At 36.9% G+C, this 72089-nt stretch overlaps 1 protein-coding gene and 1 long non-coding RNA gene across 2 annotated transcripts; both read left to right on the forward strand.

The window, feature by feature from the left end:
- Nucleotides 1-18110: 18110 nt before the first annotated feature.
- LOC143686325 (uncharacterized) lies at nt 18111-34344 on the forward strand. Its single transcript, XR_013177039.1, has 3 exons — nt 18111-18406; nt 27074-27178; nt 34152-34344. It is a non-coding gene; the product is annotated as an uncharacterized LOC143686325 (long non-coding RNA).
- A 2556-nt stretch (nt 34345-36900) lies between these two features.
- BET1 (Bet1 golgi vesicular membrane trafficking protein) lies at nt 36901-46005 on the forward strand. The gene is made up of 4 exons (XM_077123686.1): nt 36901-37076; nt 41693-41817; nt 44569-44625; nt 45845-46005. Exons 1-4 carry the CDS (start codon nt 37058-37060, stop codon nt 45998-46000), a joined length of 357 nt encoding a protein of 118 aa, XP_076979801.1. The 5' UTR covers nt 36901-37057; the 3' UTR covers nt 46001-46005.
- Nucleotides 46006-72089: the final 26084 nt, after the last annotated feature.

Raw genomic sequence — 72089 nt, forward strand, 5'->3', positions numbered from 1 at the left:
TAGCCCTTGAGTTTTTTTTCCTGCTACTGCCTTAAGAACCCTCATAGTACCAGCTTTTGGTTGAGGTCCTTATTTCTCTGAGAACCCAGGGTTGTCCGGCTTCACAAGCTCATGCGATTCTATGAGGCAATAGAGCTGGAATTCAAATCCCAAATTTTAAAGATTTTCAGCATGTTTTTATTGTTGGTTGTTTTTTATTTAAGACAAGATGCTTCTTCAAAATGGAAATGAAATAAATGTGTAAGTAACTTTTGAAATAAAGTAACCAGACTCTTTTTTGGGGGGAAGGAATGGGATCGTCCCTGTTTCATTTTATCAGTAGTACATGAACATATTAAAAAGAATTATGAAAAGTCCCTGAACCCTGCCCCACCTGCATCACATTTCTACTTTGACGAGGCAATCACTTTTTTTTTTGAGACAACCACTTGTAACTCTTTTATCTGTTGGTCTTGGTCGTGCTGTTTTATTTATTTTCATATATCTAAATAATACACTTATACTGCTATTTCCTTTTTTTTTTAGTTCAATATGATTTTATTTAAAAATCTGCAAAGCTGAAGGAAGGATCTGATCTTTTGTTAAAAGAGAGCAATTTTTACAGTATATATTTAGCAATTTTAGCTTCGTGTCAAATAACAGAAAAGAAGTTTCTGTTCAAGATCTTCACTCCAGGGCACTCATCCAGGTGCTTGGCATCTTGTGGCAAAATAACACATTCCCTGGGCTGAAGTTCACAGTAAACCCTCTCACCCAGGTAGAATTTATACTGCTGTTTCTGAATGAAGAACTTTTACCTATCAACTATATACTTTTTATATATAACTATACACTTGAGTTATACATTGTAGATATAATTCAATTCACCGCATACCCACTTTCCCTTAGTGGCGAAGTCATAGACTCTGATCAGCAGTCTTCCAGTGCCTGCCCCCCCCTCCTCTTTTATTGTTTGCTGATGTTTCAGTATATTTCCATTCGGCAGCCTAGGAGAGATGTCTGGTCTAAGCAAAAGGCCTGGCCGCACCTTAAAGCCAGAAATAGGGAACAAGCAGACTCAGCTGCCTATCAGAGCGGACACTCCCCCTACACCTCCCCCACCGACCCCGCCCTTGAGCAGCGCAGGTCTGTCTCTCCTTTCCCACGGGAAGGAGAGCGTGCGTGCAGAGCTGCCATCCACCAACCCTGCCCTGAGCAGTTCGCCTCCCCGGGAGACCAGCCACAGTGGAATCTCTTCCCCTGCTCTTTTGGACTGTTTGTGCTGTGTAACAAATAACGCAGTTGTTTCCTGAAACTTCTGCTCTGCCTGATCCTGTGTTCCCATGACACCATACAGCAGCAACTCTCTCCACACCTTTCTCTTCCTCCCAAATATATTTAAACCAAGTTTTCATTATAGAAAATCATTTTATACTTTAATGTAACCTTGTAAATATTGTTAATAGGAGACAAATGTTGTGTTTTATTTTCTTCTCAGTTAACAATTGGCTTATTTTAACTTGCATGCTTTTTTATAAATATATTCTTAAGTTTTTTTCGTACTCACCTCCTCAGCACGATGATGTTCCAATCACTAGTTCTTTCAAAATGCTCAAATCTGTGCTCCCATTGTCCAGCATTTTCATGCCTAGTTATGCTTTTATTTTCCCTGCATCCACTTTCCGTCTTCTGACTTCCCTGGAGGTGGGCTCTCCACCCCACTTTTTTCCAAATAGAGTCCACCTATCAGAGAATGGAAAGCAATTCCCTATCAGTCCCAGATGATTAAATATTTTTTGTATGCTGTATGGCAGGGTCACATTTCATTATTTTTCCATGTGAGTATCCCATTGTTGCAGCACCATTTGTTGAATTTTGTGTTTTGTTTGTTTTTAGGGGGAAAGTGCATGGACCGAGAATCAAACCTGGGTCTTCCACATGGCAGGTGAGAATTCTACCACTGAACTACCCTTCCATCACCCCAGCTCATTACAATTTTAAATATTAGCTCTCTCAACTGTGAAATGTAATGGCTTGTTTCCTACAGAAGGCAGGTGGATAAAGGACAGGGAGATCTTATTTACTCCCTTGAAATCAGCTTAAGAGGCCACTGTGCATCACTGTAGGTGTTGAAGTGTTGCCTCATCAGTCTCACCAGCACCAGAATGTTGATTCAAGACAATAACTTAAGCTTCAAGGAGTCTGTCCTCAAGACTGGTGCTATAGTCATTCTTAATTACAGAAACATTCAACTGAAAGCTGATTTCAAAATGGTCTATAAATCCTATACATTATTAATCTTGCATTAACCCAAATCATTCCTTAAAATGTAATTTCTGTTCAGTAAGTTATTTTTTCCTAGTTGTTAAAGCACATGATTAAATATTTTATAAGCAATCTCTGTCACCTTGTCAGAACTGTAATAACATCAGGAAAGTTTGCATTCTTCTTAGGAAAATAATTATGCAGTAGGTTGTAGAGTAAGCAAACTGACTTACAGTCACTATTAATCTATTTGGCAAGGACTATTGCTGTTTTAGATAACTGAGCAATCTTAAATATGTACAGTGGACAACTAAACACACTTCAATTGATTAATTGGATTGCTCAGCATAATTTCCATTCACTGTGCTAGAGATAAAAGCTGGGTTTCATAAAAGCAGTAGTTCTCAAACCTTAGCATGCATCAGGTTCACCTGGAGAAGCTTGTGAAAACACAGACTGCTGGGACCAACCCCTAATTCACTAGTTCCCGGGTGATGCGGGTGGCCAGGGCATTACATTTTGAGAACTATTGGCCTAAGAAAGTTAAACATCAATGAATTGTTATAGGGAATTTGACTATCTTTGTCCCAACATGATCTTGTTTTGGGGATTTTATCTCTATTCCTTCAAAGTGTAGGGAAGAGAAGGGGAGAATCAATCCTGAACAAATGTTCATTGACATCTACTCTGTGAAAAGTACAAGACAGACAAGGGCCATGGAGTTTATATACCAGTGGGGGAGAGCAACAGTAAACAGCTAACTTAATGCTGTTGTGTTTTGTTTTATTTTTTTGGCAGCTAACAATTTTTAATCATAGTTATCTTACATGCTTTTGTATCGAGAATTAAGAATTAACAAGTAATTGTGATTACTGAATCATTATATAGAAGCTTTCCTTTCTTTTGCATATATTGTAAAATGACCAAAGGAAAATGCCAGAGGTTGCTGGACTGTGGCACAGCTGCCTTGATCTTTGATAACCATTGTATAGCTATCTAGCCTTTATCTTGTGATTGTAGAAACCTTGTGACTGGCCCCCATTTGTACACCCTATCCTGCTTTTTCAACTTTAGAGCCTTATGATCACAAAAGGCAAAGCCTAATGTTTATTAATGAAGGAACTTGAATCTGTCCAGAACTAACCACCCAATTCCTAAACCATCTTGCTAGGTGAAGGTGGATCTAACCAAAATTGGCCAGCCTGATGTGTGCAGTAGCTTACATAGGTTCATCTGTGACTAAGCATGCACTCAATCTTTGCATGCTCAATAGTTACATCATCTCTAATTACATCATCTGGAGCCATTGGACTCTTTATACAAAAACTTGCCCATATTTTGATATTATAAAACAATCAGAGTTACTGCAGTTTGCAGAGCCAGATTTTTAGGTCACTAGGCCATCTGATCTGCGTTGTGCTTAGCAATAAACTCTCTCCCTCTTTGAAAGTTTACTGTCTCAGGGATTGGTCATTTGAGTATATCAGGCAGAGAATCCCCACATTTGAATGATATCACTTTAAAGTGCTAAAATATCTGTGTATTGTTCTGGGAACATGTCGAACAGGGGAACCTGACCATCTCATAGAATTAAGATTTCCTGAGAAACTGGGTTTTAAGTTGCAATCTGAAGGATGACATATTATCTGTCAATGAAATTAGTAAAATTTAGCAGTTTATACAATGCAAATTTTTTCTTTTAAAATTCTGTAGGCTAGAATTCCAACATGAATCTCAATCGGCTAAAATCAGGGTGTTGGTAGGTCTGTGTTCCTTTCTGAAAGCTCTACAGGAGAATCTGTTTCCTCACCCTTTCCAGCTTCTAGAAGCAGCCCATGTTCCTTGGCTCATGGCTCCTGTTCCCGTTTGAATCTGTTGTGAACCCCAGAAAAGCTATGTCCTTTAATCTTGATTCAGTATTGTTAGGTGGGATCTTTTTCATTATTCCCATGGAGATGTAACCCACCCAATTGTGGGTGGTAACTTTTGATTAGATGTTTTCCATAGAGATATGTCTCCACCCATTCAAGGTGGGGTTGCTTACTGGAGCCCTTTCAGAGGGAACCATTTTGGAAAAAGCTTTAGGGCCAAGAGAACAACAAGAGCCCACACAGACAGAGACCTTTGCAGATGAGAGGGGAAAATGCTCCTGGGGGAGCTTCATGAAACAAGAAGCCAGGAAAGAAAACTAGCAGACATCACCATGTTTGCCATTTGCCTTTCCAGTTAAGAGAAACCCTGAATGTCATCGGCCACCTTGAACCAAGGAATCTTTCCCTGCATTCCTTAGATTGGACGTTTCCATAGTCTTGCTTTAATTTGGACATTTTCATGGCCTTAGAACATGTAAACTTGATGTCCTCAGAACATGTAAACTTGCAACGTAATAAATTCCCATTTTTAAAAGCTGTTTCATTTCTGGTATATCTCATTCCAGCAGCTTGCAAACTAGAATAGCCCCTTTCTCCATCTTCAAAGCCAGCAATGTTGTATCTCTATGTTATTCTTCCATACATCTTCCTCTAACTGATTCTTCTCTTCTGCCTCCATTTTCCACTTTTAAGAATTCTTCTGATTTCATTGGGCCCACCTGGATAATAAAAGATAATCTCCCTATTTTAATGTCAACTGATTAACAGCCTTGATTATATCTGCAACCCAATTAACCAGTAACCTAAAATACCCACAGGTTCTGGGGATTAGCACGTAGACATTTTTAGGGGGAGGGAACATTATTCTGCCTATGACAGATGAGAATCTAGCATGGTTAAAGAAAAAAAAAGGAAAGAACATTCTGAGTGTGTGTTGTTCCACAAGCAACATATCAGGAGACCCAGGAAATGACAGGAGCACAGCAATGAAAAAGTTGAACCGTGTGACATGAACAAGAATGTATGAGAGAGTGTGGAGTAAAAGGTAAGGGTGGTGATCACTAAGTGGGATCTCCAGATTTTTTAATGTTTTTTTTAGTGTTTTTTATTTTTTATATTTTGCAAACACATTAAAATTATGATTTTGACAGTAGAAGGAAATGAAAATAGAAATAGAAATAAGTCACCAAAGTATGCTAGTATTATGCTAAAGCAAATATATTCCCAAAACTTTTATGCAAGTAATATGCAGATATACCCAAATCTCAATTTTAAAGGGAATATTTTCTTTGGAATAATGACTCATGTATTTCCAAGAATACTTAAATGTATATTCAGACTTCCTAGATTTCTGCCAGAAATATCAATAGGATAAAGGTCACTGTCCTTAAAAGGTATATGATATATCATATAAAGTTTGCCTTTCTTACTGAGGCAAACTACTTTTATCTATTGATATGATAATTCTAAGGAATTAAAGGATAATTTATCATTATCAGAAAGTGTTACATGGAAAATTACAGTGAAGAAATATTGTTTTCTTTCTGGCTCTAAAATGTTCTGACAGATGCCCAGGAAGCTCATTAGTTCTTGAGATGATTAGTTTATTTTGCCCTTGGGAATTCCCTAGAAAGGACTGTTGTTCTGGATCTAAATACAAGTCTCTCTCTGCTAGAGCTGGGGCTCTTAGACAGCAAAGATTTCTCTACTAACCTAGAGATAATTTCTTTTTCCTCTCACAACTCTCCCTACAGTGACTGATTGAGCAAATGAATGCCCGATAGAGCCCTGAAAATGAATGCAAAATCTTTAAAAGTAGTAAAACAGAAGAGTAAATATACCTAACTTCTTACTTCACATTAGAGGAAATACCTATGGAGGTAAAATCATAGACAAAACTGGCAATAGTAACGGATGCTAAGGAGATGAGAAAATCATAGGTAAAAATTCTGGCACTACATCTAGTCATTGCATTGCTGATGGAAGTGGGTTGGGGAGCACATTTTTAGATTCCCTGCCGCACATAGTCCGTTCTTTGAAGTATCCTCCAAATGCTCAAGAAATAGCCTCTGGGCAAACCAAAGCCGGAGTCATCACTGAATCTCAAGAGCAGGTTCATAGCTGATTCCTCAGAACACAGTGTCTGCCACATGGTGAGCCCCCTTCCGTAGAGCCTGGACTGTTCAAGTTAGGTCCCCACCACAGACCACCACAGCCGACCCTTAGCCTGCTGCCTGGGTTCTGGTCCTGGACAGGGGTGTGCACTAGTTGGGAGTCCCAAGGAAGGGAGTTGGTGAAGGGAGTCCCAAGGAAGGGATGGGCACTGTAAGGTCAGCGGATCCTACAGAGCTTTGGGGAGACCTCTTTGCCGTAAAAATGAGGTATGGAAAAAGTGGGCACTAGTGGTGGGGGCTCCAGTCAGGGGGGAAAAGTTCTGGTATAAGCAGGGTGAAGGGGGTGGGGGCTGGAGTGTGTCTGCGGAATGGCCTCTGGTGGCAGTGGGTTAGGGCTGGGTTTGGGACGATGGGTGGTGGGAGACCCCGTGACTAGTGCAGCGAGGGCCCTGTGGTTTTCTTTTCTTTTTTTATTTCCTCAATTTTTATTCTAGTAATATATATACAACCTAAAATTATCCCTTTTAACCACATTCAAATATATAATTCAGTACGGTTAATTACATTCACAATGCTGAGCTACCAGCACCACAGTCCATTATCAAATTTTTTCCATCACCCCAAACAGAAATTCTATACCAAATAAGCATTTTGCACAAATGGAATAATACGCAAAAGATGTCAAACATACAATTTTATGATACTAGCATAATTTAGTTAATGGTTAACCTCATTCAATGTTCTTTTCCTTTATGATGCAATGAACGTTACAGTGCTTACATCCTTTCACACTCATTTTCTCCTTTGGAAAAATGTCAGAGTGCTATTTCTGCCTCAAAGTATATAATTATTTAGAATTCTGATTCATATTGCCAAACTGTCAAACAGGTTTTATTGATTTACACTTCTACCAACAGTTCATTTGTCTTACCAGTCAGCCTGCATACTTGCTTTTAAAAACATTTTTTTTTGCTAATTTGATAAGCCATATATTGTATATTGTTGTTGATTCATGTTATTAACATCAGCAGTTAGTTTGACTATCAGTAATTTGTTTGAACATCATAGCTAAATTAATAGTACCTCTGTTGAGAATTGCCTTTTTCTAATATTTATTGAAATTTTTTATTAAATTTAATAAATTTAAAAACCTAGATCATTAATAATTGTCATGTTTGAAGAAAATGTCTGTGTATAATTTTTAAGCCTTGTGTAATAGTTAGTGTAGATTAGATTATTGTAACAACTAGACCCATAAATTTATAATCATTTACTTCAATGAAGTGGGCCCAGATCGTTTTGATCCCATGAATTTACCATCAAATCAGGCCTTATCATCTGCATCCAGCTGGAGACAGGAAAAGAGAGCATGGAGAAGGCACACCTGCCTGGTAGAAGGCCTGCCTGGTCCCTGATGTTAGCACGCATAGCTTTCTCTCATATTCCATCGTCAACAACAAGTCATATGCAGGACCCCCAGGACCCATCATTGCAATGAAAAAGCCTTCTTGACCAAAAATGGTAAGAGAGAAATGAGACAAAATAAAGTCTCAGTCACTGAAAGATTTCGATCAGAGTCAGGAGGTTATCCTGGAGGTTATTCTTACACATTATATAGCTAATCCCTTTTTAGTTTGTGATGTATTGGAGTGGCTAGGCATAGGTACCTGAAATTGTTGAATTGTGTTCCAGTAGCCTTGATTTTTTAAGAAGAATGTGCAACTATATAGTTTTTACAGTGTCACTGTATAATTGTGAAAACCTTATGTCTGGGAAGCTCCTTTTATCCATGGTATGCACAGATTAGTTAAAAAAATAATAATAAGGATAAAAAATAAATAATAGGGGGAGATAGAGGGTAAAAATTGGGTAGATTGAAATATTGTGGGTCAATGAGAAGGAAGGATAAGGGGTATGGAATGTATGAGTTCTTTTTTTTTTTTCTTTTTCTTTCTTTTTCTGGAGTGATGCAAAGGTTCTAAAAATGATCATGGTGTTGAATACACAACTATGTGATGATATAGTGAGTCATTGATTGTATAATATGGTTGGGCTGTATATGTATAGCTATTTCTCAATAAAAAAATATCTAAACAAAAAAAAAGAACAAGTCATGCGGCCATATCTAGTGGCAAATGGGACCGGGACATTTAGTCCCTGTTTAGTTTGTCACTTCCTATCTATAATTGTTTTCTGTGGAAAAAATGAACACAATTTGGGAACAGATAGCCCTTTCTGATGCAATATGTGCATAATCTTTTTTGGCAAGCAGAGGTTTTAATTTTTATGAAGTTAAGACAGTCATATTTTTTCGCTTTTAGATTTTTACTGGTTCAAGGCACAGAGGCATAGAGACTAAGCAGAAAGTAACAACCTAGAAAATTGGGGCAGTATTTTTGTTGGGCTGGTGAGAGAAACATTGGAGTTCAGAGTTTCTAAGAGCGCCACAACTTAAAGGACCAAGAGCCCAGGAAAGAGGGAACTGCAGATAACTGAGCCCAAATTTCTGTTTATAATCTGCCCTCAAAGCTTCTGCTCACTCCTAACCAGGACAAGTTTGGTGAGAGGCTCTGAGAAACTATGCAAAAAGCAGTTCTTAAAAGGCTAAACCTTTAAGCAGAGAACGCAGGAGTTAGATGGTGTGAGGAAGACAAAATTTTAAGTTCTGGCCAACCAAACAGAGTGGCTCTGACTAAACACATCAGCCTTTTCCTTAAAGGTCTGAGGCAACTCTGCTCCAGGAGAAATGTCAGATCAAAAGTAGCACTGTTCGACTGAATGTTACTGCTTCTCAGAATAAAATTAATTCTCAGAATGAATAAATGGCAATTCCACATAAAAGATATCTGTATCTTATACTATGACTAGAGTGATAAACTGGTTACATGGAACCCAGGATGACTCAATATTACCCTATACTTCCTTCGTCTTTTGGGTTTACTTTGGACACTGAAAGAATGCTGGCTAATTGCCTTGGAGATGGAAGGCTGTAGTTTTTGTTTCGTTCAGAGAATATGATTTGCTTGCCCTGCCTCTGTGGGATGTTATGAAAATGTTTTTCTTTCTTTCTCTCCTTTTATCTTTTGGAGAAGAGGGAAGGGAGGAAATCCTGGAAATTCCACAAATCAGGATTAGTTGGTGATCCATGTTTGACTTGGCTTAAGTTACAGATTGGATTTTTTTACAAATGAAGCATTTGTGAATGCCATTTAAAAATACACTGTAGGGCAAGCAATTGGTTTAGGTATTTAGTATGAAAATATTATCCGAATCCCATATTTTAATCTAACTGCATAACTAGGGGAAAAATACATTCTGCTTCTCAACTATTCATGCGTCATACTTGTTTTCTGTCATTAATACTAAATGGGCTATTTTCCTTGTTTTTTAATAGCAGACATATTTTTGTTGTTTTCTGCAAATACCTTCCATTTTAATATTTTTAGAAAAAACTAGAAACCATAAAAATGAAAGCCTTTCATATTTTTAACACACTAGGGAATAAGCCTGTCTATAGAGTTTCCCTGTTGAAAAAATTTCAATTTCTAATTATATTAATACATTATTACTAGAGCAAAATTAGGTTTTAAGAAATACAATGTGAAATTCTGGAAATGGGGCATGTGGCAAAAAGAGCATAAGACCATTATATGACCAATGTATTTCAACTTGTGTGTAGCATATTATATACAATGTGTGTACAGAACGTAAGGATCCAATTTAAAATTTAGTCCCATTAGTTTCATCAAAATAAATTTTCTAGTCAGAGATGGTATCCTCCCCAAACTCTCTGCTACGGAAATTAGAGTATCTATCCATTTTAAATACAGGTTAAAATAGCTGTGAATTTATATAAAAATAAATAAGTTAGAAAGAAGTAGACTGAATTCCATCGGGGCATTTAGAGAGAAAGTAACTATTTTTGGTCTAAACTTTGCTTTAAGGAAATGCATGAATGGCTTCCTTATATTGTGGCTATTTGAAACTACTTTTATAAGTAGTTCCTAATTGTTGGACTCATCATATAATAAAGAGAATTAATATACCTTTAGCTCTAGATTTCTGTCATGTTTAGATTTTTTAAGCTTAAGAATAGTTTGGTAGTTCCAGACCATTCTTTTTGTAATAGTACCAGTTCAAAAATGTATGGCTAAACTTCAGAATAGTTTCATTTTATCCGTGTAAAGGCTTTAATTTTTTTTCAGTCTTTACTGAGGTTTGCCTAAGTTTTTAATGCCTCAAACCCAGGTATATTTCAAAGCACTGAACTTTTAAACTTTTAAGCTTTTAAAGCACTGAACAAAATGGAAGATGCAAAATACAATATACCAAGATGAAAAAAAAAGATGCCTGTGCATTTTTTTAAAAAAATGAAAGCTTTTCAAACTTTTAAAGTATCATTACAAATTCTCTACAATTGAATTAAGAGTTAGCAGACATATTAGGAAACAGCACCCAGAACTGAAAGCAAAGAAAGCTATAGAAGCAGACCTACAGACGATTCAGCCATTGGACCCATATGTTAACATTTCCATGATGAAAATTTTCAAGAAAACAAGTGAAAAATCATCAGATCCAGATGGCATTGCCAGTGAACTCTTCTGAATGTTTAAGGCATTAACAGACCAGCATAACCGTCATTACAAAACCTGATAAGAACTTTACCAGAAAGGAAATTTACAAATAGTTTTCCCTCATGAATAAAGATATATAAATCTTTAGCCAAATATTAGCGAATTCAAGTCAAGTGTATAAAAAGAATACGATGCCATGATCAGGTTGAGTTTATTCTGGGAATGCAGAATTGGTTTAACATTTGAAAATCAATCAAACTAATTTACAACAATAAAACATGATGGGGCTCAGCAGTGGCTCAGCAGGCAGAATTCTCGCCCTGCCATGCAAGAGACCTGGGTTCAATTCCCGGTGCCTGCCCAGGCAAAAAAAAAAAAAAAAGATCATGAACCAGGGTTCGATTCCCAGCCCATGCACTTCCTAAACAAACAAACAAGCAAACGAACAGGTGGAAAAACCAATAAAAATTCAGCAAATGGTTCTGCAATAAGGGGATACTCTCATGGAAAAAGAATGAAATGTGACCCCCACTATATAGTGAACAAACAACAACAACAAAGATTTTGTAAACTATGATCACCTCAGAAAAGGAATATGATCAAATGCAAGATCTCTACACAGAAAACTGTAAAACATTATTGCAAGAAATTGAGGAAAGCACAGCCTAATAAGAGGGATACATCATTTTTTCGAGTTGGAAGACTCCTCATTGTAAAGACATCATTGCTTCTTGTAATGGTTTGAAGCTGCATGTACCCCAGAAAAGATCATGTTCTTTTAACCCATTCCTGTGGATGTACACCTATTGTGGGCAGGATCTTTGATTAGGTTATTTCATTTGAGGCATGGGTCTTAATCTTTTTCCTGGAATCCTCTATAAGAGGATAAAAGACAGAAGGCAAGTGGTGAGAAGAAGCCAGAATCTGGAAGCAGTGAAACCTGGAAGAGAAGGGAGAGGACAGCAGACTTAACAATGTGTCTGGCCATGTGAAAGAGGAGCTGAAAATGGCTTTTGTAGGCTGTGTTCAGGGAGAAAGCATTCCCCATTGATACGTTCCTTGACTTGGATGTTTTCATGGGCTAAGGACTGCATGCCTCTAAATTAACAAATTCCTATTGTAAAAGCCAACCCGTTCTTGTATATTGCATTTCATTACTTTAGCAAATTAAAACACTTCCCCAAGGCACTGCAATCCCAGTCAAAATGCCAATGGGATTTCTTTTTTTCTTTTTTAGTGAAACTTGACAAGCTGCTTCGAGAAGTTGCATCAACATGGTAAAGAAGAAAATGGTAGAAGAACTTATTCTACTGGATATTTAAGTCTAATTATAAAGCTGTTATACTTAAGATGGTGTGATATTGATGCAAGGATGCCAGCATAGACCAAGGGAATAAATAGAGAACTCATATAAAGCCTACACATATGTAGGCACTTTTGATTTATGATAAAATTATCACTAAAAGGATTGGGAAAAAGAAGAATGTTTTCAATAATGATGGGAAAATTAGGTATCCAAAAAGAAGAAAAATGCTAACATGACTCCTACTTCATGAGATATACAAAACTGATTACAGTTGAATTAGGGATATAAATGTGAAGGGGAAAGCAAGAATAGTTTAGAGTTATAGTAGAATATCTTCATGGCCTCAAAGAGAAAATTACTATGAAGGAAAAAAAATAGAATTTCTGTTCATCAAATGACATTGCAAAGAAGTAGAGAAGATAATACATAGAATGGAAAGAGGTATTTTCAACGCATATAATTAACAAAAAGGCTTTGTATGTTTTTTTCCTTGTAAGGAATACATAAAGACCTTATACATGCAAAAGATAATAAACAAAGATAATCTAATTAAAAATTTGGTCAGAAAACTTACCTTCATAAAAGAGGACTGCCAAATGACTCATAAACATGACCAAACTAAAGTCAAACTTCTCATAAAAAGTTTGGCAATATCTCAGAGTTTAAAAACAACTATACAATCCCCCGTGATTCCTGGGTTCATAGGCTATGAAACTGTGCACCAAGGTAGAGTCATTTATAATAGTCCCAAAATGAAAACAACTCAGACTTCCTGAAACTAAAGAATAAATGAATAATTGTGATACAGGAATAAAAAAATAAAATATTGCTACATACATTGACTCTTAAGAACATACTATAGCAAAAGAAGCCAGTCACAAAATAGTACAAACTAAATTACATGTTTAAGAATACAGAATTCCATGACAAAACTGTTTAAAAGGGTCAAGTAAAAGTTGTAATATGGAAGGATGATGACAATATTGTATGTTCTGACTATCCAGGTGTTTGCTTTATAGTAATTTACTATGCTGTACTATGTACTGCATACCTTATCTATGTACGTTGTGGTCTGCAGTGATAATGGCTTTTTATAAACAGATTTATCACCAAATGGACAAAAGGACGAGAGACTCCTTTTTTCACTCCTAGGTGCCTAGAACTTTCAATTTTGCTTAAGAATGTATTCATCTCATCTGTGTGTTTCGTGAAAGAAAGTCAGAATTAGATTTAGCTGTCCACTGTGGTCTCCCTAGGAGAATAATTTTTATGCAGTAAATGATACATTTTTTTTCCTAATGAGAACTTGTATCAGCTAGTTTCTGCTGTGTATCAAACTGTCCCAAAATTTAGTGGCTTAAATTGACATCAAACATTTGTCTTGATTCTGTTGTTTGGCAGCAGTGTAGGCTCTGCTCAGCTGAATGTTATTTTGGTATTGAGTGGCTCACTCATGTATCTGTGATTAGCTGCCAGCTATCCAGGCAGCTGTCTTCCTGGTAATTGACTGGTTGTTTGTTAGGGTGACAGAGGCGACAGGGCCACACACCTTTCATCTACAGCTTATTCCCATGATGACTGGAAAAACCTCCAACAGAGAAAGTAAAGCTCTTATTGGATCAAAAGGGATTCATTAGCTAGAGCAAGGCTAAGTCTAAGGACTAGAACTAAGGAGTAATCTCAGTACTGACAATTTTATTTCTATTACATAGAATTTACAAGGCCAAAAGCAACTTACAAGGACAGCCCAGATTTAGGCAGTGGAGAAGTAAAACCCACCTGTTGATTGGAGCTACAAGGTCACGTTGCAGAGCGCATGGATACAAGGGAGGAAGATTTGAAATCCGCATAATTTAAGATAACTTTTAAATTGTTATTTCTTCCTTTTCATATTTCTCATCATAGTCCCTCTCTCAGTCTTTTATCCTTCAGAAAGCCAGTACTGTACGCCTATATTACTCAGTACCAGAACTCTCATAATTTCATAGTGCTGGGACAAGGAAGTTATTTTTTGTTTTACAAACTATGATGCTATTAATTTTTCCATCATTCTTTTCTTACTCAAAAACACATTGTGGGAGTCCCTACAAATAAGCTCATAAAGCTCTAGTTCATTCTATTTGATGGGTTTATAGTCATTTGCTTTATTTCTATTTTTCCACCAAATATACTACTTCAACAAACTGTTGATTTTTCAGGGTTTTTTTTTTTTAATGTTTTAAGTGTATTTCAATAGTGTTTCAGTTTGCTAAGGCTGCCAGAGCGCAATAAAATAGAAATGGATTGGATTTTATTAAGCAGATCTATTAGGCTACAAATTTACAGTTTTAAGTCCATGGACATGCCCCAATTAAGGCATCACAAACAAGGAGATATCTTCACTCAAGAAAGGCTGATCACCTCTGGGGTTTCTCTGTGACATGGTAGGTACATGGCAACATCTGCTGGCCTTTCTCTCCTGGATTGGCTTCCAAAATGGTTCTCTTAGCTCCTGTGGGTCCTTTTGCCTCTCCCGCGGTGTTTTCCCTCTCTAAGCATCTGTGGGTCCTCGCTTAGCTTCTCCAGGGCAAATTCTGGATTTCTTCTCTCAGTTTAGCATCTCCTGGGCATTTTCTGTCTCTATATGTCTGTCTTCTCTCTGCTCTCTATATCAGCTCTGGACTCTCTCTGTGTTCTCTGGCTTTTAATCTCTTCATAGAGGACTCCAGTAAGGGGTGAAGACCCAATTTGAACTGGGTGGGCCACATCTCTAGTCAAAACGTCCCACCCAACCATAGTTCTGCACTAGAAGATTGGATTAAAAGGACACGGCTTTCTGGGGTATATGACCATTTCTAACCAGCATAAATAGGCAGAATTTATATGCTCTCATATTCTGTTTTATTTTTAATTTTCATTTGAATTAATGAACACAGAACTCAACATTTTAGATATATACTTTAGACTCCATCCCCATCCAAGGTGTTCCTTTGGAACTTGGAGATTATATATTGCCTTGTGATATCTCTGCCTTACTCTCTTAGGTCATATTTAATTTCACTGTGTGGTTGAGAATAGGAACCGTGGCATACCTGTTTCTTTATATCCCTCAGAGTGCTATATTTGTAGGAGAATTTAATAAATGCTTATTGAGAATGTAATGAGAAGCTAGAAGAAGGAATTGAATACTATGATTTGAAGCTATTAAGAAAAATTTCATGGGAGAAATAGAATTTAACCTGAGCCTTACAGGGCAATTATCACTAAATTTAAGACTTCAGGAAGAAGTTCTATTTTTAAGGTACATATACTTATTAGTCATTCCTAGTTGCAGAATTTTATAGTTACCAATGAGTGTACTGACTATTACATTTTAGGAAACATATTCTATGTAGCTAATCCAAGAATAAATACAGTTCTTTCTCAAAAAATGTAGATTTTTTTTATATTACTCATTTGATTTGGTTTGAGGCATGGATTTTTTTCTTGTTTATGATTTCTTTTGAAATGTATTATGATAAGGAACCACAGTAAATATTTTTTCTGTCAGAGAGACAATGGTGGATGGTATGCAGAAAAAAAAATCATTTTTCTAGCAGCCTTCTATCCTTTTTTCTTTAAGATGGAGTTCAAATGATGACTGAAAATATATCCTTAGAAGAAGAATATATTACATTGCTTAATTTTGTCCAGAAATTGAAACTGATGAATTAGGTATGAGGACATACTGGCTTTTTCCTTCTAGAGAACCATAGTTTTCAGCCTATGACATCATTCCCATGTATTACAAAACTATCCATGACTACTTATCCATCCATGCCCATGTTTATTTTACTCATGAATTAGACAAAAGTGATTTTTTTTTCCAAAATCAAGGAATTACACTTGACTGAGGTAGGCTAGATTAAATCGCAACAGTCAAGAACTCCTGGCAAATTTCCCTTGGCCTGATTATATATTGAACACTCTGGATTTTAAACACTGAAGATCCAATTTAGTCCTATATAAACAAAACAACAATTGCAAAAACAACAAACAAAAACTTCGAGACTTTACTGACCTAGTACAAATTTGACAAACTCAGTACAAATTTGGTGTTAGGCAAAGAGTTCAAACAATGCCATTACAGCCCTGTATCTCATTTCTCTATCTCCATTTTCATCCTTCTCTGTTTTTATCTCTCAGTTCTGGTCCTCTTGGTTGGACTCATCCTATCCTACTATAGACTGGCGTTCTCTTTGATATAGGAAGCCTGTCTACCAGCAGCCCTGAACCTTTGTCTTTACAGGCTGTGGACAAAAGGAATAGGTTGGCTGACCCTTAGTGTTCAAATGGCAACCCTTAAGGAAGGACTCTGATTGGACTTGCTTGGATTATGTGCCCATGCTTTAGAGCAATCTCTGTGTTTTGGGGAAAAGCATACCTATAGGTAGGAGATGGGTAGGATTGCCTGAGTGACAATACAATCAGAGTCACATGGGAGGAGAAGGGCAACTTTGAAATTAGAGAGTGCTAGAGGGGCTTAGGTGTCCACTGTACTGTTCTTTGAAAGGGTAACAAGTGAAGACCGTAATCATATTTCCAAAAGCAAAAATAAAATTCCCAGTTATTCTCTGGCATATTTAAATAAAATTGGCAGTAGATCTTGATTATCAATAGGCTGTCAAGTGAGAGGGTGATACTATCAAATTCTTGATACCAACATTTTAAAAAATGACGTTTTTATTTTTGTCATTGTTACCTTAATCATATGTTGGATAACATTCTCTCTTTTTAAATCCAAATTGCAATTGGGTTTGCAATAATAATAAGGTTTATTAAAATAAGTTAGCCTTCTTTTGTTTCCAGTAATATAACAGAAACACTGATAGCTAATCAATCTGCTGGATATTTGAAGAGAGATGCTCCATTAAAGCAAGTCAAAGATTTATATTTCTCAGGGTAGAAATAATCAATACAGATCATTTGAATTATTTGGAGTTTTATAAACTGTATACAGATTTTGCAGTGTGCAACCTAATTCTCCTTTGTTCCTTAGATTTTGGCATCAGGAGAGACATTCCAGGGGTCTCAGGGCGTAAGACTGACTTCTAAGAGTTATTTCACTTTCCATCCAAGACTAGTTATTACTGTGAAAAAGATGAAAAAGATGAAAATCATCATAAGACGTCATAAATGGTTTCCTTCTCACTTTTGCAATGGGGAGAGGATAATTGTTTTGTTTAAATATACTACAGTGTAAACTACTTGATTATATACTATCCAAAACTATTGATGATGTTAAAAATTGTGACTTGATGTGGTTATAACAAATTTTTTCCATCCATAAAAACCGTTAATTGTTGTTTTATGAAAAAGAAAGAGAAACCACCATTTACTCCTTTTTTGATGTTTTCCCTTATTTTATGTAGATTTGAATTTCTGTCCTATAGCATTTTTCCTCTGCCTGAAGAACTTCTCTTAACTTTTTTTGCAAGGAAGTTCTGCTGTTATGAAATCCCTCAGCTTTCATTTGTCAGACAATTTCTTTATTTTTCCTTTACTTTTGAAGGATAATTTTAAGTGAATGTAGATTTCTAGGATGATTTTTTTTTCCATACATTATATATTTCTCTCCTCTCTTTTCTTGCTTTCCTGGTTTCTGATGAGAACTATGCTGTAATTTTTTTTTTTTTTATTAACGGAAAGAAAGAAAAAAAAAAAGAAATTAACACAACATTTAGAAATCATACCGTTCTACATATGCACTCAGTAATTCTTAACATCATCACATAGATGCATGATCATCGTTTCTTAGTACATTTGCATCGGTTTAGAGGAACTAGCAACACAACAGAAAAAGATATAAAATGTTAATATAGAGAAAAGAAATAAGAGTAGTAATAATAGTAAAAAACAAAAACAAAAACAAACAAACAAAAAAAACCCCTATAGCTCAGATGCAGCTTCATTCAGTATTTTAACATGATTACTTCACAATTAGGTATTATTGTGCTGTCCATTTTTGAGTTTTTGTATCTAGTCCTGTTGCACAGTCTGTATCCCTTCAGCTCCAATTACCCATTATCTTACCCTGTTTCTAACTCCTGCTGGACTCTGTTACCAATGACATATTTCAAGTTTATTCTCGAATGTCCGTTCACATCAGAAACTGTGGTATATACATACGATGGAATATTATGCAGCTTTAAGACAAGATAAACTTATGAAGCATGTAATAACATGGATGGACCTAGAGAATATTATGCTGAGTGAGTCCAGCCAAAAACTAAAGGACAAATACTGTATGCTGTAATTTTTAATCTTATTCCTCTATAGGTAAGATGCTCCTTCCATTCTACCTTGCCTCCCTCCTCCCAAGTTCTCGAAAGATTTTCTCTTTGTCTTTTATGCAGTTTTTCTATGATATGAAATATGATTAAACTTTGGCATTTATTTTGTGTGGTGTTCTCTGAGCTTACAATATTGATGGTTTGATATCTGTCATTAAGTTAGGAAAATGCTGCTACTTTTCCTTCAGATATTTCTTCTGTTATGTTCTCTCTTTTCATTTTGATGTTTTAATTATTCAATAAGTTAGTCCTTTTGAAATTGTCCCACAGATCTTAGATATTCTGTTATTTTTTGTTATTCTTTTTTTATTGTTTTTGCATTTCAGTTAGGAAAGTTTCTACTGACTTATCTTCAAGCCTGCTGACTCTTTGTCTGCCTTGCCAAGTCTACTAATGAGTCCACCAAAAGTGTTCTTCATTTCTGTTTTGGGTTTTTGATTTTTGGTTTTTCTATAAAAGGCTTTTTTAGAATTTCCATCTCTCTACTTGCATTATGTATTTATTTTTGTATGCTGTCTACTTGTTCCATTAGAGACTTCAACACATTAATCATAGTTATTTTTAATTCCCTATCTGATAATTCCAAAATTTCTGCCATATCTGTACCTGGTGTTGATGCTTGCCTTAGATCTTCAGACTTTAATTTTTTCTCACTTTTTCTATGCCTTGTAATATCTTTTGGTGAAAGCTGGACATATCATATTGGATGATAGGAACTGAATAGCCTTTAGTGTGAGAATTTATGTTAATCTGGCTAGGAGTTGAACTGTGTTTAACTTGCTATAACTGTGTGTCTGAGGGTTCAAATTCCTCTACTGTCCTCTTGACCTTGGGCTTCCTTATTATATTAGTTTCCTAGAACTACCATAACAAGTTACAACAAATTGGTAGCTTCCACCAACATATTTATTCTCTTACAATTCTAAGGGCTCAAAGTCCAAAATCAACGTGTTGGCAGGGTCATGCTCCTTCTCCTAGCTTCTTGTGATGGAAGAATCCTTCCTTGCCTCTTCCTAGTTTCTGGTGATGGCCAGCGATCTTTGATATTCCTTAGCCTGTGGCAGCATAACCCCAATCTCTGCCTCCATCGTCACATGGCCATCTTCCCTTTGTGTCTGTTTCTGTGTCTCTCCTCAAAAGGACTCCAGTTATATTGGATTTAAGGGCCCAGTTGAACTCATCTTCACTAATTACATGTATAACAATCCTATATCCAAATAAATTACATTCTGAGATACTGGAGGTTAAGACTTCAACATATCATTCTGGCAGATACAATTCAACTCATAACACTCAACTACTTCTCCTTAGAGAGAGTTTACGTCTTGTAGCTCTTTCATCTATAATCCACTGTTAATACATTGGAACCATATTGGTGCAGTGGCAAGGTCGGGAGGAAGGGAAGTCTTCTACGACCTTGTGATTGAATCTCAGTCTGTTTGTGGATCTGTGCCTTTAGGGTGAGACCTTTACAAGAATTTCTCCAGTGGCGTAGACTTCTACCCCCTTCGGTTAGTCAAGAAGGCTGCGGTGGTGGGGCTGGAGTGGGAGAAATGCCTTCTCCCCAGTTAGGATAAGGCTCTTATAAAGGTTTTTTTCCCCTAAAGGTAAGGCCTCTTTTTATGGAGAATGCTGTGTATTTCACAATGACTACTGGGGCTCTTTCTCATATCTTAACCATGAGAGCCTAGTTGATTTTGTGGGGATGAAACACATGAAAATGCAAGGCCCCCCTTAGCACTCTAGCCCTCAGGAGTTTCTCACTTTTAAGATAGTCTGTTGTCAACATCAAGCAATTCATGAAAATAGCCATTTACATTTTCCCACCAGTTTATGGTTGTAGCAGTTTCTTTTCCAGATAAGCAGATCTCCATTGTGATTCTCTGGAATATGTGGCATTTTATGCCTGGATTCTTTCACTTAGCATAATATTTTCAAGGTTCATCTATGTTGTAAAGTATCCCCTTCTTGCTAAATAATGTTCCTTGTATGGATATACCACATTTTACCTATCTTGTTATCAGTTGATGGATGTCTGGGCTGTTAAGATAATGTTTTGAAGTCACCAAGAAAAGTAGAAGGATAACTTGGGAACTTGTAGATGAGTTCAGGTTTTTGGATAATAGTTGTAGAACATTAGCAGCTTAGAGCATGCTCCTTCTAAGACATTTCATAATGGAACAGTTTGCATCAATATGAGTAGGTAGGAATGACAGGACTGGTACAATCAGATCAGATTGATGAGATAAGGTCTGGGGACAGATATAATCAGCACAGGAGATGCTGGGATAGGCAAGACCAGACACAAGGATCCAATTCAAGTTCTTCAGTAACTCTGCTTCCTCAGTCCTGCTCTCCCACAACACTGGTCTCAAGGACATTTCTCAAGTGCTGTCAGAAAAAAGGAACACTAAGCTCCTATCTCTGCACCACCAGTAGAATAGCCAAACATAGAGTTCTCCAAATAAAGCCTTTTGGCCTATTTTATACTACTAAATACTATTTTCTTCTGTGCTTCCTTTTGCCTGTTCCTTTTGAAACTATTCAGTCTTCTGTTCTCCCTCCTTATATTTCTTTTAACCTTACCCCATGTTAAATCTCTTTTCTTAATCCTCAAGCTACCTCATCCTCCTTTTATTCCCTAGTTATCTTTTTCTTACAAATCCCTCCCTTTAACTTTTATCTCTCTGGTCCTGAGCTGGCCTCTGTGAGTAAATTATGGGTATTTAACTAACTAAAAGTGTATTAAATGACACCCCTGTATATAGAGTGTCCTTTATTCAAGGAAGAGTAACAATGGCAGGAGTTCATAGTGAGAAGATATGGTTTGTGAATAGTTGATCAATATATAGGTACATATATTGCACATAATATACATATGTAGTGGAAGGTGAAAAAGAGAGAAGTCTAAGATTCTTCCTTCAAAGAATATAATTGGAATAACAAAACAAATGTTTTATTTTAACAGAAAGTTAATAAAGAATGATTAAGTAATATTTAGGAGAAAGAAAGGAGAAATAATTCACAGGCTTTTAATAGAACTCAGGTTATTGCTATGGACAACATCTATGGTGAAGTCTAAAGAAGTTAAGGTCCTTGTAGGCTGGTTTGGTCCATTTGAAATGGAATGAGTTCAGGGTAGAGAGTTAGTCCCTGAGTGGCTGATGACAGATGGAGAGAAGGGAAGAGAGGGAGACAAAAGAGGGAGAGATGAAGTGGGTAGTTATAATAGGAGGAGTGGTGAGATTTTAGAATAATGGACTGAAGGAAAGACGCTTTTGTTCTCTTTGAACTGCTGACCTACAATTCTCTCTGAAATGTTCGAGAAACAATACATAGGTTAATTTAGATAGAGTATACAATTTAGGGTACAAAGAAGGAAGAAGCTGGGAAAAGCTTATAAAAGGAGTGCTTTGGCTGCACCCAGTGGAAGAGTGGACTGGCCCAGAAGATCCTGAGCTAATGAAAAGTATAGATTTGTGCTTCCAAGCCAACATCTGGTGCCTCAAGTGCTTTCTTTGGCCTCTTGTGGATTCCACCAGGGAAAAGAGAGCACAGCTGCTTCATGCAGTCCTGGCCAGCTCTGGTCAATGATCCATAACCCCAACACAGCCACCACCTTTGGGGTATCTCCAGATGATTTCAGGGCAACTAAAAACTATTTATTTACATACCCCTCCCCTGCCCACTAACAGGTCACAGAATATTCATGAAATGCTTTTAAACAATGATGAGACATGATTAGAGTTCAGGAAATTTTAGTGCAATGTGTTTAGGGGAGTGTATCTGAAAAACAACAAAATTAAGAAGCCCCAGTAAAGACCTGACATATTTGGAACTTGCATTAGTATTGCCAGTTTAGGAGGAGAAAGAAAGGGGCAAATGGATAAGACATTTCAGAGAGAAACTCAATAAGGCCCAGCAGTTGGATTGATACGGTAGGTGAAGTGGGAAAAAACCGAAATGGTCCGTACACCCTGAGCCTTAAGGAAATCATTAATAAGGATAGAAAATAAGGATAGGACAGCTAATTTGGAGAGAAAATTACTGAGTTTGAGATGAGGCCTACTCAAACAAAATGCTCAAAAGAATAGTAGAAATAAGTTCTTAGAACTAGAGAAAGAGGCCAGGCCTAGAGTAATGGAATAAAACGTCAATAATGTCTGCAGATAAATGACACATGGCTACTTACTATCTCTCCCATTTCTCTCACATCCCATTCTTCTGTGATTATTATGGTATTATTTACTTCAGCAGATTACTAGACTGATTTTGGAATGGAAGGGAAAGGGCAAGTGCTAATACTAGTAGTATCAGGCAAATTCTGCCAAGAGCTGCAGGTGAATAACCCTAAAGTCATGCAAAACATTGAGCAAAATTGAAATAACCTTGTCTTAAGACCTTCTAGATAATGATGTTTCAATATACCCTGGCAAGCAACTCAATTATTTCGCCAGCATTGCCATCTGTCAGGCACTTTCTTTCATAAAGTTAATCCTCATGCAGTAGATTTTTAGTGAAGTATGATCCAGTCCTGAGGATCAGCCTATTTGATTTCTTCAGTTGGGCTAAGGGAAGACAGCCATCATCTGATTTGGAAGAAAACCTCTTCACAACTTTTTATTCTGTTCTCTCTAGTTCAGGGATAAGGCAGTGGATAAATATTCATGGCTATGCATGGTGAGTATCATTGGCCACCATCCCCACTCTAATGAATGGCACCTGGAAGTAAAAAACAAAAAACCAAGTTATTCTTTAATGGAATAAAGCTCTAAATGACCCAAATTTTAGAAGAGTATATGCATGAATATTTATGTAACACATTATCATTTAAAAACCTTTTTTTCTCTTTGCAAAGCTTTCTAATTAAGCTATAAAACTTCATGCTAGCCCGGAGTTAGGCATCCAAGCTAACAGAAATGCACATGAACACTTTAATAAAGTCTGGGAGAGGAGGAGTGGAGGGGCAAAGGGGGGGCACATTCTCTTCCTCATTCCTATCACTTTTCTGATTCTCTTTCTAAGAATTCTTATTTCACGTAACTCCCTGCTAATAGTTAATCTTGTAAATTACCGTTTTTTTTTTTTTTTAACTTGGGGAGTGTTCTAGTTTGCTAGCTGCAGAATGCAATATACTAGAAACAGAATGGCTTTTAAAGAGGCAAATTTAATAAGTTGCTGGTTTACAGTTCTAAGGCCAAGAAAATGTCCCAATTACAAGTCTATAGAAATGTCCAGTCAAAGGCATCCAGGGAAAGATACCTTGGTTCAAGAAGGCTGATGAAGTTCAGGGTTTCACTCTCAAGTGAGAAGGCACATGGCGAATGCAGTCAGAGTTTCCCTCTCATCTGGAAGGGCACATGGTGAACATGGCATCATCTCCTAGCTTCTTCTCCTGGCTTCCTGTTTCATGAAGCTCCCCAGGAGATATTTTTCTTTTTCATCTCCAAGGGTTGCGGGCTGGTGGACTCTGCTTCTCGTGGCTACGTCATTCTGTTGTGCTGTCTCTGAATTTCTTCATTCTCCAAAATATTCCCTCTTTTATAGGACTCCAGAAACTTATCAAAGACCCACCCAAATGGGTGGAGACATGTCATCACCTAATCCAGTTTAACAACCACTCTTGATTAAATCATATCTCCAGTGAGATGATCTGATTACAGTTTCAAACATACAGTATTGAACAGGGATTATTCTACCTTTATGAAATGGGATTTAGATTAAAACATGGCTTTTTTAGGGGACATGCATCTTTTCAAACCAGCACAGGGAGCCTATTAAGAATTTTAGGAAAAAAAAAAACACTTTTTAAGAGGAGAAATCATATTCATAGTCTCTTCAATCCAGCAATAGGCAGCTATACAGATGGTTAGAAAATAAAACAAAGATGACATTTATTGTATAACTGCTAAGGTTATAAATTATGATTCCATTTTTATGCCAGGAATAGCCTTCCTGTGGAAAAGAAAGAAAGAAAAAAAAAGCATGCAACAGGAGAATTTAAAATAAATGAAATGTTCTTTTTCATTAAAATATGGATATTTGATGTGATTTTAGAGTCCCTGTTAAAGAGATATGGGGGAACGTAAACTCTCTGTTCATAGCTTCTATAAATTTGTGTGGTAGACACAAACTGAAACTATACTTCCCCTCAGGCTGAGTCAGAGCTCAGTATGCAGCGTACAAGATCAAGTTCTAATCCTTGCCTCCAGAGAGAACATGGTCTTCTAAACTTGGTAAAGCAAATTCAGTGAATAAAATAGAGGACTGAAGGTACATGTGCCAAAATCATCTGGTTAAGAATACAAATCTTTGTTCTAACTACAAGCCATAATTTTTTTTGACCATTTATCACTGTAGAAAGGCCTCAATGCTGGGAGTGAGCGTATAGTCTTTGCTTTTCTAAGCTATTGCAGGAAATCTGGTTACTGCTCAGAACAGAGACCAGGAACTTCCTCAGGCAAAAGGTCTAAACCATTCACACACCTTAATCTACTAGTGATAACAATCCTTTTCCGCATCCCTCTCACCCACTTCTCAGAGGGTATCTCCCATGCCCATAGCTCTGGAAACCCTCATTCATCCACGGTGATGGAAATTACTCATCCATCACTGGCACCAGCTGACTGGTCGTACCTAACATTTAACCAATCAGGTTTTTTATTCCAGCAAACTAGGATTTGGGCACTAAGCCTGAGGTAGATTGCTTTGGGGATCAATGTGAAGGAGCAGACAGATCTGGGACTGAGGATTTCATCTGGGGTAGCTATGGGAAGCCAGTCTTCAGGGAGAAGGGTAAAGAGGATAGAGAGATGCAGAGAGGCGATACCACATAGCCTTAGAGGGACAAAAACTTAGGAAAAGTAGCTGTGACAGAGCTTTCCACAAAGCCTGGCTCTACTTTGTACAATTGGGTTTTGTTACATCCACCTTGAAATTTTGTCTCTCTCTCTCTCCCTCTCCTCTTCCCTCCTTCCTTCTCTCTCTTTCTCCATCCCATTATCATCTTTCTATTTATCTAAGCAAAGGAGTCTGCTTTTCACAAAATAACACAATCTAATTCATCAATAATAATAACAGCAGACTCTAGTCTGCTTTTAGATAGTTATGTTAAAGAAAACCTTTGTGGATAAATAGTAGTAGTATGTATTAGAAAACTTTAGCTCTACACGTTCAGTTGCTAAATGAGATAACAAATGGGTACTGATAGTCCTATAAATTAGCTGGCACATTTATCGACCCCTGAAAGAAAAAAAAAAAATAGATAAGACTGTTGAAGTGTTTTGTAAGGGATGGCGGCCTTGGAAGGAAGCCGCTCTCATGTGCAGAATAGATTTATTACAAATTTGTTTATAAATACATTGAACTTTAATCCTACCAACCCAGCATGGTTATCCCACAGGATCATCTTACATAATACTCTGAAACCTTCACTTGGACCTGGCAGGAATGCCTTGTCATTAGTGATCATAGCTACAGTACCCAGGGTGTGCTGGTTTGAAATTGTTATATACTCCAGAAAAACCATGTTCTCTTAATCCTGATTCAGTATTGTTTAGGGTAGAACCTTTGATTAGACCGTTTCCATGGAGAAACGCTTGTGGGTGTGACCCTTTGATTAGATGGAGATGTGACCCTGTCCATTCAAGGTGTGTCTTGATGAGTTTACTGGAGTCCTTAAAAGAGCCGACACAGGGAAACATTTTAGAAGAAAGCTTTGACACAGATATTTGGTGGTGCTTGGAGTGCCGACAGAGAGAGCAGATGCTTAGGCACAGAGAATTGGAAATGCAGAAACCCCAGGAGACACCAGTTGCTGAGAGAGCCAACAGAAGTTAGACAGGGACCAGAACCCAGCAGATGTTACCATGTGCCTTTCCATGAGATGCTAAGCAAGCCACCACCTGGAGAGAGCAAAGGGAAGCTAAGAGATGAAATCCAGAGTTCACCCTGGAGCAGTGAAGTACGGGCCCTTAGACACTTAAAGAGTAAGTCCCTGGAATCAGAAGCTAAAGTCAGCAGAACTTGGAACACGGACCAGCAGACGCCAGACACGTGCCTTCCCATGTGGCAAGCATCTTTGGAGTGAAGGTATCTTTCTCTGGATGCTGTAGTTTGGATATTTTCATGACCTTAGAACTATAAACTTGTAACTTAATACAACCCCTTTATAAAAGCCATTCCAATTCTGGTACATTGCGTTCTGACAGCTTTAACAAACTAAAACACAGGGGATGTGAAATTCGCAGGGGCTCAGGAAAAATATCTCAGGGCCCAGTGTAAAATCTCCTTTAACATGCACAATGTAACAAAAAACCTGCAAAAATATAATAACATGCCAACTTTACTCATTATTAAGCTTTAGTATTCTTTATAAAGTATTGTCAAAAGCAATGCATAGGTTAAATGCTCTGATTTTCAAAGTATTTCTGAACATGTATTTTGATTATCCATCTATCATAGTCAGTTACATGAGTTATTAAGCCTGAATAACCCATAGAAAGGTAAATTACAAAAACTTTTAAAAGCTCTACATACAGAAAATATTTAATAAATATGAGGTATGAGTAGACTTTAATATTTTTTATATGGGATGAAGCATCCCAAAATAAGAAAATAGGGCTGCTATAACAATCTTAAAATTTCTCTGAAGGTTTCAAGACAGCACAGCCAGTTGGCATCATGTGAAGAATTTTGGACCTGAAACTACGTCTTAATGGTAGTCCCTATTTCATCACACGTTGGCCATGGGACTTGGGTAGGTCATTTGTCTCTAATCATTGGTTTCCTTATGTTTAACATGGGTTTAGCTACTATTGAAAGTCTCTTCCAGGTCTCCAAATATTGGATATGATAGGTTATCACTTACATATGCACATGTTCTAGGGAAAATTTTCTGATTTTTAAATTATTTGTACCAAAGCAGAGGTCCTTCATTTAAAGTTTCCTTATTACACAGCTGTCTCCCCATGTAGGTTTTCTATATTCTCTTCTTCTTTGCCTTTCTTATCATATTTGTTCATGGCTCATATCCTCAAGAGGAAGCACTGTAGACTTCCAAGTCTTCCTTCTTCATTAAGACAAGTTATTTCTTTCAATGAAGATTGGGGAAGATAACCTTTCATCTAATTAATTTTAGTGTTATCCTGAGGGATACCTGTTCCATTTTGGTTTATTAAGTTGAGCAGTAGTATTTCCAAAGGAATGCTGAAAAATGGCAATATGCTTTTCTCCTGGGGGACTGGCATAGACCAAAGGTAAAAGACTGTGGTGGATGCAGTGTTGCTTCAGGCCTGAAGGCTTCACTCTCCCAACTGCTGGGAGAGCTGCCAGCTCATTGCCCTCTGCTGTCAGCCTTCTCTAGGAATTGCCTTCAGCAGCTCCCTAGCCTTAGGTCACATCCCCTTCCCCCCCAACATCCAATCATTGATCAGTGAGAGGTATAAATGCCTGGCTCTTTCACCCCAATTCGAGCCAAACTTGAAGAGTCATCTCAGCTTTGCACCTTACTGTATCACGAGAGGTGACTGTATAAACAGCTTTCTCCCTGCTTAGTTCTGCTTCCTTTCCTCCTCCCATAGTTGCGGATCCCTGGAGCATTCCCCAGTGCACCCTAATCTCCATCTCAGAATCTGCTTTCCAGGGCATCTAACAAGGAGTGTGGTACATCAATTGACATCTTGTCTGGAGGAGGTTGGGGAAAGCTAAAAATTAACATGTATGTTATTAGAGAAGTGACCATGGGCAGAACACAATCATTGAGTTTGCAACATTAAGCCTGCTGTTTTTGTAGAGAATAAGCACTGTACATTGTTATCAACCAGCATTTCTTCTGGTACAGCCCTGCAAAGACTTTTTCAAGAGAAGCACGGTAATGTTGTATCCATAGCCTGATCTTTTTGGTTTGGGGTGAGACCCAATAATTGAACTTACTTTTTTTCTTAAAGTTTTGCAAAGTTTTTACTGTACTTTATAGTGAGACAAGAAATTAATTCTGGATTATTTTTTAGTAAACATTTTATTGTAAGATGACAAATATAAAGAGGTACATAAAACGTAAGTGCATAACTTAATGATTTACAAAAGGTATATATTAACATACCCAAAAATAAATATATAGTATTTTACTATACCTCAGATGTACCCTCTCCTCCCAATTAGTCACCTAAAGGTAATATATTCCCTGACTTCTGATACCATATATTAGTTTTGCCTATTTTTGAACTTTATGCAAATGAAGTCATACATTCTAAATGCACTTGTTCACATATAGTTTCTTACACTGAATATTATGTTTGTAAGATTCATCTATGTTATGGAAGAGACATGAGAGTCTCTTCATTCTCATTATTGTATAGTATTCTAATGTATAAATTTACCACAAATCATTTATTCATTTTGACTATTGATGGGCAATAACATTGTTTACAGTTGATGGCTATTATGAATAGTGTGACTATGACCATTCTTCTGATGAGTGTATTACACCCTTCTGATGGTATATGCCTATAATAGAAATGGTGGTTCATGGAGTGTGTGTATGTTTCAACTTTAGTAGATACTACCGAACAGTTATCCTAAGTAGTTGTGCTAATTTACGCATCTGCCAACAATACTTGAGCATTCCAGTCCCTCTGCATCTCCATAACCTCTTAGTATTGCCCACCCCACCCCACACGTTTTGTTTTTGTTTCTGTTTTTTAGTTATTTTCAGGTGAAGAGGCTGCAGTGGCATCTCACTGTAACTTTAGTTTGCACTTCTATGATGTCTAGTGACATTGAGCAGCATTTCAAATTGTTATTGGGCATTTGGATATCCTCTTTGGTGAAGACACTTTTAAGACTTTTGCTCATTTTTCTCTTGAGTTGTCTGTCTTTTCCTTTGTGTCTTGTAGTAGTTCTTTATATATTCTCTGTGTAAGTCATTGTCAAATATGTATTGCAAATGTCATATCCCCCTCAGTGACTTCTTTTTACTTGCTTTTAATCAGTGTTTAATGAGCAGGAATTTTATTTTTAATCTAGTGTACTTCATCAAAGTTTCATTTTTTGGTTGATGTATTTTGTATCCTGTCTAAGAAATCTTTTCTATCCCAAAGACACAAATGTTTCCTTCTAAAAATTGTACTGTTTTAACCTTCACAAATAGGTCCATGATCCATCTCAAATTAATTTTTTATAATAAAGAGATATGGGTCTGTCTTAGTTTTCCAGAACTACTATACCACACAAATACCATTCAATGGATTGGCTTAAACCACAAGAACTTATGGCTCATGGTTTTAGAGGCTTGAAGTCCAAAGTCAAGATATTCATATGGCCATGCTTTCTCCCGGGGTCTGTAGTATTCTGGTGACAGTCCTCCATCATGCGGTGATATTTGTCCTTGCTTTCTTCCTGTATTCTTCTTTTTATAGAAATAGAAATATGGAGTAAGAACCACCCTGATTCAGTTGGCCACACCTAAATAGAATCTCTGAAAATCCTATTCACAAATGAGTCCACACCCTGACTCACCTTAATATATTCAGACACTATTTACAAATGTAATTTGTAAGTGATTCTCTTGGAAGGTGGGTTGTCAAATAATAATGATTCTTAATACAGCGCTTATATCATTTTAATATTATCTAGTGTTCTGAAACATATATAATCTATAAGAATAAAGGGAATTAATATGAAATATATAAAAATTCGACCATCCCAGCACACTATGGGATTATGCTTAATTGCAAACGAGGTGTCAAAACGCGATTTGTGGGATCCATGATTAGGATGTGAACTTGTCATTTGTGGAGGCATGATTCAATCACCAACAGGGTCATTACTCTTTTTTTTTCATATGAATATAAAAATTGAACGAGTATGGTTATTGAAAGAATCATCCTTTCTCTAGTATACTACCATGCCACCTTTGCAGTAATCAAGTGACCATATAAAATGAACAAAGTTGGGAACTACTTATGTATTTGTACCAAAAAGTAAATCAAGAAGAGGAAGTCAATACAAATCAGTTATGGGAAAAATTTAAGGCATAAGTTTTGAAGGAAATATCAGATTTGATTCTCTTGGAAGGTAAGTTAACAAATAACAATGATTCTTAATACAGCGATTATATCCTTTTAATAATATTTAGTGTTCTGAAACATATTTCATCTATGAGAATAAAGATAATTGAATATAAAAGATATAAAAATTCAACCATCCAGCACACTATGGGATTATGCTTAATTGCAGGTGAGGTGACAAAATGAGATTTGTGGGGCTCTAACTATAGAATTACATCATGTCAATAAACCAAAACAAAATTCAGTACAATCATGAGACCACTTGAGTACTTCTGCAATGCAGTCTTGAGCCAATTCTAGGAACCAAAAGCCATAAGACCTGTATCTTCAGCAAAACAGAAAACTTCAGTGAATTTCTATGGCATATAAATTCACAGCACATAGCAACCCCTGAAAAACAAATCGAAAGCTTTTGTCTCTCATATAGCCATAACTACTCTCCACCTTTGGGTTAAAAACAAGTAATTATCTTGAGTAATAAAATAATATGTCTGTCAAAATGTCTAACAGGTGCTGTATAAATAAAATTAGGTTGTACACTTCATTTCCTCTTTTACTTTGAATGTATCAATAAGGCAATATACTTCTTTAAGAATCCATGCTATTAAAATACAATGTCTATCAACATGACTAAATCAGCCTTGAATTATATGTAATGAAGAGCCTTTTAAAACATGCAACACTAATATTTTCTCAGCAATGAAAATTAAACCTATTTTCTCTAATCTAAAATATTTTAGAAACTTCAATGAAGACTCAAATTGGAATATTCAAAGGACAGCCTATGCAAAGTGCTCATTTTGAAATTTAATTTTACAATACTACTCTGCTGTGGATCCAGATATTCAGCAAGAATCATAGCTACTCTACCTTTAGTCAGACAAGCTCAGACTTTAAGAAGGGATCATTTTCCGGAATGAGAGCCTCATTACACATCAACATTGCTGGGAGAGTGAAATATCTTAGAGTGAACTGTAAGAAAAAACCTCATCCCTGACCCTCACTGAAATCACACATCATCATTCAGGTTCACTGAGTGCCAGTCTTGGGGATATATATTCTACTGCTTATGCATCCTAAGTCCCCGAAACTTCACTCATCTATGACTCATTGAACAATTACTCCAGACAGAAACCAACTTGGTGTGTGGTTTGGCAGAAACGTTACAACTTACAACCATCCTCCTTCTTTTCTTTTCCTTGGACATTGCTATTTCTTGTTCCTGTGAATTTCACTGTTCAGTTTAAATATTTCACCTTAAGCTATCTCTCTCTTTGGGGATACACAGAAACAAATAGATAGAGATTATATAGATAGAGATAGATAGATGTAAATATATTCACTCATTCTCTTTATCCTTACCAATTATAGTCCCATTACATTGGAAAATTTCTCTCTGAAGACAAGGGCAAACATCATGGGTGTAAAACCTGTGCCATTGCACAGGGCTCAGTGTTCAGAAGGGATCCACTTGATTTAATGCTCTGTGGTTGCTGTGAAATTCTTAATAATTTTATCTTTGAGCTTGTGCTTTGTAAGTGAAGTCTGTTGGGACAATGGAGCATGTACATAAGCAGGGGGAATAGGTGCAATACACATACTTGTTGTTCCTTGCTACACACTCACTATTCTTTGCTGTCCAATTCACATATAGTGGTCATGATGTCCTATGGTCACAGAATTCCAGGAAAGAAGTAGAGTGGTTGTAAGTTGCAGTTTCTGCCAAACCACACTCCAAGAAAGTTCAGTGAGATTTGGTGAGACTCAAAATGTATAAAAGGTACATGTGTTAAATATGCAATTGAATATGTGGGGGCACAAACAGCCCTGAGATGCCATGTTTTCAGCTAATACTAGAAATTGCTTCTACAGAAAGAAAATGAACAAAGAACCCTCTCATGTTCTTTACTCATCTTCCATCCACAAATTAGCCAGTATTTTAGTTTCCCAGCTGCTAGAACAAATACCATACAACAGGTTGGATTAAACAGTGGGCATTTATTGGCTTATGGTCTTGAGGCTAGGAGAAGTAAAAAACTAAGGTATCAGCAAGGCAATGCTTTCTTCCAGAAGACTGTGGCATTTTGGGTTTGGCTGGCAGCAATTCTTGGTCCTTTTTTTTTTTTTTTTTTTTGCATGGGCAGGCACTAGGAATTGAACCAAGGTCTCCGGCATGGCAGGAGAGAACTCTGCCTGCTGAGCCACTATGGCCCACCGGTCCTTGGCTTTTCTGTCACATGGCAATGAACATGGTAGTATATTCTTTCTCTTTGGGGTTCCGTTGCTTCCAGCTTCTTGCTGTTCTCTGTAGCTTCTTTCTCTGTCTAAATTTCATTTTATTTATAAAGGATACCAGTAATCCATGTTAAAAACCAACCTGATTCAGTTAGGCCATACCTTAACTGAAATAACACTTTCAAGAGATCCTATTTACAGTGGGTCTACACCCACAGGACCAGGGGGTGGCTCCCACACATACCTTTTATAGAGGACATGATTCAGTCCCAAACAGCCAGTTATGGAGAGCATGATGACATGGAAGGAAAGGGAAAGGCAGATCAATGCAGAGCTCCTTTTCATTTTAGACCCTTCTAACTCTTCAGTAAATGGAAGGTAGAGGCAGGTGGTAGAATGTGCGCAATCAAGGAGTGAAATAAAAACAGTTGAGTTAGTTTTACATGGCATTTCCACTGTTCTGGGGAAAAAAAAAACACATATGTATGTATGACAATGAAATACAAATTATCTAATTTCACTGATTCCACATATAACTTAAATTCTCTAATGTTTACATTTTAACTGGCATTGTACAATATAAAGAGAAAGGCTAAAATTCATGCTATTAATTAGCAAAATTTTTATTTAGAAGGACATCAAATAAATTAAAAACCACCATAGCAATTTGAGATAGAGATATCACAGAAGAACAACAACAAAAAAGCTTTATATTCAGTAACTTTCTATCTCTTAAAGTAAGCATATTTTTTCCTGCTTTTTGAAGAAGGAGCATTTTCATTTTGCACTGGGTCCTGCAGATCATGTAGCTGGCTCTGCTGATGACTTTTGGGCTGAAATTGTGTGCTTCATTTTTACTGATCAAGGTTGAGAAACATTACATCAGTGCTAGTAATACCCTTGGATTATGGAAAATATCAAATTGGTGACTCTTTGAAATTTCCTTGAAAATTTTCTTTGCATTCTCAAGAAACTTCAAATAAAACTATAAGGCTAGTTATTTCTCAAACAAGAATAATGATTTTTTTAAAACAATCTATTGTATTCCCTTTGTTATGATATTTCTTTGTTTCATGGTGGAAATTATAGCATTGCTTTTTTTCTCCTAATTTTCACTGATTTTATGTCATATTTCAGCTCTAATATAGTTATAGACTTTTATTGCCCAACACAAGAACCACAATAGCCATGTGTCTTCTGGGCTGGCTGGGAAGCTGACCATCATTTCAGGGTGCAGGGGAAAATGTGCTTGGAGTGCCAGCGAATAACAAATTAACTTGTTCCATAGTCTGTAAGTCACAAGCTATCTGGTTTTAGTATATATTTTCTTACAGTTCAAATATGATGCCTGAGGTACATGATTCGAAAATTTGTTGATGTTGATTTAGCCAGTCTTTAGTGTTTATTGTGTTGATTTTCTTTTGATAGGTCCTGAAATTTGGTCAGGATGAGACAGAACAAGTGGGCAGGAAACAGACAAACAGGAAAGATAAAACTTCAAATGTTATATCAAGATTCAGACATTTACTGGTCCTGTTCTTGCTTCTCTGATTACTCCAAGGTGAACTTAATATTATTTTTTCCTCTTTCTTAGTTATTCATGTCCTAGAGATCCCCAAAGATACGCTGTTTTCTATAAGATTTTCCTATGAGAATAGAGGAAAAGTTCTAAATTCATCATCTCCAAGAAGTTTATTGGCCTTCGTTCGCTAAGAAGAGTTAAGGATTGTAACTTAAAAAAATTGAAAAGAAAAACGATGCAGCCACATGAAAGGTAGTCTGGCAGTTTTTTACAAAGCTAAACAGTTTTACCATGCAATGTAGCAATTGCACTCATAGGGGCTTAACTAAAGGAGTTGAAAACATGACCAGACGAAAACCTACACACAAACATTTATGGCAGTTTTATTCATAATTGCCGAAACTTGGCAGCAAACAAGAGGTCCTACAATAGATGAATAGATAAACAAGCTGTGCCCCTCTGTTTAATGGAGTATTATTCACCAGTAAAATGAAATGAGCTATCAAGCCATGAAAAGACATTGAAGAACTTTAAATGCATATTATTTAAGCGAAAGAAGCCAGTGTGAAAAGGATACATACTCTATAATTCCAGCTGTTTGACTTTCTGGAAAAGGCAAAACTATGGAAATATTAAAAGGGTCAGTGGTTGCCAGCAGTTAAAGGGGAGAGGGGGAGGGATGAAGAGGTGGAAGGAGCACAGAGCATTTTTAAGGTAGTGAAACTATTCTGTATGATACTGTAATGATGGATACATGACATTAGGCATTTGTCAAAACTCAGAACTGTACTGAATTCTGAACACACTGAGTTCCACAAAGAGGGAACTCTCATCTATGGACTTTAGTTACTAAAAATGTATCAATATTTGTTCACCACCCATAACAAATGAACTGCACTAATTCAACATGTTAATAAAAAAGCAAAGTGCATGGGGGGGGCATGAGTAGGGTGGAGTATATGGGTATTCTCTGTACTTTCTGCTCCATATTAATTAAACCTAAAACTGCTCAAAAAAAAAGAAAGTCTATTAATTTAAAAAAAGGAAGGAAGAAGCTAAAAGTCAGGTAAATGAATGACACCCTTCTGATTATTATGTCAACTGTAGTCAAATGTCATAATTCTTCTGTGTATTAAATCTACCTTTTCTGTCCCATCCTTTGAAGACAAACCCTTGTCAGGTGAGATTATCCTAATTTGAAATTGGTAATGGTTGCAATAAACCACTATTTGGATTTTTAGATTACAAACTCAGTATAAACTGGCTTGGACTGTCTGGAGTTACATTCTTGATATACTCGATGTGTTTTCTTTTTATCATATTTTATTCTTATGTGTCCACATGATATTTTTTCAGAAAGAAAAATAGTTCAAAAGGTAAGTATGTTTTATATAATTTAAAACTTTGGTGAACATGACATTAGACTTTTTTTTAAATAACAGTAATTTTATTACTTATGACTGTAAGATGATTTTTCTGACATGTTTTGATTATAGAGCACGTATAAATTTTTAGCAAATGAAAGGACCGCTACAGTTTGTAAATCAAAGAAGAAAGTCTTGCCATCATTCCTCTTGTTGAACTTTTGCATTTATTTGTAATAATAACTGTCCCCAATGTATCTTCATTTAATTTCATTGCTTTTAGACAATGGTTTGTTTCCTTTTTATGAACTTTCTTTCACGATGTTGTTGGATTAAATTTATTTCCCAGGTTGATAACCCTTATTAAAATGGTTCTAGTGGATATTTTATAAAAACAGCCTTAAAGCAGAGACTTATCTGCTACTAATACAGATAATGTTCATATCGGTAAATTGACTATGAGGAAACACTAAATGATCCATGCACTACAATTTCAAAAATATTTTGGATGGAAAATTCCACTGTTATGTAGTAGCAGCTACAAAACAGCAAACACTGGGTTTTGAGCATCAGCTGTGTATCAGATTTTTCAAAACCCGTAACTTCATTTAATTCTGACAACAATCCTGTGAGATTAAAACAATTCCCAGAGTAGTTTCTTGATTCCAGCTACCCCGCTCCCCACTTTTAAACTCCTAAATTGACACGTTGCCAGGTATAAGCAAGATATCAGCAGACTTAAATTACAAGGTCTAAATGGAAAGAAATTAGGAGTCCTTGGAATCCCTTTCCTGATAAAAGTCATGACTCCTACAAGTGCAACAAATCCACTAACAGGGAACTAACTTTTCCGTGCCTCCAGACAGACCCCATTCCTTTCCTTGATTGCTCTAATTCCATGAGAGGTCCTTCTCCAAGGGATTTGGTTGCCTCCAAAACGGTTACTCTCTTCCTTCCCCTCTGTGGGTCTCAGATTGCTTACTTATAAAGTGGGAAACTTGGACAAAGTTTGAGCAGACGTCCTGAACCAAAGCTGGAGGTGAGAGGGAGTGAGAGGCGTAAACAGGAAGGATAAGTCATGCTTTCGATCTACGAGGTTAAACTTGGAGGACGACAAGCTAAAGGTAAACTCTAGGGACCACGGCCGCAGCGGAACCCAAGCCCCTATTGCTGCAGCCGGTTCGGCTTCTCCCGCCAGATTCACAACGCCCCCTCGCCCAGTGTTGGGGGGGGGCGAAGACTACACTTCCCAGAATGCCCTTCGAGTCGCCTGGTAGGGCCCCAAGAAACGTCTGAGTGACGCCATCATCCGGCGCGATGTTTGGACTCCTTTGATGTCGTGGCACTTCAGGGCTAGAAGTTGGTGTTCCGGGGGGCACTGAAGTCGCCGTCCGGGTGATCCTTCCTACCTAACCCCGCCCCTGCCTTTTCCCTCATCCTCTGGCAGGATGAGGCGTGCAGGCCTGGGTAAGGAGAGGGCTGCTGTTCGAAGTTCTGTAGGCCCTAAAACCGGGCATGCTCGGCGCGGGGGTGGGGCAGGAGGAAATGGGATCGGCCACAGGCATCTGGGCCAGAAAGCTGAATGTATAGTGTGGTGGTGGTCGGGACTAGTGGTGGTGGGAGGAGCAAAACAGGGGGGACCTTTGGAGGAGGTGCCATGTGGAAACATATCACTTATTCCAGATCGTAGAGGTTTCCTTAAGTTTGATTCAGACGCAGTTTAGATGATAGGTTAGGGAGAGTAGTGTAGTACTGGCAGTAGGGTATGTATGGGCGTCAGACTCAGTAGTCGAATTTAATTATGAAACTGGATCTTAGTGTCTTCAGAAGCGAAGTTAAAAATAAGTGTTTTGCCTGTGAAGCGCACTAATAGTGATCATGTTAGCCTGGTAACAACGAGTTACAAAGGTGAATGTATGTGCCCGAAAGGTCTTGGTATGTAACATCGGGGTCAGAGGTCTTTTATGCAGACATTTCTCAATGAACCTTGTTTCACTGCTAAGGTAGTAGAATGTGGTAAGGCTTGGTGACTTAAAATTTGTTTTTGTCCTAAGGTTCACTAAACAACTGGAATAAGTTAGGCGCGTGGACTTTTACTGAGCCCTATAATGCATTGCTATTAGAACAACATTTTCTATTAGAACAGTTTTGAAGCCCTATATATATATTTTTTTTTTTTAAAGAAAGAGGGAGGAAGGGAAGGAAAGACAGAGAGAAGGAAGGAAGGGAGGAAGAAAGGGAAACATCTTTAAACATTTTCTTGTTTTATTGTATTTTGTTTGTTTGTTTGTTTTTTACATGGGCTGGGGCCGGGAATCGAACCGAGGTCCTCCGGCATGGCAGGCAAGCACTTTGCCCGCTGAGCCACCGCGGCCCGCCCCTTGAAGCCCTATATTAAGCTAACAAAATAAAAAATAAAAATAAAAAACCACCCTGCAAAATTAGTGTACCTGAGAAAAAGTGTAAGTATTCGAAAATATGTTACTTTTCTAAGGCATTATAATAAGATGGAAAAAAGAGCATTTCCTAAAAGTGTGCCAAATGTTGAAGGTTTTCAGAAACTATAAACTCATACATTGATTATTAAATTGTAGCATGAGAACACCTTTGTAAAAATGTAGTTTTGGGGAATATTTGGATCATAGAGATAAAATTGACCAGGTAAATTGAAGAGAAATGAAGAACTAATTATGAACAAGTTTGGTGTTATATGCCTAAACTTTTTTCCTTTTCTTTATGATTACTGACAACATTTATTGTATATTTGAGTAGGCCCTAGGTATACAGTTGTTTGTGACCCTGCTTGTGCTCTCCAAAAAGTTACCAATCTAGCTCCCGGGAAGGAATACTGACAAAGATATACTGTAGCACAAAGTGGTAGTTATTTGGCCAAATGCAAGAAAGTTCTACATTCGTGAGAGTCTCAGGGACTTCAGAGAAAAACGTGGGGTACTTTGGAGACCTACCCTAAGAACTTGAACTAGTCGTTGAATAATGGAGAGTAGAAGAAGTAAGTTCCAAATGGGAGGTGACATGAATGAATGATTGGGAATAGAATTGTGAATGATATGTGTAAGGGATTATGATTAAGCCAATTTGGTTGAAGTATGGGGTGTGGAGTCACATCATGAAGATCATCAATAGGTTCTTTGACCCGTTTAAATGTTTTTGTGCAGCAGTATTCTATGTCAAATTGTGGCAAGCACTCTAGAGAAGTGGTTCTCCACCCTGATGGTGCATTAGAATCACCTGGAGTGCTTTTAAAAGTACTAATACCTGGGCCCCAGCCCAGATAAAATAAATTAGAATCTTAGTGATAGAGCATGTTACTTTGCTTTTAGTGCTCCACTGCTGTTTTGCTGATTGTCAGCCAGTATTAAGAATCACGAGTATATAGGAAAGGTGATTTCTTAGGTAACTATTGCTGTAATTTACTTTTCTGTAAAGTAAGAAGGATTTTTTAAAAAAACATCTTGCTATTTAAAGTATCAATGTGAATCAGTTATGGAATTTTAATTGAAATTATTAATGAGGGTATTTGTGTGCAGAAACTGCCACACCTCACATGGATCTCTAAATCATTTGAGTAAGTTGTCCATAGAAACTACCTAAAATAGGTAGCCTTTATCTAAATTGACAAAGACTGAGGATGATCTTTTGTACTCACTGGCTTTCCTGCAATTTTTCATAACAGTAATTCACATAAAGAAGTGGCTGAGTTTGCCATAGCAACTTCTAGAGTTTTATTTGATTTTTCTTTATATTGGAAGCGGGTGATTATGTGCAGGAAGATCAGCTCTTTAATAAGAAAAATGTGCATTGAAAGATTTTTGAGCTCTAAATGAAAGGGAAATTTCTGCTTTGAATAAATGAAACAGTAGGAAAGAACTCTAAAATTAAAATTAAGATAGTCAAAAAGAGCAAAAGCAGAGGGACTAAATAACTATTAATTTCGAATTCCTTGGTGAAGTTGCCTAATGATTTATTCATCCAATAGTCATCCCAATGATTATTTATTGGGGAAATGCAATGTACTTAGAACTTTAGTCATATAAAACAAGTGGAAAACGTTTTCCTTTTCTTGGAGGATCTTGATCTTTATTAATGTAGAGTTTCACAGAGTATCATTGATTAATAGAGTGAAAAGGCATTATAACTTTAATTGTTGGGTGGAGAAAAATATGTCCAGCCACTTGAGTTTTAAACTTCAATAATAGTATGTCGAGGCTTTCATGGCTAATGTGTCAGCAGTAGATGGAAAATGTAGGTAATGCAGCTCTCTCTCCTCTGTTTCGAACATAGTTCAGCATTTTGTTGGGGTTTTGAAGTGGTGGATATTGTGTAGGTGCCTCCTTCTTATAAAATGCTCATTAGACACTGCGTGGGGTGGAGACGATGCTAAAGAGGATGCATAAGACACTGTTTCTGTTCTCAGAAGCTTATGATTCCATTCTTGAGAAAGGTATGCGTATCAAAAGTTGAATAACATTGACTTGAGATTCTGTTCATTAATTAATTCATCAAGCAAGTATTTATTGAGTGTGTCTAGCAAAGTGTGTACGTGTGTAGGAGGAAGGGGAATAGGCAAGAATGATTGAAACAAATCTAGTTTCTGCCCTCCTAGTCATTCTAGGATGTGACAGATGTTTATATGTTTATCAGTTCTGTTAAGAATTCAGAAGAGGAGTTCAGGGCATTGTCAGTTTTGCTTCCTAAAGAAAGTTAAATTTGTGCGGTGTATTCAGAGAGCTTCCTATTCACAACTAGACTACTCTTCAACTACTCACACTTACTGCTACCTCTTGTCTTTGCAGCTCTTGCTGTCACTGACACTCCACCTGCTGTTTTAGCTCCTTTAGATTTCATGTCACCCCTTTTTGCACACATTTTCAGGCTGCTATCAAATTTACTTCAATCCCTGTCCAACCTAGTCTCTGTAGTCCATATCTCCTACCATTCTTTTTGCATGCATTCTCAACCTCTGTTCTTCTGTGATCCCCTTGCTATAAAATTCCAACTTTAGGTCATCCCAACCATCTAACTTCTCATCTACTAACCCAAACCAGTGAGAACTTCTGTAGAACTATCACACATCCGAGAGGAGAGAAGCCACTGAAATATTGTCTCAGCCAGGTAACTCTACTGTTCCTTCCTCCATAATTCTCTTTATTGTTTATACCAAACCATCACCATTCTTCAGCAATTGGCCCTTTCTCTTCCTTCATTCAGAAAATTGATAGCATCAGTTGTTAAGGAAAACATTTTTGTGGTTAAATAACACCATCAACTGCGCTTTCCTCTTTCATCCACCAACGAATGTATGTATGTACTCACTGTCTAAGGTTCACGCCACCTGTTATTTGATTGCCTGATGAATATAAAGTACTATATTAGGGGGAGGAGGAACTGTATTCTGAATGCCATTCCCCAGAAGAGAAGCACCATAAGAGCAGCACTCAGGACAGTACATCTGACACACAGTAGGCACTCAAATGTTTGTTGAAGAATGAACAAATCCCTCTGTACCTTCTCAGCTAATGGTTTCCATGCATTATTCCATCTCTCTCCTCCAGCTTCAACTTGTTTTCCACTCCCGTTGGCTTTTCCCCACTTAGCTGTCTTCTTTTTTTAAAGGAGAGTACTGGTAAGGGACTCTCCCTCTGTCATGAATTCCCCTTTTACCCATATCTTCTTCTTTCTCTATTTCTTTTCACAGCCAAATTTCTTCAATGAGTAGTTGTTGCTACTACTTTTAGATCTCTTAATTAGAATATATGTCTCTACTGAGCAGGGAATATTTCCTACATAACCTTATATATCAGTGCCTATTTTAGTGTCTTGTCATCAGTCAGTAGTATTCCTTGCTTAAGAGAGTAGTATTCCTTGCTTAAGAGAGGTTAATGGGGAAATTGTTCCTTTATCTATTTGGCTATTAATTTCTAAAATTCACCTGAAATATGAATATTATAGATATCTGTGGTCTGCAACGCCCTCCAGGGGTCTTTGGCAGTTCTTTCTTAACTCTGGTTTCCGAAAGTGGCTTCTGTTTTTGCTAAGATTACACTTGTGACTGCACCTTGCAGGTGAAGGAGTACCTCCTGGCAACTATGGCAACTACGGCTATGCTAATAGTGGGTATAGTGCCTGTGAAGAAGAAAATGAGAGGCTTACTGAAAGTCTGAGAAACAAAGTAACAGCTATAAAATCTGTAAGTATATAATTGTAGTATATAATACCTAAGGAAGAAATTTGGTTACTCATATACTGTGGTTTAACAAGGTCTAAGTAAACTGAAAATTTAGAACAGGAATAGAAGATTAAAAAATGTGGCCAGTCACAATATATGAGACATCCAGTTTTACTTCTTTTTAAATGAGATTTAAATAAGTTGATTTTGCTGAACTCCAGACTTTTCTGATGGATAAATAAAAATACTGTATGTTGTCTTCAGTGATGTCTATCTTTCACCCCCAGGTAGTTCTTCTGAAGTTTTCTTCTTCTAGTCTCCTAAAGCTTCAGACATCAGTTTTTCATGTTTCTGTCTTTGTATCTTAGATCAGTCACCAGATCATATGATTCTTTCTTTCCAATCTTGATCTCTATTCCTGCTTTTCTATTTCTATAATCCTGTGGTTTTCTTAGGTATACTATTGAGCGTCTCTTACACTGTTAACTAGTTTTTTGTGTGTTCTCATATGAACTACATCATGTCACCACAGTAATCTTTTTGGAGTATCATTTTAATTTTATCGCAGCGCTTCCAGAAATCTTCAGTATCCCCCCATGATTTAGCTTGACTTTATAAATCCTACGTAGATTGACCCTAGTCTTTCAGACCTTATCTCCTGTACTTCTGGAATATGCTTCTATGGTATGTGCTTTCTTCTGGACAAATGGGACACCTCCCTGTGTCCTATGCATGCCTGCCATTTTCCACTCCCATATCTTTGATCATGCTATCCTTTGCCTTAGATGTCGTCTCCATTTTTATATTGACTGAGACCTTGCCCCTCCTGAAAGGCACCCACACCCCCCACAAGCTTCTCCTTATTGCATCTCTTTCCTCCTCCAAGCCTTACCTGATTAACACATCCAAAGTAACTTTTTTTCTCTTATGAACATGAGACCATTTGTACCATTTCTGTAGCACTTATTGCATAGTGACTTGCATTGGAATTATTTGTAAAAGAAATTTACCGGAGTGTTGGGTTTTCTGTTATACGTACATTTATATTGCGCACAGTCCCATCATAGTTTCTTAATCAGTGGTATTAATTTAGTAAATATATATTGAATAAAAGAATTATAAAAAGATGATTATAACAATTTATGCACTTTATTATGCATTACATTAAACATACTATAGACTTATAGAGCATTCAGTAGAAGCCCATGTTATTAAAACTTAATTGACATTTTATTATAGTCTTTGGAAAATTGATTGTGTTCAGACTAGAGACTGTTAAATTCTGAAACAGACTATTGTTTCCAAAGTCATATTAAATTATAAGGAGGGCCAGCTATGAAACTAAGCAATATGGTATAATGTTAATACTTTATAAAGTGTAATACTTTGAAAGACTTAAGAATTAAATGCTTTAGTTTTTTTTTAACTCCAGTGTTGATAACTTAGGCTTCTTGTCTGTGATGTCCTGGAATTTTCTTTTCTTTCATGAAAGAGAAAATTGTAGAAAGTAGTTGGATAATTTGTTTATCTAGCTGTATGGTTAAATCTGGAACAAAAAGCTCATGTTCTGGTCTATAGAATTCTAGTGTGGTTTTGTGTCAATATTATATCATACTTTCACATAAATTAAGCTTAAAATAGTCTTTGACAACAACTGCAATGATTTGCCAAGATTTTCGGAAGTTGGTTGTTTTTGTTCATGTATATTAGAAGTGAAACTTATTTGATGACTATTTAGTATTAGATATGTTTTGTTTTAAATCGCACTCATCATTTCCTATAGTATTGTTTCTTTCTGCATAGCTTCAGCAGGTGGATAATGCTAACTTGTAAATCTTTTTCTCAGTTTATTATCATCTTAGTAAAGAAAAAAATACCGCATTTGAAATATAAGGAAAAAATTCTTTAGGCATTGTGTTAGTCAGGGTTCTCTAACAGAACCAACAGGAGAGATATGTAAATATGATATTTATAAAGGTGTCTCATACAACTCTGGGCATGAAGTGTCCAAAATCCAAAGGGCAGGCTGTGAAGCTGGCGGCTCAGATGAAGGATGTGGGCAAACTCCACAGGAGAAGCTTACTGGCTGAAGAAGCCTTTGGCTGATTAGATTATCTCACTGTGGGAGACATGCCTTAGATGATCGCAGTTATAACTAGCCACAGATGCAGTCAGCTGACTGATGATTTAATACATTGGTCTTCTGGTTTATCAACCATCCATGAAATATTCTTGCAGCATGTTCACGCCAGAGCTTGCCTGACCAGACGACTGAGTGTAATCACTTGGCCAAGATGACATGAGAACCTAACCATCACAGACATGTATTCAAAGTACTTTCACATTTCACTAGAAAATATTAAATACTTCTGTCTGGATTTGAATTGATTGTAAGGGAACTTGTATGTCTTTTAAAATATAAAGAAGGATAGATACAGATAAATGGTTTTGCATGAATATAATATTAAAAGAGAAAAGAGCATGCAAGATAAGAGAAGCTAGAGGGAAGTATTAACCAACATTGAAAGAATAGGTTGAATATGAAGATGAAATCAGAATAAACAGCAGAGAGAAAATGTCAACAGCTCGAAAGTATTGGTATCCTAAATTTATTTGGATTTAATTCAGTAGCAAAAGAATCAGAAGAGTATATTTTCTTTCTAGAATGCAGATTCATCTAAGAAGATATTTATGCTTAGAATGGCATTATTTTTATTTGTAGCATTGAAATACCCTTATATGACTAATACTGATATGACTTTTTCTCCATAGCTTTCCATTGAAATAGGCCATGAAGTTAAAAATCAAAATAAATTACTAGCTGAAATGGTAAGTATGTTATGATAACTTTAAGGAATTTGGTTTGGTATTCTCAAATGTGGTACATTAGTCAGGAATACTATCATTTTAACTTTTAACCATTTTTGAAATAGATTTGGAATATCTGTAATCAGCTATGGCTGTTCATTACAAGCTTTACTGATATCACTTAAAACTGTTTTCTAATAGAATTATTCTGAAGTGTTTCTCAGAATAAATCACTAAAATGAGAATTTTGAGCTCTATTGGATTCAAATATTTTTTGCCACCATAATTAGAATTAAGACAGCAGAGTTGAAAGTATACTTACAGATCATAAGTCCTGAATTCTCATCAATTTATAGCTCATCAGTTTGGGATAATTAAGGTTTATTTTTGTCATATTTTTGAATTTTTTGTCTTGTCCAAAACATAAGGGGAGGAGGGGGCTAGGATTAAATGTATCTTTAATCCTGTGCAAATGACTATTTTGCATGTTCTTAGAACCCTTAGTGGATAAAAGACTGTTGTTAATTTATTAACCAATTAATCAAAAGCATTTCATATCCATCCAACCAAATGTCTTTTACTTAATGTAAGCCCATTTCTTTTGCTTGATCTCCTAAGGATTCCTATGAAATCTTGGTATTACGAATCCACCTTGTTTTAATCTTGAAGTTTTTCCCCTTCCATATTTTACCACTTCTACATGAGACTCTTTTAATAGGTTCCACTATATTTCAAAGTCACCATTTGAACAAAAGGATCTTGAAAATAGTGGTACATTTAACTGCTAACCATATTAAATTTTGGATGAATTACTCTCCCATGAAGCCATGAACCACTTGACTTTGGAGGGTGATGCCAGAATATACTGGGAAAAGAAACTGAGTGGGCAAGCACACAGTTAGTGTGGGCAAGCTATTTACCTTTATTGATAATCTTTTTTTTTTTAATCCAAGTAATTGGAATAAGACCTAAATGGATCGAGTTTTTGAAGTACTATATGGGACTGAGCAAAATGTTTATTGAATAATGAAAGAGCTTTTTATTCATTGAGAAAATTGCAATATTTTGCATTGGAGTAATCAGGGTGATTAACCTAAGTTTATAAACAGGCTCCCGAATTGATTAAACACAAAAGTGGTCATTTACAAAATATTTTAATAACAGAGTTTATCCAGTTTCTTATATGTATTTATGGAGAATATTAGAATCTGACTATTTTATTTCCCTTTTCCCTTTATAGGATTCACAGTTTGATTCTACAACTGGATTTCTAGGTAAAACCATGGGGAAACTGAAGATTTTATCCAAAGGGAGCCAAACAAAGCTGCTGTGCTATATGATGCTATTTTCATTCTTTGTCTTTTTTGTCATTTATTGGATTATTAAACTGAGGTGATGCAAGTAAGTGTGAATTTGAAATTTATTCCAACTTAATGACTTGGAGTATCACTTGGATAAAAATCAGCATCGAAACACTTTATTTTTCAAATACTATGGCATTTTCCATTGAAGATTACTGAAGTTTACTTGTTTTATAAACCACATTAGATAATATAGTGCTCTTTGGATACTGTTTCTTAATGACTCATTTTTAGCCCCTGTTTCCAGGGGTATTGAGATGGCTTGAAGTCAGTCTGGACCTAAGAATCTTTTTCTATTGCTTGTTTAACCATCAAATTAAATAGCAATGTAATAATCTGTTGTTAATATAAATGTAAGCTTGTGTTCTATATAAATAAATTTAGAGGGACAGGAGCAGAAATATCTGGAGAACCTGATGCTGAGTTCTTAAAGAGGGTGAACAGATTTGTGATAAGGTGGTAAATGGATTGTCCTGAACTATTATCAGCTGTGAACTTGTACTCCCCTTTCCTCCTTTATCCTTTATTCAACTAAAATTGTGGGCCAATTTCTTTTTTCTTTTTTTTTCTTTCTTTTTTTTCATGAACAGGCACTGGGATTCGAGCCTGGGTTTCTGGCATGGCAGGAGAGAATTCTGCCACTGAGCCACTATCGCGCCGCCCCCAATTTCTTTTTATATACAGTCTTCATAATTTTTTATGATAAACTTCTTCCTGTTCTACCCAAAGACCTCATTCTTTTAAAGTTTGTCATTTTGGCATATTTTAGTAGGGCCCAGTACTAATGTGTACCAGTATAGTTACTTGATATTGACTTTATAAATTTCATTAACTTGGCTTTTAGGAATTTTATGGCTTTAGCTACTTAGGTAGGTCATTTGGTTATCATTTGTGACAGAATAATGTGAAGCTAAGTAAATTGCTAAGCTCTAAGTGGAAATAAAATGTTCAAGAAAATTAACTGCTGCTGCTTTATTATATGCTCAAAGTAGATATGAAAATATTCAAGCATTGAACTTGGAGTTGAGTATTGTTACCTTAATCCAGTATGTTTGTTTATTAAAAGCGAAACATAAAAGTAGAATGTTAAGTAGAAAGAAATATTAAAATGTTAAATACTCTGTGTTGCTCTATTTAGAAATTTATCCATGTATAGACTCCAAAATTAAATTGTTTAATGAAATATATTAAAGTCTGCTACTTCTTTTGTCCATTTTGTTTTCTTGTCATAGGATCTGAGAAATGGCCCTGAAAACTCAGTTTCCAAATAATATCAGAAAATTTCAGCCTATTTGTATTATTTCATGACCTGCTTCAAACAAATGAGGCAAATTCTGACTGTGGTTTCAAAACTTCTTAATTCTTTATATTTTTAGTTATGCATCTATTATCTTTGATTTTACTCAGTTTTCAGTTCTTTATGCTCATTCCAAATTAGCTGTCAACTTAGGTCCTAACTTTTCTAATGAGTTTCTTAACATTTCAGCCTTCACTGGACAGGTAAATATACTGAAACTAAGAGGGGTAAGTGACATAAGCCAATAGAATGTAAGAAACAGGCCTTTGGTGTAAGGGGAGCAGCACTGTTGAGTTGGATGGCCTGAGTTCAAATCTTAATTCCTTCATTTGCTCAGTGTCTTTGGGCCTCAGTTTCTTCATCAATTCACCTATTTTATATGATTTTTGTGAGAAGTAAATGAGAAACAATATTGGAAAGTGCTAACGCATAATACCTGTTCAACAAATGTTAGTCTTCCCTATCATTAACAGAAATTAAAAGTCAGAAAGTAGAGTTCTTTTAAGGGCAAGACGCTAAGTCAGTTTTAGACATTTAAGTGATGATGTGACATCCAATGGAAATTTCTGTCAGGCCATTTGATATTGACTCCTTCATTCAAAAAAACATTTAACTTGTAGTCTATGCCAATTTTGTGATACCAGAGCTCAAGGGAGATTCAAATCATTTGGAGTCAGTAATTAAAGTTGCAAGGAAGGGAAGAGCATAAAGCCAAAGAAAATGAACTAAAGAAAGAAACAGGAGAATCAAAGGTAATAGATAAGGTCAAAGCCATAGACAACCCATGACAGGGCAAGAGATGGATGTATATTTCAGGATTAAGGTTTGGCTTTGTAAAATATAAACATTCACATGCATGTTCTTATCAAGAAGGTGGTGATTCCAGGAAAAGGGTATTGGATGATATACAAATGGTTCTAATTCACTACATTGTCTAGCATTCTTTAATTTACAAATCTTTTTAAGAGCTATTTAAATTGAGGTCTCTAACTAGCATTTCAAATCGCTGCTACTTATTACAGCTTTAGCTGAGATTTTTGGTAGGCAGTAAACCCTTATGGAAGCACTGTCATGTCCCTACTCTACCAGTTATCCTCTGTCGGTCACTTCTTCCTTCTGTTTGGGGACCCCTGGGCAAAAGCACTCCCAGAAATAAAATTGGAGGGAAAACATCAAATGTTTAAGAATTTTAATCAAACCCCTTCCTAATTCTGAAAAGAACTTTATTACTGTAAGGTTTCTGGGAGTTAATTATAATAATTGAACAGATAAAAGGTTTACATTATAATCTTAAACAGCATTAAGTTTTGCATGTTTGGGGGGCAGAGGTGATGTGGCAGCACTACCATCCTGCATTGTTAGATGACAGAAGCAGAAAACAATTTTGTAAAAGTCTCAGACATCCAAATTTTTCTCTGAAACATCTAGTCACTTGATTTCATTAGGCAATGGTCCACATCAAGTGTGCTGCCAGCAATACTTGGTGTTCCTTGGCTTTTCTGTTATATAACAATGCACATGGCATGTCCTCTTCCTTCCCTTCTGGGTTCCATTGATTTAGTTGCAAGTAACAGAAAGCACAGTTTATCTGCACAAACCACTATGGTCAGTAAGCATAGATCACTGCAATGAAAAAAGGGAGAATTATACATATTACTGATTGATAATATTATCTATTGTGGCCTCCTGGGCTGGTTGCCAGCAATACTTGGGATTCCTTAGCTTTTCTGTCATATGGCAATGCACATTGCGATGTCTTTTTCCTTCCCTTCTGGGTTCATTGACTTTCAGCTTCTGGTTACTCCCTGTGGCTTTTCCCATGACCAATTTCCTTTGCTTATAAGGACTTCAGCTATATAGGACTAAGGCCCACCCTTATTCAGTTTGGGCACACCTGAACTAAAACATCCTATTTGCAAATGCATTCATTCACACCCACAAGACAAGCAGTTAGGACTTGAGCATGCCTTTTGTGGGGACATGATTCAATCCCTAACACTTCTTCATAGAGTAGATTGAAAAACCACTGTATAATTTGGGCTCATTCAGTCAGTAAGTATTTCTCCCAGGCCAGACTGATGAATAAGCGTAAATATTTTACTGGGAAGCAGAATAGCATTGTGGTTGAGACCGAAACCTCAACCCACAGTCTGACAGTCAAACTGCAAGAGCATAAATCCTGGCTCCGCTCTTTACATTTTGGGACCTCTCTATCTCGGTTACTCTATTTCTAAAACAGGAATAAAAATTGTATATAGATAATATATTGTTATTGTGATGATTAAATATGTTATTACTTTTAAAGAACTTAGAAAGGGTTCCTAATCAATGGTGGTTGTTGCCTTTGTTTTTTGTCACCACCACCATCATCATCATCATTATTAAAAGTGGCCATTGCAACCTTTTCCTTTTTTCTTAAATATTAGTAGTTGATGATGTGTAAGGGAAGGGAAGAAATTTTAAACAATTGATAGTTATTTATAGCCGTTGGACAACAGCTAGTTTTCTCACATCAGTTAATAAAACTGTTCAAAGTTAAACCCCTAAATAAGCAGCACTGCAGGTATTGTTATGGTTCTAAGCCATACATTTTGAAGTGTGTTAGAATATGGCCTTTATATTCTTGTTGGAGAAAGACAGGCTGTGCAGCCTAGGTGTGTGTAAAGGAAAATTTTTAATTTTGCTGTTTTTATTTTCTTCAAGAATAAAGTTCAAAAAAATCTTTTTGGCAATGTGGTAGGCAGAATAACAGTCCACCAAAGTTGTCCATGTCCTAATAACTAGAATCTGTGAATATATTACAATACATGAAAAAAGGGGCTTTGAAGATGTGATTAACAATCTGTGTGAGTGAAATAGATATACAAAAAAAACAATAAATTTCAAAACTAATTGTTTAAAATGTACTAAAAAGTATATTGCAGTAATCAGTTCTAGGACAGATTTCAGAGTTTGGAATGGGTTGCAATTCCACAATTTTAGATTTTTTCTTCTAGCTGCTTTTAAGGCACTAAAGACTGAAAGAGATATCAGTATAATGATTCAGCACTCATACTCATTTGTTAAACCCAACCTTCTCTATATAATGCCACTATCACCTTTGATCTTTCTCCCACTCTTTAGGCGTATTTGGGCTATGCTCATTCTAGCTTTTTCATGTCAGAAGGGGCTGTTGATAATATGGGGTTGGGGGATGAAATTAGTTAATGTTCTAGAGAGGCTGGCCACTCTGCATTTCAGGACTTAACTGGTTGAGGGATCCATCTGGAGGTTGTAGGTTACTGGAAAGTTACCCTAGTGCATGGAAACTTTGTAGAATCTTATATAATGTCCTAGGCATTCTTTAGGGATTGGCAGGAATGGTTTTGGTTGAGGTTTGGCAACTTATGATAGGTAGTAATGTCTAACTGAAGTTTGCATAACAGTGACTTCCAAAGTAGCCTCTCGACTCTACTTGAACTCTCAGCTACTGATACCTTACTTGTTACACTTCTTTCCCCCCTTTTAGTCAGGATGGCATTGTTGATTGCATGGTGCCAGGGCCAGGCTCATCCCTGGGAGCTATCTCTCACACCACCAGGGAGACTTTCACCCCTGGATGTCATGTCTCACATAGGTAAGAGGGCAATGGATTCACATGCAGAGTTGGATTTAGATGAAGATGTGGTTAAGGATCTTAAAACAAGGAGGTTACCCTGGATTATTCAAATTAGCCCAATATAATCATGTGTCCTTAAAAGATGTCTGTAAGAAGCAAGCAGAAGAGTCAGAGAAGGAGATGTGATGATGTAAACAGAGGTCAGAACAATGCAATTGCTGGCTTTGAAGATGGAAGGCAGCCATAAGACATGGAATGCAGTCAACCTCAAGAAGTTGGCAAGGAAATAGATTCACCCCTATTTTCCCTTTCTGCCCACAAAATGAATACAGTCCTCCTGACATCTTAATTTTAGTCCAGTAAGTCCCAGACTTCTAACCTTCAGAATTGTAAGATAAAACGTTTGTGTTATTTCTAGCTACTGAATTTGTGAATAGAGATAGTAGGAAACCAGTGTAGGTGGTGATACCTGATCAAATATTCTATTAGCAAAGTGTGAATTCTAAGAAATGATAGGGCAAGAACAACTATAGTCCCTTTTTACTAAAATAAGCATGTAATTGAACTTAATAGAAAATCAATTCACCTGAATTGACTAAAACTTTCTGAGTATACCCTGTTGCCTCAGAATTCCCCTGAGAGACAGCCTGCCTTTAATTTAGCCATGGAGACTAGTTTGGTGTTTTAATTTCTTGTTTCTTTTGTAAACATCTATAGGTTGGGAATGCAAAAGTAAACTAATCTTTTTCTTCTTATATTTGGGAATAATACAGCTTTCATGTGTCTATTTAATTGAGAAATGTACTATAGATAACTCTTTGATCTTACTTACTGCCTGGTAAAACAGGGAGTGAAGTAGTTCTATTTCCTAGGCCAGTTCTTCAAGCTGAAAATGTACAACTTGGTTATGCTATTAGCTTTTCATGTGTTTTCTTATTTTGCACACTAATTTCTTAGCTAATTATCCTGTTGTATATATAACTTTATAATTTGTAACTCTGCTTTAATATCACAAATATTTGTTCTATGTTGCCTCATGTTTTATGATCATACTTTGAATGGCTATATTCATTTTCTATAGAGATGATAGATCATGAGCATTTCCTTGCAGTTGGGCAGTTAGTATTTTTCTGCTTTTGGTTACTAAGACAGTTTCTGGTGCCCAGTTTATATATATATATGTAATATATATATAATATGTATATTGCTATTTCTTTTTCCAAAGATTGAACATACTTATGAAGCAATAGATTTGTATAAAGCATCAATTTTCTTCATTCTCACAGGGCTTGGAACATTTTTCTTGTTGATTTATATAAGTTCTTTCTATAATAAAAATGTTTTGTCATATTTACTGCAGATGTCCCCCTCAGTTTTTTGTGACTTTATGCATAAACATCTTTAGCTATTTATTACATACATATTCAAAGGTACCTATAAGTAGAGAAAACGATATGATGAACCCCTGTATCCATCTTCCATAAACCAAGTAACTGGCCTCTATTATTGTTAACATTTAACAATCTGTGTTAAAATTTAACACAGGCATTTTTATTGTTACTAAGTCAAATTTGTTTGTCTTTTGTGTTTTTTTAATCTGCTTTTAGCCTCCATTGTGTACCATCTATTATTAAGCCCATCCAATGAATCTTCATTTCTGATATCAAAAGCTTTTCTTTAATTTCTGTCATTTTCATTTGATTTTTTAAATATAATTTCCATGACCCTGATGAAGTTCCCCATCCCTTCACACATGTCCAACTATACCAATAGATAGTTAACATTTTTATCATAGTCCCTGTCTGATAAACTAACATCTATCTCTACCATCTTTGGATCTGCTTTTACTGACTAGGTCCTCTCTTGAACACAGATCACATTTTCTTATTTCATCATGTGTCTCATTAATTTTTAGTTATATACTGGGAAGAGTATAAAAGCAAACAATAGATTTGAAGTAAATAATATTTATCTCCAAAAAGGACATACCCTTCTGTCTGGCTGCTAAAATGGAAACTGGTTCAGTCTGGATGTAGTTGAGTGTGTCTTAGTTTTGTTTCAGTTTTATTTTAGTTCCATTTACTGTTCAAATATTTTGAACAGAAACTCAGGACTTTCCCCTCAATAAGGCTTCGACTTTGATGGTAAATAAGATGGTAAATCTCACTGTGCTTTATTGCTAAACTCAGTTTTCTCATCTGTGTTCCCTCTGCTTCACAGCCTAGTTGCCAGCATTTTGAATTCCTGTGACGTTCTCTTTGCTCTCCAGTCCTAGACCTAGCTTTCTGGCTCAGAAGCTCTCTCTCTCTAACCTGTTATGTTACCCAGGCCACAGCCTTCAGAGGGTGACTGAATTATAGTTTCTTAAGGCACCAGATGCCTCATGGGTGTTTCTCTCAACTATTCTGTCCCACTTGCCGTATTTGGAATCTGAGAGCCGTCAGAGTGCTTTAGGATGAATTTTCTCAGTTCCTCTGCCCTGCCTGCAGCCTTCAAAATGTATCTGCTTTGTACATGATGAAAGTTCTTATTGCCATAGGAATTTCTCTCTGTTCTACTTCCCTACACTCAGCATTTGGTGCACTATGTCTGAGCACTTGGTGAATACCTGTAGGTAAGAGTTGATGAATGAGTGCAGGTTGACTCTGGGATTTGGGCACATCAAAATTAGAATCTGTCACACCAGCCCACATGTGGCTAATAAAAGTTTAGCTGCTTTCTACTCCCACTATTCTGCCAGGGATAAAAACATCTGTAAGTCACTTCCAGAAAGGGTCCATTATTTTCTGGAATTTAGTTCATTTATGTTCCCTTCTATCTTCAGCAATCTGATAGTTTTTAAAAAAAAAGGAAAAAGAAAAAAATGGATTTTTGTTTTTGCTTTTCTGGCTTATTTGGGTGATTAGAGTAAAAGCAATATTCCTTGCAACTTTCTAGATCCTTATTGAAAGCATAAGTTTAAGGGAGAGAAGGTTACAAAGTTGTTTACCTTTACAGTTTTAATAAACAGTTGATAAGTATACCTTTACCTTTTGTTTTTCTATAGTTAGAAAATTTTACACTTTTTCCTATTTTGAAACTCATTGACTTACGGTGTGAGGCATGGGACTCAAATATTCTTCATTTTAATTTTCAAAGTAAGAGCCATTTATTCTATACCAAATATTGAATAATACTTTTGTTTCTGATGGCCTCCTTACATATTAAGTTACAGTATATTATATTTTTCTGGTGTACATATTTTGTTCCATTCATTTGTTTATCCTTGCACCAGTGTTACACTATTTGAAATATTGCAGTTTCATAGTGTTTTAAGAGCTAATAGATACTGTTATCTATTTATTCATTCTTCCTGAGGAACTTCAGCATGCTTTGATCATATTGTAATATGTTACAGTAGATTTTGTTAAGAATCATATTAATCCTTGATAGTCTGCTCAGGAAAAAAAAAAGACCCTAATAAGTTTCCATAATTGGAATTCTAGATTTTGACTCCAAGCAGATTTCTCATTTCCTAAACCAGTTTTTTGGGGGTGGAGGTGGGGGAGAGGGAAGAGACCTGTTTTAAGTGTTTTGTGATTGCTATAGTGAAAATACTCCCACCAAGCTTGGTTTCAGGCTACTAATGTGACATCATAGTATGCAGAGTTGGGAAGATATTTGCACAATTAGCTGATATGAACTATGAAAATCAGCATTACCCCATACAGCAACTGTTAAAAAAAAAAGTTGAAAAAATGATCAGACTTCAACTGCAGATACGAATGAAGCTAATCTGGATAAGTGAAGTAAAGACTGATATCATCCGTATTTAAAAATTTCAACTTCTGTGTGAGGCCAAAGGGAGAGATGTTTATTTGCTGTAATAAACAGAGCTGATATGAGCTAGCTGGTTATATTGATGACAAATATAATTTTAAAAGATGTAGAAGTTATTTGTTTCCCAAATGAGAATCTTTCTTTAAAATTTTAATAGAAAAAAGCTCCAGGAACATGAAGTTAAATTGATACATTAACTAGAAAATGTTTTTATCTGCTGGCTATGGATTCTTAGAAGATTATTTGTAAATTTTGTATACAACAACTTTTCCCAATCAGTATGGTAAATTCTTAGTGTATTTTTTGACCTCCCAGTCTTATAGCAGATCAGATACCGTATATGGATCACATACAAAGAACCTAAGCGCTTATTATTATTTCTCATTTATTTCATGCTTTTCTCTCTAGTTAAGTGTCCAAGTCAGAGTGAAGAGATCACTGTGTACGTTTTATACAGTTGCTGTCTCTTTGTACTCCTATCAGCTTCTATAGTTTTTCTTAGCCCAGGAGTTCGACTGACTAGATAATGCCTGTTTTAGAAGGGCCTTTGAAGGATTATCATAAACTGAAGGGTTTTGAAAAATGTTAAATCCAGGTCATAAAAGTCTTTTCTTAATCTTCAAAATGAATGGATAGATAGAGATACACAAGAAACATTTTTGACAAAATAGCCGTCCATTTATAAGGTTTGAGACTTAACATCCATATAATTTAATTAACCATTTTTATAACTTTAATAGCTAAAGAATAATGTAAAATATTATATTATATAAATAACCATATTAGCCCTGTTAAATGTAACTATTCTACAAAGCTGATTAATGCTTATATAGAAAAATCAATGTTACTGTTTTCTTTTTACTAATTAAGTCAACTTTATTAACTTCAGCAAGGATCAGTATTGTATAATTGTCTAGAAAATTGTTCCTACTCTGCTTTTCCAAAGAGCCACAATTATACTATGACTGCAAGAAAGCAGACGGTAGAATCTGACTTTATTAGTAATTATCACTTCTCTGATTCCAACAATGAATTTGGAAATGAGAAAAAACAAAAACATATACCATAACTGAAAATGAAGCCCAGCTAAAACAAAATGCTTTGTCAGATCACCAATTTGTACTTTAAAAGAATACTTATATTGATTATTTTATCCTCAACTTTTTCTTATTATTGAATAAGTATACATATAAGCTGATAATTTATTAAGCTTTGCATAATTTAATAATCCATTGGCTTAAAAGCATATAAGATAAACTCTCTTCCATTCAAGGAAAGTGGAGCATAAGTGTTCTGTGAGTCAACCAATATTTCATAAGTTATTAGAATGAAATGCTTTAGTCTATTGATAGACAAATTGAATGCTTATTTTCTTTTAAAAATTAAATTTAAAAAACCTTTAGTTTCACATTAATATATATGTATACTTACAATTTTTAAGCTAGTTTTAAAATATTTTAATTGAGAAATCTTCACACAATTACAGTTCATTGATAGTATATGAATGGTTCACAATGTTATCACATAGTTCATGAATACATCATCATGAATATTTTTAGAACATTTGCATCACTTCAGAAAAAGAAGTATGAAGAAAAAAGAAAAAACTCATACATCCCATACCCCCTGCCCCTTACTCTCGTTGACCACTAGTATTTCAATCTACCCACTTTTTTAACCTTTTATCCACCCCCATTATTTATTTTTATCCATATTTTTTTTTTACACATCTGTCTATACCTTGGGTAAAAGGAGCATCACACAGAAAGTTTTCACAATCACAGGGTCATGTTGTACAAACTATATATTTATTCATTTGCCTTCAAGAATCAAAGTTACTGAAACACAGTTCAACAGTTTCTGGTACTTCCCTTTAGCCACTCCAAAATACCATAAACTAAAAAGAAATATCTATATAATGTATAAGAATAATTCCAGGATAACCTTGCAACTCTGAAATCTCTCAGCCACTGAAACTTTATTAATAGTCTCAATTTTCTCTTTCCCCTTTTGATCAAGAAGGCTTTCTCAGTGTTCCATGATGCTGGGTTCTGGCTCATCCTGGGAATCCTGTCCCACATTACTGGGAAGATTTATACCCCTGGGAGTCATTTCCCATGTAGGAGGGCCAGGCAATGAGTAGACTTGCTGAGTTAGCTTAGAGAGGGAGGCCACATCTGAGCAACAAAAGAGGTTCTCTGGGGGTGATTCTTAGGCATAATTATAAATAGGCTTAACTTCTCCTTTGCAGAAATAAGATCCATAGGGGTGAACCCCAAGATCGAGGGCTCAGGCTATTGGTTGTCCCCATTGCTTGTGAGAATATCAGGAATTCTTCAGATGGGGAAGTTTAATATTTCCTCTTCCTCCCCAGAACCCCAAGGGGATTTGCAAATACTTATTTATTCTCTGCCCAAATTACTCTGGGATACTTTGGGACATCACACTAACTTTTACAAACCAACATGACCTCATACCATATTCAAGATTCCGTGTAATCATGGTGTTCAAGTAAACTGATCATACAAGTGAAATTAGATGATGCGTGTATTAGTTAGGGTTCTCTAGAGAAACAGAACCAACAGGGAACACTTGCAAATATAAAATTTATGAAAGTGTCTCACGTGACCGTAGGAACGCAGAGTCCAAAATCCACAGGGCAGGCTGCGAAGCCGATGACTCCAATGGATGGCCTGGACGAACTCCACAGGAGAGGCTCACCAGCCAAAGCAGGAATGGAACCTGTCTCCTCTGAGTCCTCCTTAAAAGGCTTCCCATGATTGGATTTAGCATCACTAATTGCAGGAGACACTCCCCTTTGGCTGATTACAAATGGAATCAGCTGTGGATGTAGCTGACGTGATCATGACCTAATCCTATGAAATGTCCTCATTGCAACAGACAGGCCAGCGCTTGCCCAATCATATGAACAGGTACCACAACTTGGCCAAGTTGACACCTGTCCCTAACCATGACAATGCGCTACCCAAAATATAAATTTTGCAGCAAATAAGCATCTCTCCCTTTGGCCTCACCCAGAAGTTGAAGTTTTAAAATATGAATGATATCATCCTTTCCTTGTCCTATCCAGATCAGCTTTATTCATATCTGTAATTGAAGCCTGATCATTTTTTCAACTTTTTTTTTAACAGTTGCTTTATGGGATAATGCTGACTTTCATAGCTTCAGAGCTCTAACTCTGAGTCTCAGTTGTCTCATAAATACCTGAAGTTTCAGGGAACCGCCAAGCTATACACAAATAGCTCAGTACCTCAGAATTTAGAAATAACAGTTACAACTCCTGAATATATGTGACTGCTGTAAGAGCTTACAATCCAGGAACCTTAACAATAGGTCCCAACCTGATAACCCGTGTTCTCATCTTCAATTCTCCAAGTTTGTAAATTATCATTAATTCATATGAGTGAGGCAAGATAATCTTTTTTGTTTCTGCCATTTCATTCAACATAACATCCTTAAGGTTCATTCACCTAGTTGCATGCCTCACAACTTCATTCTGTGGTTATATACACCATAGTTCCCCCTTCCATTCCTCAGCTGGTATACCCTTAGGCCACCTCCATCCATTGCAAATCTCGAACACTGCCACCATAAACACCAGTGTGCAAATGTACATTGGTATCGCCACTCTCAGTCCTCCACATATTAACCTAACAAAGTGGTTGCAGGAACATACAGTAACTCCACCCTAGTCTACTATGGAACCACCATATTTCCCTGCTGAGGGGCTACTTCCCTTAGGTTCCCTACCAACAGTGAATAGGTACATCTCCTTCACTACCTTTTCACTAACACTTGTTTCTCTCTGTTCATTTTTAAACAATTTTATTCACATATCATACAGTCCAACCTAAGTAAATAGCCATGCCTTTGCCACCATAATCTATACGAAGACATTTCCCTTTCTTCTGCAAAGAATTTGCACCCCTCCCCCATATCTCCATGTGTTGATTAGGTTCTGGTGTCAACTTGGCCAAGTCATTTTGCCTAGTTTTCTGGTTAAGCAAGCACTGGTCTGGCTATTGCCACAAGGATATTTCATGGCTGGTTGATAAACTGGAAGACTGGCGTATCAAATCATCAGTCAGTTGATTGCATCTGTGGCTGGTTACATCTGTGATCAACTAAGGCACATCACCCTCAAAGAGATAATCCACTCACTTGAAGGCTTTTGAGAAACAGAGACTCACTGCTTCTTCAGCCAACAAGCCCCTCCTGTGGAGTTTGTCCAGACACTTCATCAGAGCTTCCAGCTTCGCCACCTGCTACATATTTTGAACTCTTCTATTCCCACAGTTGCATGAGAACCTTTATAGATCTCATATTTACAGATGTCTCCTGTGTTCTGTTTCTCTAGAAAACCCTGACTAACACAGCTTGCTGTGGAGTGGTTCTTGAGAAACAGAATCTTAAAAAGGGGTTTTTACAATTGGTTTTCTACTCTAACCAGACTCAGAGGCATTAATGACTCTGTCTCCAATAATCATGATGGTTCTGACAGTCCATGGGATGAGTTGGCAAAAGAGATACTCAAAATATCATGATTAGAAACTGCTAACTGTTTGCTTATATGAGGAAAGCTCTGGGTGAGAATTTTTTTGACACCTTTACAGAGTTTTGTGGGATTAAGTGGCATAGTGATATTAGTTGGTTGTTAGATACACTGAATACAGTAATGAGAGAAATGGATGGGCTGAAGGTTTCAAATTTGCAACTTCAGTGCCATATGAACAATGTAAAGTTTCCATGTTTGCCCTGAAAGAAAGTCTTATTTCCTGTGGTCACAAACTTGAGATCTCTGAAAACCAGTCACACAGCCTTATTGTGCTAATAACAGATTTACAACATAAACTAAAATCTCAACTTTGCAGGGTCTGTTTTTCAAGTAAGTGCTTTGATTGGAAAAGAATGGGCTCTTGAAACATGGGATGGAGCTATGTGGCTTGATAATAATGGCAATGGGGAGATGGAATCTCTGGAATCGGCTGAAGCTTTGCTAGATAGACCTGTAATGGACTGCCCTTTGAGGAAAGAGTTTCACAGCATCCAGTGTCTGGAAGAGTCTGCCATTCAACCTCCACTTACGGATATTAACCGTTCAGTGCCTGCTAACCCTGTAAGCCCCTCCCCTGGGGAAAGAGCCCTCATTCCTCTGCCTGGAGTAACAAGTCCTGTTTCACCAGATGAAACTGCAATGGAAAGCCCTGAGCTAATTGGCTTGAAAGATACTTCTGTTTCTTTTCATGACCTACTCCTGTCACCCCTCCTTTCTTCAAGACCTATAACTAGACTAAATTCCCAACAAAACCCAAAAGGTGAGGTACAGTGTGTCCCATAAGGAGGTACATTGTACCCCAGAAGAACTGCATGAGTTTTCTAATCTATATAGACAGAAATCAGTGGGATATGTGTAAGAATGGATATTAAGGTTTTGGGATAATGGTGGAAGGAATACAAAGTTGGATCAAGGATGAATTTATTGATATGGGCCCAATAAGCTGAGATTCTGCATTCAGTGTTGTAGCTAGAGGGGTTAGAAAGGACATTAGCAGTTTGGATGGTGACCGATACTGCCTGAGGTCAAAATGCCAGAACTGCCGTGGTATAATGTAGATGAGAGGATCCAGAGGCTTTGAGAGATTGGAATGTTAGAGTGGAACATACCACCAGGAATGTCCAGAGGACACATTTTTCACAAGAACTTTGAGAAATAAATGCGTGAGACTAGCTCCCTCATCCCTGAAGAGCTCTGTAGTCACCCTTCTCTGTAAGTCAGATATTACTGTGGAACAGCTGTCATTGAGCTGGAATCCTTAAATACAATGGGGGAGATTGGATTCGGAGTTGGCAGAAGCCATGTGATGACAGTTAATCACTATAGACAAAGTGGGCTGGCCACCATAATGGACAGCAGACTCAAAGCAGTAGTCAAAATAATCTGTTCAAAGAGACTTGTGGCATTGGTTAGTAAATCATGGGGTACCTAGAAGTAAAATAGACAGGCAGTCTACTAAATTCTTGTTTGAGCTGTATAAGCAAAAGAATTCTAGGTCAAGTGAAACAGAAGTCTAACATGAATTATAAAAACAGAGAGTCACAGTTCCTTAATCAATTCCCAGACTTGAGACAGTTTACAGACCCAGAGCCCCTTGAATAAAGGGAGGGGCAGATACCCTTGGGGAAGGTCCTTTTTACACTGCCACAAATTTACATTGTTAACCTTCCTCCCAATGAGTCCCTGGACCCATTCTATGGTCACTTCCCCGGTTCCAGAATGCATAATTGGAATTGACATACTCAGTAACTGAAAGAATCATCATCTTGGTTCTCTGACTCATGATGTGAAGGCCATTATGGTAGGAAAGGCCAAAGGGAAGATGCTAGAACTGTCCCTAGCTAGCAAATTAGTGAATCAGAGGCAACACCATATTCCTGGAGGGATTACAAAGATTAGTCCCACTTTTAAGGACTTGAAGGATGCACGGGTGATGTTTCCCACCACATCCCCATTCAACTTTCCTATTTGACCTTTGCATAAAACAGATGGGACTTGGAGGATGACAGTGGATTATCATAAATAATAGCAATTGCAGCTGCTATTCCAGATGTGGTATCATTGCTTGAGCAAATCAACACATTGCCTCATACCTGGTATGCAGCTATTGATCTGGCAAATGCATTTTTTTTTTTTTTTTTGCAATAGCTGTCAGTAAAGACAACCAAAAACAGTTTGCATTCAGCTGGCAAGGTCAACAGTATACCTCACTGTCCTGTCTCAGAGATATATCAACCCTCCAGCTGTATGTCACAATCTTGTTCACAGGGAAGTTGATCATTTCTCCCTCCCACAAAACATCACACTGGTACGTTATATTGATGATATCATGTTGATTGGACCTAGTGAACAAGAAGCAGCAACTACTGTAGATTTATGGGTAAGGCATTTGCTTGTCAAGGGATGGTAGATAAATCCAACAAAAATACAGGGGCCTTCCACCTCAGTGAAATTTCTAGGTATCCAGTGGTATGGGGCATGTCAAGATATTCCTTCTAAGGTAGAGGATAAGCTGTTGCATCTGACCCTTCCTATGACCTAAAAAGAGGCACAATGTCTAGTAGGTGTCTTTGGATTTTGGAGACAACATATTCCTCATTTGGGTGTGCTATTTTGGCCTATTTCACAAGTGACCAAAAAAGCTGCTAGTTTTGAAACAAGAGGAGGCTCTGCAACATACCCAGGCTGCTGTACAAGCTGCTCTGCCACTTGGGCCATATAATCTGGCTACTCCAATGGTGCCAGAAGTGTCAGTGGCAAATAAGGATGCTGTCTGGAGCCTTTGGCAGGCCCCTATTGGAGAATCACAGCACAGACCCTTAAGATTTTGGAAGAAAACCTTACCATCTGCTGCAGATAACTACTTTCCTTTTGAGAAACAGCTTTTAGTCTGCTATGAGGTCTGAGCACTTAATCCTGGGCCACTACAGTTACCTTGAGACCTGAGTTGCCTATCATGAATTGATTATTGTCTGACCCACTGTTCTAGTTTGCTAGCTGCCAGAATGCAACACACCAGAGACGGATTGGCTTTTAATAAAAGGGGATTTATTTTGTTGGTTCTTCAGAGGAAAGGCAGCTAACTTTCCACTGAGGTTCTTTCTTACGTGGAAGGCACAAGATGGTCTCTGTTGGTCTTCTATCCAGGCCCCGGGGTTCCAACAACTTTCCCCGGGGTGACTTCTTTCTGCATCTCCAAAGGCCTGGGCTGAGCTGCTAGTGCTGAGATGAGGAATGCCGAGCTGCTTAGCTGTGCTACGTTGCGATCTCTCATTTAAGCACCAGCCAATTAAGTCAAACATCACTCATTGCAGCAGACACGCCTCCTAGCTGACTGCAGATGTAATTAGGAACAGATGAGGTTCACGTACCATTGGCTTATGTCCGCAGCAACAAGACTAGGCATGCTCACTTGGCCAAGTTGACAACTGAATCTAACTAACACACCCACTAAGCCATAAAGTCAGTCATGCACAGCAGCACTCCATCATAAAATGGAAACGGTATATATGAGGTAGGGCTCGAGCCTGAAGGCACAAATTACATGAAAAGTGGCCCAATGCCCATGGCTCCCACTCCTGCCACATTACCTTCTCTTTCTCAGTCCAGAGCTCTGGCCTCTTGGGGACTTCCTTACAGTCAGTTGACTAAGGGGCAGAAAACTTGGGCCTGGTTTACAGACGGTTCTGCACAATATGCAGGGACCACCCAGAAGTAGACAGCTGCAGCCCTGCAACCCCATTCTGCAATGTTCTTAAAGGATAGTGGTGAGGGGAAATCCTCACAATGGGCAGAAATTTGAGTAGTGCACCCGGTTGTTCATTTTGCTTGGAAGGAGAATTGGCCAAAGCATTTGTATTAACTGACTCATGGGCTTTTGCTACTAGTTTGGCTGGATGGTCAGGGACTTAGAGTAGCATGGAGGTGTGGGGAAGAAGTATGTGAATAAACCTTTCTGAGTGGGCAAAGAACATGGAAATGTTTGTATCCCATGTGAATGCTCACCAGAGGGTGACTTCAGCAGAGGAAGGTTTTAATAACCAAGTGGATAAAATGACCCTTCCTGTGGATACAAGTTATCTTTCTTCCTCAGCTATTCCTGTCATTGCCCAATGGGCTTATGAACAAAGTGGGCGTGGTGGTAGGGATGGATTATGCATGGGCTCAGCAACATGGACTTTCATTTACCAAGGCCGACCTGGCCATAGCCATTGCTGAGTGCCCAATCTGCCAGCAGCAGAGACCCATACTCGGTCCCTCATATGGCACCATTCCCTGAGGTGATCAGCCTGCTACCTGGTGGCAAGTTGATTGCATTAGATCACTTCCATCATGGAGGGCACGGTGATTTGTTCTAACTGAAATAGACACATACTCCAGATATGCGTTTGCATTCCCTGCACACAATGCTTCTGCAAAAACTACCATCCATGGACTTATGGAATGCCTTATCCACCATCATGATATTCCACACAGCATTGCTTCTGATCAAGGAACTCATTTCACAGCAAATGAAGAGTAGAAATGGGTACATGCTCATGGAATCCTCTGGTCTTACCATGCTCCCTTCCTATCATGCAGAGGCAGCTGGGTTGATAGAATGGTAGAATGACCTTTTGAAGAACCTGTTATGGTGCCAACTAGTTGGCAATACCTTACAGGGCTGGGGCAGTGTTCTCCAGGAGGCTGTGAATGCTCTGAATCAATGTCCACTGTATGGTGCTGTTTCTCCCATAACCAGGATTCACAGGTCCAGGAATTAAGGGGTGGACATGGAAGTGGCACCACTCACTATCACCCCTAGTGAACCACTAGTGAAATTTTTCCTTCCTGGCTCTGAAACCTTAAGCTCTGCTGGTCTACAGGTCTTAGTTCCAAAAGAAGGGGTTCTCCTTCTAGGAGATCTAACAATGATTCCATTAAACTAAAAGTTTAGAGTGCCACCTGGCTACTTTGCACTTCTCATCCCATGGAATCAAGAAGTACAAAAGGGAATTACTATTCTGTCTGGGGTGATTGATCCTGACTATCCAAGGGAAATAGGACTGCAACTATACAATGGTGGTAAAGAAGAGTTTTCCTGGAATACAGGGGATATCCTAGGGTGTCTTTTAGTACTACCATGCCCTGTGATTAAAGTCAATGCAAACCATGCCCTGTGATTAAAGTCAATGCAAAAATGCAGCAACCCAGTCTAGGCAGGACTACCATTGGCCCAGAAACTTCAGGAATGAAGGTCTGGGTCACCTCACCTAGCAAAGAACCACGGCCAGCTGAAGTGCTTGCTGAGGGTAAAGAAACATGGAATGGGGTAGTAGAAGAAAGTAGTAATAAATATGAACTATGACCACATGACCACTTATAGAAATGAGGACTATGATTGTGTGACTATTGTCTCCCTGTTTTCTTATGAGTATGTTTGCATTTGTGCATAAGCACATATCTTGTGTTCCTCTTGTAATGTGACATAAGTTGTATTGTTCATGTTATAGTATTTAAGTCACAGGATGTGAAGTTTAATACTGAACGTTACCTAAGGACTTATATCCTATTCTGGAGAGATGAAGTACATTTCCAGTTGTACTCAGGACAGCTGAGTATTATTAGGCAAACTATACGTCTGTTACTGTGTTCTATTTGGAAATTAAGCGCGTTTCAAGGTGATGTGTATAGCTGCCAAGTTGACAAGTACTGGACTGTGATGACTAAGTTCTAGTGTCGACTTAGCCAGGTGCTTGTGCCCAGTATTATGGTCAGGCAAGGGCTGGCCTGTTGCTGCAAGGATATTTTGTGGCTGATTAATACCCCGAAAAGCTGGTGCATGAAATCATCAGTGAATTGATTGCATCTGTGACTGATTATATCTGTGATCAACTAAGGCATGTTTCCCACAATGAAATCATCCAATCAGTTGAAGGAAGAAGCGAGGCCCTTTCACTGCTTCTTCAGCCAGTGAGCCTCTCCTGTGGAGTTGGTCCACACCCTTCACTGGAGCTGCCAGCATCACAGCCTGCCCTACCAATTTTTGACTCTTCCATTCTCACAGTTGCATGAGACACCTTTATAAATCTCATATTTACAGATCTTTCCTGTTGGTTCTGTTTCTCTAGAGAACCCTGACTAACACACCCGGCTTGTTGATGTTTAGTTTTGGCATAATTCTTTTGTTACATTTGGTGGAAACATATTACAATGTTACTGTTGACGATAGACCCTAGCTCGCATTGATTGTACTTTTTCCTGTATACCATCCCATTTTCAACTCCTTGCAATGTTGCCATTCATTTGTTCTCCCTCATGCAAAAACATTTTTATATTTGTATATTTAATCACCATCATTGTCCACTCTCAAAATTCCTAAATTATACCATCTCAGTCTTTATTCTTTATCTTTCCTTCTGGTGTCATACATGCCCCAGCCCTTCTTCCTCAACAATCTCACATTCAGCTTCATTCAGTGTATTTATATTATTGTGCTACCATCAGATAATATTGTGCTATCCATTTCTGAGTTTTTACAATCATTCTTGTTGCACATTCTGTATTCCTTCTGCAGCAAATGCCCAATCTCTACCCTCTTTCTATATTCTGAGAACCTATGTTTTGAACTTTTAACTCTCAAAGTTCACTCATTAATGTTAGTTCATATTAGTGAGACCGTACTATATTTGTCTTTTGTTCTGGGTAATTTCACTCAAAAGAACAATTTGAGTTTGTTTTATTTTCACACAAAAATTATTCCAAGTAGAAAAATATATTAAGGTAATTTCTATTACAGAGATCTATACTATAAGACTAAAATTCCCCTGATAACTAATGGATTATCTCCTGGGTTATTGCTCAAAAGACAAGCCAATTTCTGGATGGTATATATTAGCTCCCTTAAACTCTCTTTACTTTGTTTGCACTTAGTTTTCATGCTAAATAGTTCATTTTTCATGTTAAATTATTTCTAAAATTCATACGGACGGTTTTTTAGGTGAAATTAATGGGAATACAGTAAACATTTTTTTTTTATTGATTACACACTACTTTATCTTCAGAATTGCCACAAAATGACCCCTTTGCAGTAGGCCCAGTGGAAGCTGAGCACTGAGGACAGGATATATTTATGACTCTAGTAGAGAACTAGAAAAGCACAAAAACTTCATTTATACTCACAGCCAGAGTCACACAGGGCAAATGGCAGCACCAGGCCCCGACTGTGACTTTCTCCACAGGTGACTTAAAGCAAATTACATTGTTTTACTGCCAAATGTCATTCACCTGTATACCCAAAACTAGCTCTTGGGCCTGACTTGCAAACTGTATTTCTCTCAGGGTAGTTGCTCAGGGTTCAATTTCAAACTTTTCAAATAACAATTTATTTTTAAAATTCCAAACTACAAATTTATGAAACAACAGCGTTCCAATTTTCAATTTAAAAAGATACTAAGATTTTAATATAATTGCTTATATTCTTTGTACTTTCATATGTGCTGGAATAAAGCACCAAGAAGTTCTCATGTAATGCTGTTTTATACAAGTTAAATTATGTGTGTGAGAAAATAGGATGGAAGGAAAAGTGAGATGGACAGAGGGAGGAGGGAAGGAATAGGGGAGGAAGAGAGGAAGTAAATTGGACTTCAATTACTTTCAAATTTATATTCTCATATCTAAATTGTATTCATCTTATCTGGAGGACATTAGCATTTTATAGGCAAACAGGCAGGATAAAAATATTGTAGTTAGGTAGTTTGCTTTTTAATTAAATGTGTGTGTTGCTTTATTTGACATATTGTTTTGCTTTTGTTCCTAATAACGTAATGCAATTAGTTTTCAAGAAATTTAACTGATTTCTAATAAGACAATTTCTGCTAGTACTAAGCTATTCAAATGAACTCAAAAATGGGTTATTTTTTCATATAATTGTATAGCCATATTTACTCATCACTGCTAAATTTTTGTGCCAATACTTACCTAGAACTGTTATACACATACATTACCATTTCTCTGGGAATTGTAACATCCAGTATTTCAAGCCTCTTATCTTCCTCACCCATAAGGAACTTTTTCGAAACTTCCATCTTCAAAAAATATTTAAGTAGGGTCTGATGACATACCCCACCTACTTGGGTTTTCCATATTTTTAGAGATGTGAATTTCTAATAATAAACAAACTTGGAAAGTATTCATAGAATGGAAAATTTTAACTATCAAAAATAGGAAATATTTTCTATTAATTCATTCGGGAAGGAAATACTTGATAGTCTACTAGTCTATTATGGTAAAGACATATTAGTATGCTCCTAGGTGCATACACATGTGCACACGCATACTCAGTCCTTGCTTTTAAGAAAGAGGAGAAAGTTGATAAGCAAATAATACAATAAGATATTGTAATTGTTACACACTAGTTATTGTAATTGCCATTGAAATGCTTATTCCTTACTACTTACTATGTATGGAGTTTCCTTTTGTGCCAGTTTGAAAGGATTTATGTGCCCTAGAAAAGCCATGTTTTAATCCTAATCCTGTTTTGTAAAGTCAGTCTTTTCTTCTAACCCCTAGTCAGTACTGTATGTTTGTAACTTTAATTAGATCATCTCCCTGGAGATGTGACTCAGTGAAGAGTGGTGGTTAAACTGGATTAAGGTGGAGACATCTCTCCACTCATTCTAGGTGAGTCTTGATTACCTTACTGGAATCCTATGAAAGAGGAAACATGTTGGAGAAAGTAAGAGATTTGAAAATAGTAGAGAAGGACAACAGAATGCTGCAGAACAACAGAACCACGAAGCAGAGCCCACCAGCCAGCGACTTTTGGAGATGAAGAAGGAAAAAACTTCCTGGGGAGCTGGAGAGGAAGCTAGCAGATGATGCTGTGTTTGCTATGTGCCCTTGTTACCGAAAGAGAAACCCTGACCGTGTTCACCATGTGCCTTTCCAGATGAGAGAGAAACCCTGAACTTCACTGACCTTCTTGAATAAAGGTATCTTTCCTTGGATGCCATAGATTGGTCATTTCTGTAGACTTGCTTTAATTGGGACATTTCTACGACCTGAAAACTGTTGACTTGCAACTTATTAAATCTCACCTTTTAAAAAGCCATTTTGTTTCTGGTATATTGCATTCCAGTAGCCGGCAAACTAGAACAGATTTCAAATACATCAGATTATTTTACGTTTTCATTTATTTCCATTTGCGTTTCTCTCTGGTACATAGGAAGTAGGCATCATTATTATTATTATCATTATTATTTATTTTTTTTATTTTTTTGACATGGGCAGGCTCTGGGAATCGAACCCGGGTCTCCAGCATGGCAGGGAAGAACTCTGCCACTGAGCCATGTTGCCTGTCCTTATTGCATTATTTTTTTCACTCCCTTATTTCTGACAGTGTTTCTAGTTCATTTTATTTGTATATCTAACTAATAGCATTAATAATATTAAAAAAATGAAACTTTTGTTTTCACTCTTCTTAATTTCCTTTGTTTTATTTTCATTTCTTATATTATTGAATTTGCCGGAAGTACAAGGTCAGTATTAAGTAATTATGATAGGAAATAATTTCCTGATTATAATGGCTTTTCTCATAAGGTTTATTTTTGGCTATTATTTATAATTTACTATCATTTATATAAAAACTTTAATAATTTCTAGCATGATAATAGTTTGTCATGAATAGATGTTGATTTTTATTACATACCTCTGACGTTTATTGAGACGAATGCATGGTCTTCCACTTTGAGTTAATAGATTTATGCCATTCATTAAGAAACCATCTGGATTTTGAACCTTTTATAAAAGAAGGAATTTTGTGATAACCATTACAATATTTTCTATGGTTTCTGAACACTTTCCTTTTATATTTATTTGTATATCCCCTTTATTATCTATAACATGGTCACTGATATTTGATCTTTTTTTCCTCTCATAAGATTTTACTAAAATTTATCTATTTTATACTTACTGACTTCCCACATCTCCTTCCCATTCCCCAATTCAACATTTGGATTGAAGCACTTACTGGTTTTCTGTTTTCTAATTCATTAACATCTGCTTTTATGTTATTTTCTTCTTCCTACCTTTCTTAATTTTTTTTTTGTTTGTTTGTCTGGTTCTTGAAATGTAGAGTTTGAGATTCTCAATTTTCCACTGAATTTAGTTTTGACAAAGAACGTTTTTGTTTGCATTGTAGTTTGTTACCTATTTATATAAATATAACTTTGGATAAAAGATTAATTACTGCACAAAGGTTTTGATCTTTTATACAAAAGCAATGCTGTATTTATCATTTCTGAATGCATGGTATTTTTCACTTAATTTATTTTTAATTCAAACCCCATTTCATTATACTCAGAGAATGTGGCTGATACTGATTAAGACTTCTTTCATGACCAAGTGTAAGATCAAGTTTTATAATTGTTCCATGGATGCTCTAAATGAAGGGTTTTGTTCCTTGTCAATAACTATTTTTATAACTTTTATGTTCCTATTTATGTTTTCAGTCTTAAAAACTATTAAAAATGATAAAAATTATAATCACTAAAATGCAGTATTTCCTTAGTTCCTTCTTTCTAGACCCAGTTGTTGACATACTTTCCAAGATACAAAAGAATATTACACATCAGGCTTGACCTTTGGCTGAGATGCACAACTGGAGCTGTAGTCCCTCTTAATGGTTTTAGAAGGGAAATTACCTGTGCGTGTGGATCATAGAAATAATTCTGTATTTCTAAGAGAGTAGTTGGACACAAAAGAAGAATGGCTGATATCAGAGTTGGTAAACGTTTTTAACCTACTTCTTTCCTGTTTGCTGTTCTAAGATAAAGGTGTGAGTTGGCTCCTAATCCCTTCTCAGTATGACCCTCTAACTTGTAATTGAGAATAATTATTCTCAAATATTGACAAATCATGGATTAATGCACTTAACATCTAATGCTATTGGAGTGTTGCATCTTCTCAAGTGTATGGTACATCAACTGATGTACCTCAACAAAGAAATGCTCTTAATCTTAATTCACATTCCTGTGGGTGTGAATAGGACCCTTTGAAAATGGATTATCAATTCAGGTATGTGCTGGTTTGAATCTGTTATGTATCCCAGAAGGTGGGATCCTAATCACCTTGCTGGAGTCCTTTAAGAGAGATATTTTTTGGAGAGAGCTCAGAGCCAAGAGAGCTTAGGAAAAAAAATGTCAGGAGAAGCCAGAAAGCCCCACAGGAGCTGAGATTACCGTTTTGAAATGAGAATCCAGGAGAGAAGGACCAGCAAATTTTGCCATGTGATTTCCCATATGACAGAGGAACCCTGGATACCAGCAGCCTTTCCTCAAAAAAAGGTATATTACTCTTAATGCCTTAATTTGGACATTTTCATGGCCTTAGAATTGTAAATTTGTAATCTAATAAGTCCCCTTTGTAAAAACCAACCTATTTCTGGCATACTGCATTCTGGTGGCTTTAGCAAATGAAACAGGTGTCGATTCATTTGTGAGTAGGTTCTTCAGATCCTATTTAGGTGTGACCCCATTGAATCAGGGTGGACCTTAAATCATATTACTGTAGGCCTTAAATAATGAGGAGTCAGAGAAAACCACACTGGAGGGAAACCAAAGGCATGGCTACATGAGGGAGAACTGACATCACCAGATCACTGTCAACCCAGGGAGAAAGCATGTCCATAGCAGATGCCTTGATTTGGGAACTCTGGCCTCTAAAATGTGCACCAATAAATTCTTGTTTAAGCCAATCTATTGTGTGGCAGACCATGACGATGTGGTTTAATGGGTATTTCTTAGAGAAATTATGGGATGGGAGGGCAAATCAGGTTTAACCAGCTCTCAGTTTTCACTAGAAGCTGTTAGAGACAGATAGAGGAGATTAGTATATCTCGCTCCATTTTATAGTGAATAAAACAGACTCACAGAAGTTAAACAACTTAAGGGTCAAATAGCTACAGAGTGATCAGCTCTAGAACTAATTCCAGCCTCCAGCCTTTTCTGCTCTGCATGCTAGTTAGAGCAGAAACTAACTTCATTTAACTGAAAATGCAAAGCCACTGAAACATTTTTAAAAAGAGTCCATAATGAGTACAAAAAGCTGATTTTGGATACCTAGTTTGACAGCATTGATGCAAAATATATCGACAGCCTGAGAACCTCAATAGAAAGCTAAAGATGAGCTTCTGAGCACAGGGTAGGAAAGGAGAGACTCAGGATAATTTCAAAATAAAAAATTCCAATATGTAATGATAGGCCAAAAAAGTAATAATAATAAGTAGATGATGCCTCCAAAAGAAGTCATCCTTTTAGGAAAATATTATTACTGGTCCATTAAAAATAGGCAAATCATGGAAGGGACCTGCTTTTATGGGAAAAATAAAATACATTCTTTCCATCATTTTTGGTTTCCTATTTCAGATATATGACTATTGTTGAAACGTAGTTTAAAACAGAACTGGGCACTGTTTCTTATGAGTGTGCATATATATATATATATATTGTTTGTTTGTTTTTTTGCATGGGCAGGCATCTGGAATCGAACCCAGGTCTCTAGCATGGCAGGTGAGAATTTTGCCACTGAGCCACAATTGCACCACCCTCTTATGAGTATATATTTTAAGTGCTAGCTATTGCACAAATGTTTTATTTCTTCTAGTATATTATATACTCTCTAAGATCAGAGACCTTGTGTTGAAAACCTGTGTTTTCCTTAGAGCACTTAGCACAATAGTATGTGCTAAATATGTATTTGGTGAATAAATTTTTGTAGGTTGTACCTTCCCTACTAGAGAACATACCTTTCATATCATATCCCACTAAAATTCTAGTACTGAGAACAAAAAAGGTC

This window comes from Tamandua tetradactyla, chromosome 1 (assembly GCF_023851605.1).
Source record: "Tamandua tetradactyla isolate mTamTet1 chromosome 1, mTamTet1.pri, whole genome shotgun sequence".
Classification (NCBI taxonomy): Eukaryota; Metazoa; Chordata; class Mammalia; order Pilosa; family Myrmecophagidae; genus Tamandua; species Tamandua tetradactyla.

Bases quoted from the DNA above. Each gene is read 5' to 3' on its own strand.
- BET1 (XM_077123686.1), top strand. The intron at 41,818-44,568 runs GTAAGTATATAA...TTTTCTCCATAG, and splicing joins AAGTAACAGCTATAAAATCT to CTTTCCATTGAAATAGGCCA. The intron at 44,626-45,844 runs GTAAGTATGTTA...TTCCCTTTATAG, and splicing joins ATAAATTACTAGCTGAAATG to GATTCACAGTTTGATTCTAC.